Raw genomic sequence first — 72,089 nt, 5'->3', positions numbered from 1 at the left:
CATGAAGGCCCTTGTTACAATGGATCTCACTGTGCTCCAAAAGTGAGCCATCCTTGAACAGATTGATCATTAGGGTTTGCCTCTCTTGAGATAATGTAAAAGCAATACCTTGGTTTGGTTATATAAAGTCAAAGATCATTAGTAGGGGCCGCCCAGATCTGTTTTTTGCACCGGAAAAAAGTTATTAAAGCAGACTATGATCGGGTCCAACACACACTAATGACTTTATTTGTTGCCACTAGGGAAAATGATGTATTGTGGAAACCTGCTGCACACGCCCTCTGTATAATTGAAACAGTACCATTTACAGTGAGGGGTGGGGGAGTTACAGGGGTTTACAAAATAAAATAAAACTTAACTTCTCGCCTTGTGTCGAGTCTTCTCTTCTCTGTGTCCCTCGTCATGACATTATCTATCCACCTGAAGCACACAGGCTCCCTCCTCTAAACCAATCACAACACTTTAATGCAAAGTTGTGATTGGTCTGAGCTCCGTGGCTCAGTGCTCAGACGGGGCCTAAGGGCCTGGGCATGTTCCCCACCAGGTTGTGTAATGCAGCCGGTGGGGAACATGCAAAGAACGCAGGACTGCTCAGCTCCGCAAACAGAGGGGCGATGCTCCTCTGCCTTAGCGGAGGGGCCGTCACTGACCATTTACAGAACCTTACCTCACTTGGGTCAATAATGTTTATCATTGGCCGCTGTTAACAAGGTTCAGGTTTAATTTTTTTGTTCAGCAAATTAGTTTCCCTAAGGGCTTGTTTGTTCCAGGCCACTGGGCTCCTGGGTGTGTGAAAATTCATTTGTACAAATCCTTCATCATTTTGTTTTAATCTGCTCCTACTTCACCTGGCCAATAAAATATAATGGTCCTTCTTAAAAAACTAAAATTTATAAAAGTAAGACCCTCCATGTTACACCTTATGATGCTCAGAGATATTCACATTTGTATGTGCATAGCTAACTTTCTCAGCTGTGCATTCAAGTTACGGGAGGCATGGCCTTAACTTTGTTTTGTTCTGTTTATAAGGGGTGTTCAATTGTTTTTTGCTTCACCTGAAAGCCTTGGTACCCCTTTTTATGGTGTATTTTATACAGCATGATCGCTAGTCTGATGCATTGGGGAGTCACAAAATGGTACATGTGATTGTTGAAATTTATTGGAAATGTGTCTTTGTCAGGTCTGTGATCCCTTATGTGTTGTGATTTAAGCTATCCGTAAATAATTATAGTGGTGGGTTCGGAATTCAGACACTTTATTGTGCGTCTCAACCGATATATTAAAGCGCATATGTTTTTATAAAATGTATTCTGGATTATGTGTAACTTTTATTGTTATATATTCTAAATGAATAAAGATGTATACTACTACTACTATTTAGTAGCTTTTTGATAGGCGTTCGGAGCTGGGGGCCGCATGTGAAGTAGGAGCACCACTGTTTTATGTTCTTACTTCTTTGCAAAGAAAGGCTGCAGCATCAGATGAAATGGGGCATGATAAGGAGAAAGAGGACAAAGAGCGTGTACAATGTTGATGGCTCATTGAAGCTCGCCCCATTAATTGTTAGCCATCTGTTTCTGTCATGGGACCTTTGGGATGAATTGGTGCATGGACTGTCTCGACCCAACCTTTTCATAATCTTGCGAGAGGACAACATGAACGTCCAAACAGTAAACTGTGTCAGGGACAGTAAACTGTGTGAGTCCTAGAGATGGTTCTGCAGTATGAGGCTTCAACCTATTATATCTGCATAATCTAAAGTACAGCTTTGTTCTCTCAGCTGGTGGGTTCTCTATAACCTCAGATAGGTCTGCAGTCAGAGCCAGTATGTTGCATGAAACTTGAGGAATAGTCATAATATCAGAGACATACAGCCTGATTCATCAAGCCGAAATCGGCTCGCAAAGGGCCAGATTCTGAGAATCTGGCCCTTTGCGAACGCTATTTTTGCATTTGGGATTCAACATCCCAAATGCAAAAATCAATAATAGCGATTTCGCAATTTTGCGAGGAATTACATTTAAGGAATCTCTATTTGAGATTCCCTAAATGCAATTCATCATCCTTTTAAAAAGTGCGAATTCACAATTTCGGCCCGCTATTTACCGCGAGGTCAAACCTCGTGGTAAATAGCGAAAACTTAGAAAAATGCTTTTAAAAGCATTTTTCTAAGTTGCATGTTGCACACACACATGTCCTTTGGACATGTGTGTGCGCAACACCTGTTTCAATTTGCATTTTAGGGGTGCTACAGGGTGTCCTTTGGACACCCCTGGCACCCTTTAAATCGCTATCTTATTTGCGATTATCTAATTGCTAATCGCAAATAAGGAATACTCCCCATTCATTCCTATGGGCCTTTTGGCACATAGGAATGAATGGGGAGTTATTCCTTATTTGCGATTAGCAATTTGCTAATCGCAAATAAGGATTGTGTAGGAATCGCAATTCTTTTTGCGATTCCTACATGAATCCCGTTTTGCGAGTCTGTAATAGCGATTCCTTATGAATCGCTATTATAGACTCGCAAAACGGGTCTATGATGAATCAGGCTGATTAGGCCTTTTAAACACCCTAATTGTGTTTGGCAGGCAATTAAGAACAATTTGTATACAGGTTTTATTTCGTATTACAGGTTACTATTCACAAAAGAGATCAATCTTTTTGCAGTTTTGGAAATTCATATTGCCAAATGGAAGTAAGAATGTATAACTTTGTGGTGGCAGGATACAGGCATCCAGCAGACCTTAGTAGACAAAACACCTCCATCACACTAGTAGTGCTTAATAAACAAAACCCGTGCATAATATTGCGCATAATGGAGCTACAAATACACTCCGATACATCAGTCTGTTCCAATCTCGCTAACCACTATTCTAAATAGCACACTTTGAATGATTATGAAACACATCAATGCCAATTAATTACTTTGACTCTGGCCAATGATTAGCCAAGAAAGTGCCACTAAACCACACGAATGTTAGTAGAGTGATATACAAATGCATTCAAGATCCGTGATTCACAGTGTATTTCAAGGCACGCTGGTGCAGGAACAAGTTCTTTCTCTAGCAAAACAATTCTTTACTATGCATTTTTGTCTGTCTTTACATTTTTCACCGGTTAGCCATGGTAAATGTTTTCTATCTATTTATCTATTCTATGCAAGCAATCACTAAGTTTCAGCACATTTAAAATATTAGGTCATATGAGTGCTTTTGGGTAGGATGAAGTGGTTTTGGGTATGATGTGAGATAGTGTGATACATTGAAAAGGTATGGCATAGTCTCCAAGGTATGAGGTACAGGTATACAGTGTGGTTAAATGTGATGAGATATATTATGAAATGATGCTAAATGTTGTGTTGGATCACATAAATTGGTGTTTGGTGGTGTGGTAAAGTGTGGTGTGATGTGAAGTGATGTGACATGGTACGATGAGCCACATGACATTGTGTGATTGGGGCTGTGAAGTAAAGTGTGATGTGGTGTTGTGAACCACTCTATTGTAAATTTCCCGATTCATGCCCTTATATAGGTTTAAACCACTATGTCCTTATATAGGCATACGAATCATAACCATATTTAGTCATAGCTCATGCAGTCCAAGTACGGCAGGGCTACTTCCACTAGTTCCGAAAATCTACAACGATTTCTTGGAAAACTCGGCTTCAGCAGCTAGGGACTTTCCCTTGCTCGAGAACTGACTTGTTCAGGAACTCATGGAGTTTTCAAAGAACTGAGAGTCTTTAATGACGTTATTATGTCCACCTTTACATCAAACTCAGCAACTTCAAGGTATAAATATGCCCACACTTGCCTTAGCAAACACACAGTGGTTTGGAGCAGTTCGACTATCTACTTGCCCGACGCATCCTGCTACAGCAAGTGCTGAAGGAAGCTGACCCTCCAGCAGACGCTCTGAGAGAGAAGCTGTCTTTTTTCCTGCCGAAAAATCCAGCTCCAGTGTTTCCAAGCTACCCTTGCGGGTTGTTGGGAAATTGAGTCCTGAGCCTGACCTTCTTTATTCCAAACTAAGGTACGGAGCTGATTAGACCCTAAGAGAACTCTTGGACAGATTCTTGGCAAAAGAATACTACATTTATGCTACACCTCACTTACTTCTTCCCTCGTACCAAGCTTAGGTTAGGTACATCGTGATAGGCGTATTTTATAAGCACCAGTTGACTACTTTTATCCTCTGTTATTTATGTATGTATTTATCTATGGTTTAGGCACCATACAATGCTCTTACAGTATTATTTTACTCTACTCTTTATACTATATGCATTATATTTTGCAACCAGTTTTACGATTGTAGCAGTTCATTTCTTATGCTTGAGAAAGAAGACTGTTCAATAAATACTTTTATTGAAAATGCCTGTCTCTCTATTTCTCTGTACCCCTGGTGAAACGAAGCATGCACGAGTAAAATATCTATCTATTGTTTCCACGACTCTGATGATCAGTTTTATCTTGTGGAAATAAAGTTGTCATGTTTATGCGGTTGTCAGAAACTAATCCCTTCTTGTGAATTCGAGAAAGTTTCTAGGGACCTCTGAGCCTGCTGGCACTCACAATTAAGTCTAATATATTCGATAGAGACCTAGTAGACCTCAGTCCTACGTCACATCTATAGGATATGTTATTCCAATGCGCAGAGCCTATTGAGAATATAGGAACTACACTACATGGCGCCCAACATTTGGTAAGGCACTAATTTAACGCTAGATACTAGAGTAACTCAGTCGTGCTTTTCACAGAGACCCTTTTATCCTGTAAATACTCCAATAGACGTCTGGAGTGGGTTAAAGGATGAAATATCCGCCATAAACTGAGTAGGACAAAAAATCCTATGTATTAGTTTTGGTTTTGTTCAACGTTGAAGGAGCCAGTGTTCCAAAATATTGTGCACCTTATCTTTATTTCATTGAAACTTGCTCTGCAAACTTCTTAAACCAAATGTCAGACGAAGACAATCCTGGAAATGCAGTAAATACAAACCAACCAGATTTTGACACTACAGGTTTCCAACATGACGACGTGGATGCTATAAACATCCGGAAAATGTGTGGAAAGCCATAGCTATAAAGCTTATAGAAAATAGCCTATCACCAAGAGGTGGTAGAGTCATATTTGTCATAGAGGCACATGAATATCGGCAGACAGAGGTATTCTATTCATGGATTATCTTTCCACAAGCAAATCCAACCACATATGTGTTCCACTTATACAAGATGGAGGAACCTCCTGCGGAATACGCTCCTTTCGAGGACATTGAAATTCCACTAACTTACCAAGAGCATCAGCTCTGGTTTAAAGGCGCCCTACAACATCAAAATCACATTACCTGGCTCGGTCCAATAGGTAGATCAGGAGCAACATGGCCGGTACTAGCCAGCTATACACCACATCCTGCCATAGAACAAATAACAGGTCCAGAAATATTAGCTCAGCTAAACCAATTAATTAAAATACATACACAATTGGTACAATATGTCATGCGGACTTTAACAGTCCAACCTTCTATAAGAATTCCACAGCACACCCCTCATCAGGGGAACACAAACAAAATCACACCGCAGACTATACAGTCAGTCATCGGTAAGTTGCCAGCAAAAAGGGAACAAATTCCATTCTGGTTAGCCCAGAAAATTACTCAAATAGAGGCAGTATTTCCCGATAGTACACCTCATGAGAAACACAGGATTCTAACAATCTGTTTAGCAATGGGGTTTGCACCACACGTGGAGGACTGTGACACTTGGGGTACAGTCTTTGCTTCAATCTACACAAAAATACATGGTGTCCCATCTATGGCGGTGATACCAGACGTTCTGAGACAGATTCAAAATGAATACGGTACAGAACCAGTTTTGAATCTTGGTTGAAATTACTGAAAGATTTCAAATAGGTCTCGGCTATTTTATTAGCTAACATTAAAGGTGAAGCAGCATCGGTGGCAATCTGCCAAAAATTAAAAGAACTCGATATTACTGAGCAACCGTATGAACTTGCCAGAATTATTGAAAAATCCCGTGAAGAACTAGGAAGAGATAGTTTGGGAGGGAAACATGTAAAGCGCGAATTAACAGAAAATCCTGAAAAAGTTTTATATCAAAAACAATCTAACTACTCCTAAATAGGAATGGGAATAGAGTAGACATTAACTTCCTAAAGAGTAGTGCTCTCAGTCCAGAGGTAGACCTCCTCAAAAAGAGCTCTCTGAAAAGAGGTATAACCTTAGAAATAGGGATAATTTAGGAATACCTGATAGATATCAAGATACTGATACACAATCCTCTCGTACCTTTCAGACTTCCTCGCAGAAATCCGAAAGAAAAGGACGATCACAACACAAAGAAAAAAACGTGAAGTCCAAAGACGATCGGCACGTTCCAAAAAATAAGAAAAATAAATTCTCCAAAAAGAAGGTAGCAAGTATTAAAATCAGACATGCTGAGGATCTTGAGGACACAGCTCAAGGGGGGGGGACCACTGGACAGCGCAGCAGAGGTCACCATAGCTCGCAGGATCCTGAAAGATCATCTGTAGACAGTGGATTTGAAAGAATGCATTCAGGTTAAAACTGCCGACACCAGGGTTATGTGAAGTATCATTCCGGATAGAGGGGGACATAACTAGAAAAATAAAAGCACTCTTTTGGGAAAAACTATCTAAGGGTTATGACATCCTTCTAGCTGAAAAAGACTGGCCACCTGAATTTGTCAGGGAGTGCCCACATGGCGAAGGGATCATTATGCCAGCCTTCTCAAATCATATTCCAATTCATAAAAAAATACACCTATGCCAGAAAATGGGCTGTGGCCCAGGCTCCAGCATTATGTAAAAATCATGTGGGATGGGATCAGGAGTCTCCTCAACATAAAATCCAGTTAAAAACTCAACCTTTGCTCAGAGGCACTACCCAATAAAGCAGGAAGCTAAACAACAAGTCAGGGAGATCTTAGATCAACTTGAACACCAGGGGGTGATTGAAACATGCACCTCATCCATGAACAATCCTTTGTTTCCTGTCTCTAAATCAGACAAATCATATTGTCTAGTTTTGGATTACAGACATTTAAACTCTTGTTGCAAACTTTTTGCAGTACAAAATGCACACAGTGCAGCACTGATGAATAACATCGTTCACAAAAAATACAAAGCGACATTAGACATTTCAAACGGTTTCTTCTGTCAAAATATTGCACCAGAAAGCAGGTATTTGACCGCTTTCTCAATAATGGGGACACAGCGTCAATTTTGCTGTCTCCCCCAAGGATTCAAGAATAGTCCAGGGTTATTCTCAGCCAGAGTAATAGAGTTACTACAAACGTATGATGATGAGGCATCATCTTATGTCGATGACATCTATCTTACAGATGATGAATTGGACAGGCACTTGAACAGGGTGAAAACCATAATACTTGGATTCGCCTCTGAAGGGCATATATTCATCTTTAAAAAATCAAGAATTGCCCACCTCAACGTCCTATTCTTGGGATAGGAACTTTCAAGTGAAGTCAAAAGCCTTGCAGCCAACTTTTTAGAAAAATGTGCGCTGCTCCAACCTCCAAAAACGCGGAAAGACTTACAATCAATTCTAGGATTCCTAAACTTCGGAAGAACTTACATTCTGAATTACGCAGAAAGGGGTAAACCCCTCTACAAACTAATCAAACCTGATTTCAAACATACAAATTGGACTCGAAAACATACAGAAAATGTGCGTTCAGTACAAATAGACATGTTGGCAACAACACACTTACAAACATGCGACCATGTACACAACCTTGTAATCCGAATCATGCCAGGGAGATGCGGATTCACATACCAAACCTTTAATGAAGGTGAAAAGGTACCAATAGCTTACAAATCACACTTGTACACACAAGCTGAAATGAAATTCACTTTAACAGAAAAAATTCTGACAGCGGTTCAAACTGCAGTAGCAAAGGAGAGAGCCCTTGCACAGGGTAAACGCATTAAAGTTGTTACACCTGTACCCGCCTTAGAGGCAGTTACGAAGGCAAGCATTCCAAATGCAAAAGCTCTACATCCAAGATGGATACAATGGGTTAATTCTCTTGCTGCAACAGACGTTAAATACGTTCTTAAACCTTTCTTGAAAACACAAAAATGTCTCCAATGTGAACAAGAATGTCCTCTGCCTACTGAAATTCTACCTCTAGAACATCACGGCTGTATAATATATACAGACGGATCAGCACAACCCGCAATTGGAGGTAAACAAGCTTATAGTGCAGCATGCACGATTGGTAAAGGTCGCTGGCGTGATGGAAAACTCCGAACCATGGTCACAAAAACTCAATCTCTAGGAGACTGTACAGCTCAGCGAGCTGAACTACAGGCTTTCAAGATGGCGCTTGAAAATACCGATCACGAATTCCCCACACTTATAGTGTGCGATTCGTATTACTGCGTCCAGTCTTACAATGAATATCTGCAGAACTGAGTTCAAAATGGTTTTAAAGACGGAAAAGTTGGCACAATCAAGCATAAAATGCTTTGGGAGCAAGTAGTTCTTTTACAGAAAGAACTACAAAAGACTCAAGTGATCCATACACTGAGTCATCAGCGTGATGGCGTTCACGCTGAAGGGAATTCATTGGCTGATGAAGCCACGAAGTCAGCTGTGCAAACGGCTTCTGTAGCTGCAATAACTAGTTCAAAATCAACAATTGACGGTGAAACCATGCTCGCTATCAAGGCCATGAGCAAAGGCAGCAGAGCCACGTTACCTCTAAATTATCCACTCAAATATACATACATAATTGATGCAAACTCTGTTCCTTTTGCTCGAATCCCTGGAATGGGGGATAGGGTAATTCCACACAGGAACCGTAGATGTGCTCTGATTCATGAAGCACATATGGGAGAGGGTCTAATACATCAAGGGATCTCTAAATCTCTATTAGAATTATAAGAGATGTACTGGTGGTCAGGGATAAAAGCTCATGTATACGAATTCGGAATTAATTACGATGACTGTTACAAATATCACAGCTTTGAACACCACCAGATTACTGACTACAGTGTAGCCAGCCCAGTACAGACACCATTGTTAGATAGCATTAGACTATCCATGCTCCAACGTCCCAATGGACAAAGGCGGTCCTACAAATACTAGGACAAGATTCATTTGGATGTGGCCTCAACGCTCAGCTGATGCCCAAACTATTATAAAAGATTTGCTAGTCTTTATCGGCACATACCCAATCAGCACACTACATTCTGACCAGGGTCCTGCGTTTAGCTCTAGGGCTTACAAGGAGGCCATGGCCAGCTTGGGCGTTGCATTGTGATTTTCGAGTCCATTCCATCCTGAGGGAAATTCGGTTGTGGAGAGAAAAAACTGTGACATAAAGCAATCAATAACAGCTAGGATATTAGGTTTGGGTGATGGGTGGGTCAAACATCTAATAAATGTCCAACGTAGTCTTAATAACCTGTCAAGAAATTCTCTGGGTGGAATCACTCCATATGAACACCTTTTTGGTACTAGAATATTGGTTGAAGACCTCGTTCATCACACTTCAGTGGTGGAACAAAAAACATTTGATATCAAGGATCGTTTGGCTGTTTTACAGGACTTAAATGAAACAAGAAGACGTCTAAGCAACACCAGTGAAAAGCCAACGACCACTGAAGAAAAACCACCTGTCCCAGCAAGACCTGTCTGGATTCCAAAGATTGGGGATCTGGTCAGGGAGAAAATAGCAGACAAGAAGGAATTTGGGCCTTCTTACAGAAAACCGGTACCTGTACTAGCAATCCACGGATCACGGACAGTGCTACTGCCGCCCCTTGCTGGGAGAAAGGAGAACCGGTCTGCATCAATTGCCCTGGTAAAACCACACCATGTGGCCGATAATAAGTAATTGGAACAGTGGGCTCCCAAGATGTAGCAGACAACCAAATCTTGCTACTATCCAAGAGGTTCAAACCGAAAGACTCATCACCTTTGAAGATTCTAAAGTAAGAAAAGAAGGACTATGCAACAAAAGTCATGGAACTTGTGCCTCTTGAAACCCAAATAACAGTTCGTCAAGACACTCCTGTCTACAATGATGTAGCATCTGACTATACAAACATGTCAAGGGAACTAACGGATCCAGCAATTTCAAATAATCCGGATGCGATACCAACAAATAACAGAACTGCTTCTGGCTATTTTATGAACTTTGATAACTTTTCTGAGGATCCCAGCGAGCCTGTAACAACACCAGCAAATAAAACTTTCAAGGAAAAATTACCGGAACTTTGTCACCAACTTTCAAATACATATCTAGTTTCAGCATGGGTTAAGTTTGGGAAAGCTGATATATGGAAAATATAGTAAAATGGACACAGCAAGTGAGAACATCAACTTGCTCCTGAAACCACACAAATCATCTCATCGTGAACAATGAGACCTGTCATCAGTAAACATCACAGCGGTTCCTCTACCTGGTGGAATAGCATGGGATAGAACTGATTATGACATTTATGGCCCTGTCAAGCTGCTGAAAATTCCACACCAATTTAAGGTTTCCTTGAGTCATTTCATGTTCACCCAGCACATTTTTTGATGATTGGGACTTTGAAACTGTTAATAACATGATGGCAGACTTAGAAATGTCAGCTAAATTTGCAAAACATGAATACTTAAAAGGTTCATATAATTATGAAGCAATGTATTGTTTTAATCATTTTGGTCATCATAACTTGCACAAATCCGCAAACCCTTGAAATGTTTTAAATTATAATCAATGGGATCATTGTTCAACACCTCCAAGAGGTAGTTTGAAACATTTTTAAGAACATTTCCATATTTTAAAGGTTTTAATGTTACAAATCCAGAAAGTTTTTACTTTTAAAATGTTAATAAGAGAGGCATGAAAAGTATGTTGACAAATACTAAACAAATTTATTCTGCAGCCTTTTATGCTCAATTGTCCACCTTAGGCTTCGACTTTTGGAAAGACAACATTGAAACAAAACTGTCTGGGGCACAAAGGACTGGCAGGTAAAAGGGTTAGAAGCATTGTTCAGAGCCTGCATCATCCCAGAACAAATTCTGTTCTTAAATGAAACTGTTCAACAGACATCTTGTCTTGGCCTGGCTAAGATTAAAGATATAAACAAACCGTCCATACCTAAACCACACCTGATAGTAATTTAACTACAGATGAGGAGGTAGACGTACATTAAATTTTACTACAAAACAGAACACATCCTGATTGGAAAAAATGGTTAATCAGGCCCACAGACACGAATAACTGTCAAGATAGATTCCTGAACAAGACTCAAGGGTTCACAGTAACTCGGCCAGATCCAAGATATATCCAAAGAAACGTCCATGGATAATAACAACTTATAGTGTAGGAAAACTATGCATTGAGTGGCTATAGAGATCCACACTTCCAGAAACAAAACAACACTTATCTTTGCTTAAAGATGACATTGATTTATGAGAATTCTTACTGGGACCTCGTAATCCACGTCATAAAAGTTTCATATACGCCGGTATATACGCTGCATACAACGAAGCATGGAAAGTCACGCAAATGGAAACAGCTGAAAGATTACGAGAAATTGATCGTATTAATATAGAGAAATCCCTCTCTGTAGTTGACTATGGGTTAACAACTCTGTCGTCCAGAATATATTCTTTGGACAGCATTGTATCCTCTGCCATTGACATAATGGAACAGGACTTGCTAATGTTACAACATGGCCAGTCTCAATTATGTTCTATAATGTTGTTAAGCTGGACGTTGCAAAACCTTCGTTCTGGCTATGTGCCTTTGAATTTAATCAACAATACGTCATTGTTTTACTGTGTTTAACCTTACAAATAAACAAATCTCGTTGGCACAGAGGGGAGCAGACTATGCGGTGCTGAGCATAGAAAAGCTGGAGAGATTACCTTTGACCGTTTCTGAGAAACCATCGGTTGAATGGATAATACATGGCACCATCACGATACCAGTGACGATTTTCCAGTTTCAGCATTGCTTAAAAAACATACCAGCAGGCCTGTATGAAAGGTTGGGTAAAGAATACATTAAGTCGACCTGGGATTTACCATACACACACAAATGTTGGAGTGGGGGACACGAGGTATTTCTTAGTGGTAAACATTGTAAAAACTCACTAAGTGGTACACTGTTATGTCAAGGTATTAATTTACACGGAGCCTGCGAGGGTTCTTCCAATAACCTTTCTTGCCACCTGCAAGGTTCGCCCACAGCGTGATAGATCCAATTTTTAGGCAGCTTTCCAATGATAGCTACATTATGTTAAATGATCACTGCTGTTGTGGAATGATGCCAGGAATAGGCTATCTGGTTAGTGTGTCAGCCAGGGTTACGTGTTGTATGCAAGTATTGTTTCCTAAAACCAAGACAGATGGGGAGTCGCCGCTATGGCCTTCACTGAACATCTCTTCGATACAAATTGATACTTTAAGCAGAATGAAAGCCATTCTTTTGCAAAAACCTGTGCCACTGACCTCGTCCAGAGAGACGTATAATCTGCAAGTTGCAAGGTCCTCTGCAGAGATATATGCATTATTATCAACAAACTGCCCAATACATTTCGCAGAAATGTTAGGTCATATCTTTAACAAGTCTGATACCAGCGGTATTGCACATGTATTTAAGATGATTTTTTCGGGACTGTTAGCCCCCTTTGAAGCAGTCCTGGGCATTTTTCCTAACTTTGTACACTCTGTGTTCGACGGCCTGCCTCTCATTTTGGGACTCGTAGCAGGGATCTTATTTTTATTCCTCCTGCTCTGTTATGGCAAATCCGGCCACCAGCATTACCCAAGTCAGCATGGAGAATGCGCTCCAGGCCATGAAGTATCGTGACAGAATAACACAAATCCTTGGCTTGGCTCGTTTGAGAGATCTGAATACCACATGGTTCCTGTCATTCAGACCAATCTGGCAAGATTGCATCTTACTTGTTCTACGATGCCTGCTTTGTAGAGAGGAATGCGTGTTAGATATCTCTCTAACACTACCATCGGCTATTCCAACAGATGTTGACGCATTACTGGTTCTGGTAACGGCTCATGTGTTATGTTGCCCCCAACGGCTACCAATCCTGATGACAGCATTCATTGAGATCTCACCGGCAAATCAAACTGGAGGTGAGATACGCGGACCTACAGGCACACAGGTACCATCTGCTATGAACATTGCTAATGCGGCTGACGCTGACGGCGATGCTTCACATCTGTGTACAATTGACCTTCTTAATGAAGGAGTTGAACTTTCATCTACTGTGGTAGACGATTTCTTTGCCAGCCTTGACAACTTTATGCTTTCTCCTGACACCGAGAATAACTTTTGATTTTTGCACACAGCATTCTTTCGAACTCTGAAATTCGACCTTCACTTTTTTCAAAACAAAAACTTCCAAGTTTGGAACTCTATTTCACTACAATTTAATTTGACTTTTTCCAAAACAGACTGAACTTTGGCACAAAGCAAAATGCTTAAAGTAGAACTATTCTTAGAGAACAAGAATTCTTTGACTACTTCTTAGAAACAATATTGACCTAATGCAGAAATAGAACTAACTTGTATATTCTGCTACGGGATGGTCTCAACCTTTTTTCTGTATCTATAGCCATTTCATAAATGAAGATTTCGTGATTCATTTGGTTAGCATTGCTAATATCATATCATATGCTTACAATTGGATTATTCCACTTGGATGCATTTTGTACAAATGCTCATTTTGTGTACGACCATTTTTTTAATACATTTTATGTATTTTTCGGGTGGGTTTGTACAAAGTAATGCTCTAGCTTTCATGTTTAGTACTTAATCATAGATGAACATAATAACATGGAATGGGTGTTGTGAACCATTTTAGGACACTATTGTAAATTTCCCGATTCATGCCCTTATATAGGTATAAACCACTATGTCCTTATATAGGCATAAGAATCATAACCATATTTAGTCATAGCTCATGCAGTCCAAATACGGCAGGTCTACTTCCACTAGTTCCGAAAATCTACAACGATTTCTTGGAAAACTCGGCTTCAGCAGCTAGGGACGTTCCCTTGCTCGAGAACTGACCTGTCCAAGAACTCATGGAGTTTTCAAAGAGAGTCTTTAATGATGTTATTATGTCCACCTTTACGTCAAACTCGGCAACTTCAAGGTATAAATGTGCCACACTTGCCTTAGCAAACACACAGTGGTTTGGAGCAGTTCTACTGTCTACTTGCCCAACGCATCCTGCTACAGCAAGCGCCGAAGGAAGCACTGAGAGAGACGCGGTATTTTCTCCTGTCGGAAATCCAGTGTTTCCAAGCTACCCTTGCGGGTTGTTGGGAAATCGAGTCCTGAGTCTGACCTTCTTCGTTCCAAACTAAGGTATGGAGCTGATTAGACCCTAAGAGTACTCTTAGACAGATTCTTGGCAAAAGAATACTACATTTATGCTACACCTCACTTACTTCTTCCCATGTACCAGGCTTAGGTTAGGTACATCGGGGTAGGCGTATTTTAGAAGCACCAGTTGAGTACTTTTAGCCTCTGTTATTTATGTATGTATTTATCTATGGTTTAGGCACCATACAATGCTCTTACAGTATTATTTTATTCTACTTTTTATACTATTTGCATTATATTTTGCAACCAGTTTTACGATTGTAGCAGTTCATTCTTATGCTTGAGAAAGAAGACTGTTCAATAAATACTTTTATTGAAAACGCCTGTCTCTCTATTTCTCTGCACCTCTGGTGAAACGAAGCATGCACGATAGGATAGTGTAGTTATTTACAGTATGGTGTGGTGAAGTTTGTGAGTGGTATTGTGGCAATATTTGTTTAAGTATGGAGTTTTGTATGTTGGTGGGTGCTGTTGTGTGGTAATGCATCATGTGGTTTAGCAAGTGGTGATGAGGAACTGTGTGATGCCCCATCGTGTGGTATTGTGGTGCAGAGTGCAATGTTTTCAGGAAACAGTTCAAATTTTGTATGATAGATTAAAGCAGAGTTTTTTTATTAAATATTGCACTCCCTATGACAATTGTGTTTTTGGAAATGGGATTCCTGGTTGGCTATGCTATTCACCCAGCCAGTCAGGAACCACCACTCTAGTCAGGGTAAGCTAAGTTCACACTAAAAGATAACCTGTGCACTCCCTCTCGTAGCTTGATACAAAGCAGTCAGGCTTATCTAAAAAGGCTATGTGTAAAGTATTTTATGCAATACATGCACAAAGTAACACAATGAATACACTACAGAAAGACTCCAAACAGGTTTATAAAAATAGATTAATATGTATAAACTAAGCAAGACCAGATCAACAAGAATCTAACATATAGAAGCTGAGATATTGAATTTTAAAGGAATCATTGTGGTAAAGCCCTTAAAAGGAAGTAGCTCTAAAAATCTTACTTTAGGTTGCGCTGGACCAGGGCTAAGTCAAAGTCTGGGCCAACCACGACGGAGTGTCTGCGTGCTACAGGACAAATGCAGGCCCTGGTGAACAAAGTACCATTTCTGGTTACAATAGTGAGATGCGTCATGAGATGCGTTGACATTGATGGCGATGTGTTGGTTCCTTAGATGAGTGCCAGAGTTGAGGTGATTTGAGCAAAACGCCACTGGCTCCAAGCAATTGACGGGATGCATCAATCTCTCCTATCTGCAGCAGCGGTGACATGCTGTCTGATGTGTTGATCTCGGGAGGGAATATGCTCGTTCCGCAGAAATGCACCGGTTTTACTCCAGCAACTTGGTCAATGAGCTGGTTCTGCTACAAGCAGACAGGAGATGTGCTGAAGTCTGTGTTGTATGCATTCAGGCCACTTCCAGTGAGCGAGGCACAGGAGCAGGTTTAGATACTTTGATATCACTGAGTGGCAAGCAACGGGACTCAAGCCACCAAGCCCTTGGAGCACACTTGGAGTAAAGGCAGAGTCCGTCTCTCCTTCAGTAAAGTCAGAAAGCAGCAGTCAATAGGGCAACACGCAGAAAAACAGGCCTTCCATATCAGCAACCCAGTTGATTCCTTTAAGCAGCACAGAAGTTCCTCTGGCAGAGATTAGTTACAAGTCCAGTAGTGTCTGATTTTAGGGGGTCAGAGACCCAGTACTTGTAACCAAAAGTTCCTTTGATGTGGGGATGACTTCAAAGCCACTCTCTGAAGTACACAAGTATCCCTTGCAACCCAATCATTTTATCCAGGCTATGTGTGGGGGTAATCAGTCCTTTGTCTGGGGACAGGAAACAGATTATTCAAGTGAAGTGTTAGCCCCTCTCTTCCATCATGTCCAGGCAAGGCAATGAGAATGCTGAGGCATGTAGATGGGTACTCAGAAACACCTATCCTTCTGTGTTGTGACTGTCTAGAGGGAATATTAAATGTGTACTTGTCAACCACCCCAGACGTTTATTGGAGACCGTTGTCAGGCACACAGAGCAACACGTACAGAGAAATGTCCACTTTCTAAAAGTGATGATTTATCAAGAAGGACTAGCTAAGTTGTGTGATAGGACTCAATGGGTACGCATATTGGCAAACCATTTGGTTTGGTCATGAAGCCCTCACCCACCAACCTAGTTGGTGGCATGCTTCATCATCGGGCCCACCACAGTGACACCGAATGTGTCCCGGGTGTGCTGCGACTCCAGATTACTGAGGAGCTGGTATACTCGCTGAGTGTGCAGTGTAGGTGAAAGTGAGTGACAATTAAAAGCTATACAGTGGGTCCCAGTATCCGAGGGTATATGGATAGACTTTAATTACTGGGCTCCTTTTAGCAACTAAAAAGGCAAACGGACGCGTTGGAGTAAATTATGACATCCTTCGTCCTGTGTGGTCTCCATGTTTCAGCCAGGCCTTTGGATTAAAACTGGCTTTCCTCAGGGCCAATGGGTATGTGTGAGTGATAATAAATTATTTTAAGTGAATTTTTGTGTTATTAAAAGTGTGGCACTCGCTAAGGTGCCTTAGGTGTAAGAGGGGCATTCCCTCTACTTTAACTTGCTGTTTGCTGTTAAAGCTTCCTTGGGTCACCTGGCAGGGAGAGAAGACCAAAATTATCGGTCTGCGTGCTCCATAGACCTGTTGTCCTTCTGCGGTGTCCCAAATTCTCTTTAGAAACACTTTGCAAATCACCTTCACTTTAGAAAAGAAATATACCTGGGAGAATGGGATAATCAAGTGATTCATTACTAAAACAAACTAATTCAGGATAAATCAATTGTATAAAATATAATATTAGTCTTGAAAGGAACACTCCAAATAGTGAAAAAAACAATACCTTTCCCACAAAAGCTGATGTGAAACTTCTTCATCTCACAGTGTTGATGTAAAGTAAGTTTCTTAACTAAACTTGCAGTTCATGAACAAGTTTTAGCCCAGCTCTGTTGTCCAACATATAGTAATGCACAACCTATGTAATGAAATCAATGTCAATTTATTTTTCAATTTTCATGAAAGGAGGATTAGATCCTTCCTATTAGTGGTTGATGACCCTATTACAAATCCATTATACAATAACAATGCAAAAAGAAGGTTTTATGCATAGCATGCATGCCTATTTTAGTTGTGGTATGACATTTTTCACACTTTCTCTAGTTTTCATGATAGTTATGAGTAGGAGAATAGAATAATTGACTTTTGTCTGTAATTTCAATATATTAGTTGACTTTTTTTTTCTTGTTTTTAGGAGACACGTGTCCGTTCTGCACAACCAGCAAGAATAATCACAATTTCCATCTTGTTGGGTCCCTGAGTGGTGATCTATGATCCGCACTGTACTGAACTCATTCTATTATACCTTCTGTGATGTTCTAATGGCAATTTTAGGCAGTGTGTGCAAATATTGGTCTCATTCAATCTATTAATATTTTAAAGAATTTTATCCCTTTTCAACCTAAATACAAATCAAATGAATGATGACCATTTTTTCAATTCTAACATGCCTTTGTTTAACAAATAAATGATATTGAAATATTTTATTTTATTCTATGTGCATTTTGATTGTGGGCTGGGAAAGCCGAGTTAAAAAAGTAAGTGGGTGTGGAACTCATACGACAAGCACACACGATACATGTGAATTTATGTTTGAAAATGAATACCATGTTTTTAACCTGCCAGGAATTGTACTTGTAGGACAAGTAATTCCTTTGGAGAGCAAAACTATCTCTAAAAATCTATAAGCCATGAGGTAGTAGTAGTATTGATGGACACTGTATAGAAGCAAACCAATATTTCTAGACAACATCTCAGGCACTGTACACTGTACTGGGAAACTATAGCCCAGAAAATTATTACATAGAAGAATTCAGCCCATGCATTGACAAACAGGGAATAAGTCAACATTTTAGGTAGGTAATGGGATACAGCTTTTACAATGCAGGCCTTACCGTGCAATGCCTTTACCATGCAAGGTAAGGAGGTGTGTGTGTGTGTGTGAGTGTGTGTGTATATATAAATATATATATATATATATATATATATATATATATATATATATATATATTCTCACACAGGTTGCCCTCGATGAAAACGCCACCAATAGGAGAGATTGACTCCGTTTATTCACAGGTTGCAAACACGTCAGCTTTCAATCCCCAAGACAGTCTCATAGCCATACGCGTTTCAGAAGACTCTGCTTCCTTGTTCACTGGCAAAAGATGAAGTCACGGCTGCCGTTTGGGGAACACCTGATAAAGATTAACAAAGTCCCGCCTTAGTGGGCGTGTGCCTAATGGCATCATGGTCTTTGAAGTCCCAATATTCAAACCTCCGTGGGTGCAGCCGAATTTTCACAGTCTCTTACCCCAGTGGGTTGCTCGGGAACTGTAAGCCTGTCATGCCTGCATTCTTTTGATCCTGTGAAAGTGGACTCTCCTCCCTCACAGCTCCGGTCATCCAGCTCTGCAGGGCTGCACATAAGCAGCAGGGCGTTTTCGCGGCTAGGCACGCCGCTCAAAACATTCTCACACAGGTTGCCCTCGATGAAAACGCCACCAATAGGAGAGATTGACTCCGTTTATTCACAGGTTGCAAACACGTCAGCTTTCAATCCCCAAGACAGTCTCATAGCCATACGCGTTTCAGAAGACTCTGCTTCCTTGTTCACTGGCAAAAGATGAAGTCACGGCTGCCGTTTGGGGAACACCTGATAAAGATTAACAAAGTCCCGCCTTAGTGGGCGTGTGCCTAATGGCATCATGGTCTTTGAAGTCCCAATATTCAAACCTCCGTGGGTGCAGCCGAATTTTCACAGTCTCTTACCCCAGTGGGTTGCTCGGGAACTGTAAGCCTGTCATGCCTGCATTCTTTTGATCCTGTGAAAGTGGACTCTCCTCCCTCACAGCTCCGGTCATCCAGCTCTGCAGGGCTGCACATAAGCAGCAGGGCGTTTTCGCGGCTAGGCACGCCGCTCAAAACATTCTCACACAGGTTGCCCTCGATGAAAACGCCACCAATAGGAGAGATTGACTCCGTTTATTCACAGGTTGCAAACACGTCAGCTTTCAATCCCCAAGACAGTCTCATAGCCATACGCGTTTCAGAAGACTCTGCTTCCTTGTTCACTGGCAAAAGATGAAGTCACGGCTGCCGTTTGGGGAACACCTGATAAAGATTAACAAAGTCCCGCCTTAGTGGGCGTGTGCCTAATGGCATCATGGTCTTTGAAGTCCCAATATTCAAACCTCCGTGGGTGCAGCCGAATTTTCACAGTCTCTTACCCCAGTGGGTTGCTCGGGAACTGTAAGCCTGTCATGCCTGCATTCTTTTGATCCTGTGAAAGTGGACTCTCCTCCCTCACAGCTCCGGTCATCCAGCTCTGCAGGGCTGCACATAAGCAGCAGGGCGTTTTCGCGGCTAGGCACGCCGCTCAAAACATTCTCACACAGGTTGCCCTCGATGAAAACGCCACCAATAGGAGAGATTGACTCCGTTTATTCACAGGTTGCAAACACGTACGCTTTCAATCCCCAAGACAGTCTCATAGCCATACGCGTTTCAGAAGACTCTGCTTCCTTGTTCACTGGCAAAAGATGAAGTCACGGCTGCCGTTTGGGGAACACCTGATAAAGATTAACAAAGTCCCGCCTTAGTGGGCGTGTGCCTAATGGCATCATGGTCTTTGAAGTCCCAATATTCAAACCTCCGTGGGTGCAGCCGAATTTTCACAGTCTCTTACCCCAGTGGGTTGCTCGGGAACTGTAAGCCTGTCATGCCTGCATTCTTTTGATCCTGTGAAAGTGGACTCTCCTCCCTCACAGCTCCGGTCATCCAGCTCTGCAGGGCTGCACATAAGCAGCAGGGCGTTTTCGCGGCTAGGCACGCCGCTCAAAACATTCTCACACAGGTTGCCCTCGATGAAAACGCCACCAATAGGAGAGATTGACTCCGTTTATTCACAGGTTGCAAACACGTCAGCTTTCAATCCCCAAGACAGTCTCATAGCCATACGCGTTTCAGAAGACTCTGCTTCCTTGTTCACTGGCAAAAGATGAAGTCACGGCTGCCGTTTGGGGAACACCTGATAAAGATTAACAAAGTCCCGCCTTAGTGGGCGTGTGCCTAATGGCATCATGGTCTTTGAAGTCCCAATATTCAAACCTCCGTGGGTGCAGCCGAATTTTCACAGTCTCTTACCCCAGTGGGTTGCTCGGGAACTGTAAGCCTGTCATGCCTGCATTCTTTTGATCCTGTGAAAGTGGACTCTCCTCCCTCACAGCTCCGGTCATCCAGCTCTGCAGGGCTGCACATAAGCAGCAGGGCGTTTTCGCGGCTAGGCACGCCGCTCAAAACATTCTCACACAGGTTGCCCTCGATGAAAACGCCACCAATAGGAGAGATTGACTCCGTTTATTCACAGGTTGCAAACACGTCAGCTTTCAATCCCCAAGACAGTCTCATAGCCATACGCGTTTCAGAAGACTCTGCTTCCTTGTTCACTGGCAAAAGATGAAGTCACGGCTGCCGTTTGGGGAACACCTGATAAAGATTAACAAAGTCCCGCCTTAGTGGGCGTGTGCCTAATGGCATCATGGTCTTTGAAGTCCCAATATTCAAACCTCCGTGGGTGCAGCCGAATTTTCACAGTCTCTTACCCCAGTGGGTTGCTCGGGAACTGTAAGCCTGTCATGCCTGCATTCTTTTGATCCTGTGAAAGTGGACTCTCCTCCCTCACAGCTTCATCTTTTGCCAGTGAACAAGGAAGCAGAGTCTTCTGAAACGCGTATGGCTATGAGACTGTCTTGGGGATTGAAAGCTGACGTGTTTGCAACCTGTGAATAAACGGAGTCAATCTCTCCTATTGGTGGCGTTTTCATCGAGGGCAACCTGTGTGAGAATGTTTTGAGCGGCGTGCCTAGCCGCGAAAACGCCCTGCTGCTTATGTGCAGCCCTGCAGAGCTGGATGACCGGAGCTGTGAGGGAGGAGAGTCCACTTTCACAGGATCAAAAGAATGCAGGCATGACAGGCTTACAGTTCCCGAGCAACCCACTGGGGTAAGAGACTGTGAAAATTCGGCTGCACCCACGGAGGTTTGAATATTGGGACTTCAAAGACCATGATGCCATTAGGCACACGCCCACTAAGGCGGGACTTTGTTAATCTTTATCAGGTGTTCCCCAAACGGCAGCCGTGACTTCATCTTTTGCCAGTGAACAAGGAAGCAGAGTCTTCTGAAACGCGTATGGCTATGAGACTGTCTTGGGGATTGAAAGCTGACGTGTTTGCAACCTGTGAATAAACGGAGTCAATCTCTCCTATTGGTGGCGTTTTCATCGAGGGCAACCTGTGTGAGAATGTTTTGAGCGGCGTGCCTAGCCGCGAAAACGCCCTGCTGCTTATGTGCAGCCCTGCAGAGCTGGATGACCGGAGCTGTGAGGGAGGAGAGTCCACTTTCACAGGATCAAAAGAATGCAGGCATGACAGGCTTACAGTTCCCGAGCAACCCACTGGGGTAAGAGACTGTGAAAATTCGGCTGCACCCACGGAGGTTTGAATATTGGGACTTCAAAGACCATGATGCCATTAGGCACACGCCCACTAAGGCGGGACTTTGTTAATCTTTATCAGGTGTTCCCCAAACGGCAGCCGTGACTTCATCTTTTGCCAGTGAACAAGGAAGCAGAGTCTTCTGAAACGCGTATGGCTATGAGACTGTCTTGGGGATTGAAAGCTGACGTGTTTGCAACCTGTGAATAAACGGAGTCAATCTCTCCTATTGGTGGCGTTTTCATCGAGGGCAACCTGTGTGAGAATATATATATATATATATATATATATATATATATATATATATATATATATATATATATATATATATATTACCTACTGGCGGTCGCCAGTAGGTATATATAGTTAGGATTTTTTCTCTATGGGATTTTTGAAAATTCTATGTCTAATAACTTTGGCGTTTGTGGACGGAATTGGCTGAAATTTTCAGGAAAATGGAACATTTGGTTTCTGAGCAGCCCCTGACAATTTTGGGGGGTTTCGTCTAGGGGGGGCCTAGAAAAAAGGGGGGTCCCAAAACGCGTTTTCCCCATGTTAATTTCCGTAGGGCGGTTGGCCTCACTTTTAGCTCGAACGGCTGAATAGATTTGCACGAAACTTGGCAAAATTGTAGGGACTGTTAGCCCGATGTGCCTTTGCTAGGTCTCAATATATGTGCTCCAGTGGATTTTGAGTAATTTAGGTTCAAAAAAAGATATATATCTGGGCGGAGCCTAACCACACATCTGATCTGATTGGCTGTCAGCACTTCATCCAAGAAGTGTTGGCAGCCATCTTGGGACCAATATACATGATAGCACCTCATTCATTAAAAAGCATTGTAGTTAATAGAAGGTTTTAGGACTTTAGTTACATTATAAATCATTTGTTGATGGTACCATACTCGTTTTAGGAATTGTGGTGGGTTCTAAGGTGATTTTACCATGTGAAAAAACCTTCTGCTGTAATATCATGAATATTGTTTGAAAGAAAACTAATATCTCATGATTTTCCCACAGTGGTTTGGAAGGGGATCTATAAGCTAAACTGAAAGCATATTTTCTGTAAATTCACATTATCTTTCTCAGTCATGTGAAAATGAAGTCTGACATTCTCAGTAAAACATGTACATCCAACAAGGACAGAGACTGTCAGTTGATTCCTTTGTGTTCTACTGCAGCCTCCTAGAGTGTTCTAAAGAACAACTAGAGCGCTAACAGTCCTACTTATTACAAAGGTATGGCACACCTGAAGCCATCTTGATTGGAATAAAGTGGTAACTCTTAAAACATTTAATTTAAAAAGAAACAACATGAGGGGGTATATTTTGCCATAGAAAGTATGATTAGTGCTGCAGAATGAAAAATTAGGGCACATTTTGAGTGACTTCTCAAATCCTCTTCTATTTCATTAAAAAAATTCTGACATGCAGACTGAAACATGCACTTTGAATACCAGCAGCAGACGTCCCTGGTGAGCAGTAGCTTTACTACAGTGATCTAATGTGCAACTAGAGTGCTAACATTCAGAATTTATGGCAATTGTGTGACACATCTGAATGCCTTCTTGATGGAACCAAAGTAAACAAGCATTGAAAATGCAATAGATCTCGCCCTCGTTTAAGTTAATGCCATTCTGTTTGTAATGAGGTGGCTTTTTAGCTTTGCTTTTATTAGTGTTTTTTCAACTTTCATGTAAATAACATGCATCAGTATGCATATAAGTATATGTATGCATGCATTTATGTTTGTATTTATATAGATATACAGATGATATATGTTTATATATGTATGTATATATATATATTCACTGAAAAAACCATAGGCTATAGACCATATATAGTTAGGAATTCGCATTTACAAAACCTTATTTTACTCACACAAAACCATTGAAATTCCATATATAGTTAGTTGCACTAACTATATATTGCGCACCCGCAATCCACTGCTGATGATGTCACATATTACATCATTCATGACATGGTCAGTGACATCACTGAAGACATCACTGATGACATCTCAAATGACATCACTGATGACATCTCAAATGACATCACTGATGACATCACTGATGACATCTCATTTGACATTACTGATCACATCACTGATGATATCATTCATGTGATAATACGATGAACCTCTTCAGACTCTAATATAACCTTAGATACAATCAGTGTAAACAGACACTCACAGACTGTCACTCATCCATGGAGTTACTCACACACCTAGTCAGTCATGCAAAGAATCAATCACACCTCCATTTCCTCAACTATACAGTTATACAAACTTTACTTATTCAAACATATACTAACACATATTTACTCTCTTATACAATCCCTGATACAAGTTCACAATGATCCTTACAGCCACTCACACATTCACTGGCTCTTATGCACAGTTATTTATATATGTCAACTCTCACATGTACTGTGTTTTACATATGTACTTACTTTGACATGTAGCACTGAGATATCCATTCACTCACCAATACACTCATGCACACAGTCAACCGCCCATACAGCTGTTTCCACATGCACTTTTGAAACCATACATCTAGTGAATCAACTGCTCACACATCTATGCACAGAGTCATACACCTCCCAGCCACCAACACACACACTCAGTCTCCCATACAAATACTTGGGCAACCAATCATTAACCCATATAGTTACTCATATAGCTACTTATCAACACATGCAACAGTTTACAGAACAACAGACATAATGATGCACAAATTAAGACAGTTTAGTCACTAACCCATGCACTCAGTGAGACATATTTAATCACTCTCATACAGTCAGTCATGCACCTACTAAATCCTTCATCCAGACACTTATACATCCACTCATTCTTCAATATGTAAGACATATTTTAACTTTACAGAAACATACAGTCACTGGATGTTGTCATCAGTGATGTCATCAGTGATGTCATTTGAGATGTCATCAGTGATGTCATCAGTGATGTCACTGACCATGTCATGAATGATGTAATATGTGACATCATCAGCAGTGGATTGCGGGTGCGCGATATATAGTTAGTGCAACTAACTATATATAAAATTTCAATGGTTTTGTGTGAGTAAAATAAGGTTTTGTAAATGCGAATTCCTAACTATATATGGTCTATAACCTATGGTTTTTTCAGTGAATTTATATATATATACTACTATTATAAAGAGAGAACACAAAACCTTTGAGCCAGGTAAACTCGGGAACCACAGCGCCAATCCACACACCCGATACATTGTTGAAAATGTCAGGGTGTGCAGATGGACATAGGCTATATAAAATAAAAATTAAACGTAAATTTAAAAATGTAACTTTAAAAAAAAAGTAGTCCCCTGGAAGTAGCGCCGGCCGCGACGTAGCGCTGGCTGCGACGTAGCGCTGGCGGCGACTTGCGTGATGACGAGGGGGGAGCGGCGGACAGGCAGGGAGGAGCGGCGGACAGGCGGGGAGGAGCGGTGACGAGCGGCGGGGAGCGGCGGTGAAGTCAGGAGCGCCGGCTCAGGTAAGGCAAAGGGACACGTAAAATGTCGGGGCGGGAGGGGGCCGGGGGGAGAGGTGGCTACGGGACACAGACAATGTCGGGGCGGGCGGGGGCCTGGGCGGGCGGTTAGCCCTGAAGCCTCATTGCCCCCGGACAACGTCGGGTGGGCTGTTAGTATATATATATAGATATATATATATATATATATATTCCTTGGATTCTTCTCACTTTGTTTGTGGCTTTTTAGCAAAAAGTATTTATTTATACACCATGTGCAAAATAACGTGCACCGATTAGGACGGCCTACGCGTTTCGGCTACTACAAGCTTTCAACTGGACCATAGAGTCGCTGGTGTCTAGACCATTTTTAAAGGGCTCTGTGCAGTGCAAACCCCTTTTCCATTTCTATTGTGTGTCTAGACTGTTAACCTTGCTTGCAGGTAATGGCATAATTGTATTCGCCATTTTGTAGGTGTTTTTGTCGTACATTGTGTATTTAAAGGTTAATACATAATGAGTAAATTACTCATTGTAAATGATTTACAGTGTACGTGATTTACATTTAAATATTTACAAACTATATTCAGGTTCCGGCAATTGGAGGAGGGTAGGTAATTTCCCAGCTACAGTTCAATTCCAGTGAAGTACTCATAATTTATAACCGTCCGCGGTACTTATACCGCTTTTACACACATATTCAATCTGAACGCCATCATAAGTGTGAAGTACACTTAATCTATACATATTCTACATTATTTACACAGTGATTCAAATGTCCACAAGACCTATCCTCTTATATTATCATTGCATTCTACCATAATAGGACTTATGCACTTCAAGGTAAGTATCCGCAATTCAATTTTCCCTATGGTATTTGCATCTTCAAAAGTACATTATATACAATATAAGTTTTTGGTTCAAAGTGGATTTCATATTGTGTTTCATCATAGTGGCACTCTCCTCCGTGTGTTATTCTCTTGATTTGTCCCAGAGTTGTATACAGTTTGGAAGGAATTTTTCTCTCTTATGGCGATTTCTCTTCTCAAGGTTCTCATGTTATTTACCATTGCTTTAATCAATTTACAGAAGGATTTGTAGATAAACAGTTCATTTTATAGTTCCATGAAAGCTTTACAGATGTACGAAAAATATATATATATCGTGAACAAGGGAACTTCGTATCCGAAACACGTTGAGTGGTGCATTGCTGAAATAAAATCTGCTTGAAGCATTTGGGTGGCGTGAATCATTGATTTTTATGGAAATAATGAAATATGGATGTAATGGGTATCGTTAAGCCACCACGGCCCACCGTCATCTGCGGCTTGAGTTGAACCAAAAACAGGACTGGAGGATATATATATATATGTTTGAGGATCTTGGTGGCGTCTAAGAAATAAAAATCAAAGCACCAAATTGGGTCTGTCTTGTCTTCTATGCGAATCCGGCTGGAAGTTGCGATTGGAGCGACTCTTGTCGAATAGAAATTGATTCCACATAAGTTGTTGCCACACCTACAAAAAATACAAATGAACAAATATTAACATCACTGTTGTGACCGAAGGAAATGGCCGCAGCTTAGAGGGGCTCTGGAACCCACCAATCTTGCCCCAGTAATCCTGGCAAAATCCTGAAGTCTGCACAACAATAACGTGTGCAGGGACACCACAGCACCTCCGGTACCCTTCAGCGAACTCTGCGTCGAAAATTCAAGCTGCGGGTGCTGAGTTTGATGAAGGGGTGGAGCGGAGGCCTAGCCCCGGAGGTGGAGTCAGGGAATAAAGTATTCATGATTGCCACAGGCAGCGGCCACGGGAAGATTATGGAAGCAACTGGCGTGGCAGTGTGGCGCTCATTGGCGGCGCTGAGACACCGGAGCACGGCGGAGACCCAGATCCAGTTAGGGGTGATACTGCACGGGCCTTGAGGGTGCTGTTTTCAGTGAGGAGGCACTTGCTGAGGAGCATTGTGTGGGTCCGGTAACGTGCGGGGGTGATTACCGAGACGCACGGATCCAGCGTCTCATATATCCAGAGTCATGTGTACATTTGAGTGAGGCGGCGCTGAGGGGGTTGTGAGGTGCGAGGCGGCATTGGGAGAGATGTGGGCTCCCTGGAGGAGGCCCCCTGGGGGCCTGAAGATGATCCATATGGGCGGTGACTTGATGGTTGCTCCAGGGACTGAAAGTCGGAGAAAAGTACTGACAGCAAGACAGTGGGAGACATCGGAGAAGGAGCGCCAGGCAGCAGGCAGTGAGCAGGCTCCACCGGGGCTCATAGATTGTATTGCACCTAAGGGGGGGTGCAGAATTAGTGGTTGGTGAGGGGACGGACCGCAATTACTGGACCTGACACCCGGGCTACCCAGGAAAGTACCAGCGGGCCCCTGCTCCCCCAGGTGTTGCCTGAAACTAATTGTTAGTGAAAACCACCACTGACTAGACACCAATTATGCGTTTAGTGCATACTTAAAAGGTAAAGAGACATGAGTGCCAGAGGTTCCAAAGAGGTGCAAAGCCACCGCATTGAGAAGTATACCATCGCCAAAGACCAGCAGGGGTCAATCAATGAGAAGTCAAGCGCCACTGGTAGCCAGCAATTTGAACAGCCAAAAGAGGTTACCCTGCAGGATGTGATGGCCACTCTGCTTCAAATGCAAACCTCCATAGGCACCATTTCAAGTGACGTGATACTACTACGGGCGTACTTCTCCAAGATCAGCTCGAAGGTGACTGAGGTAGAAAACACAAGGAAGACCCTATCTGCGGACACGGCGACTCTACAGAGGCCAGTGCGCCAACTGGAGCTTGCGCAAAAACAGATGGCAGAGAAGTTGGACGACCAAGAAGGGCACTTTCGGCGCAACAATATACGCCTCGTTGGTGTGCCGGAAAGTAATAAATGGCCTTCATTGGATCTCTTTGTAGAAGAGCTAGTACAAACACAGTTATGCTCCCGTGGACTCTCCAAATTCTTCTCGGTAGAAAGGGCGCACCGAGTACCGGGTGGGCGGCCCAAGAGCCCCCCCGCGTCCTATCCTAGCAAGAATATTTAATTCCTGGGACAGAGATGTGATAGTACAGGCGGCAAGGGTCGGTCCGTCTCTCCGAATTGAAAACAGTGTGGTGACCCTATACCCGGACTACACAGCAGCCATTACTACACAGCGACGCAATTTCACGGAGGTGAAGCGGGAGCTCCGCAACAGAGAACTTAAGTACGCAATGCTCTACTCCGCCAAATTGAGAGTCAAGGCAAAGGGTAAAACTTGTTTTTTTGATTTACCTCGAGAGGCGCAGGACTGGTTGAAGGTATGGAGACCAGCGAAAGGAAGCCACAGACGAGAGGCGAGACAAGGACGACAACCCTCACACATGGCCCAAGGCGAGAAGGATGGGAAAACGCAGGATTTGAACAAGGGAACACGACGCGATAGTGACATTGAATGACGCTGGAAATAGAACTGATGTGATACCATGGAATATGGCAAGGGCGGCGGGGACACACATCTGGTCCATAGAAAATCCTAAGCTATGACTCGGACTAGATGGAAGGCTTGTGGTATATCCGGATACTTATAAGTTTAAGGGATTAGCACTGCAAACAGTGTGTGACTGCAGCTCCCTGGAAGGGCTAGACATTGGAAGCATACAGTACTTTTGCACACACAAAAGGTAGTTTTTTCCGGGGCCAACGGTGGGGTAGGGAAAGACTCTTCCCCCCCTTTTTTCATCACACAAGTACACTGTTATGGGATTAAAGCACTCTGCTGAGTTGGGGAGGCGGGTATTTCTGAATCTGTTGGGCAGGGAAGCTGGGACGGGGTGGGGCAAAGGGATAAGTTTGAAGGCGGTTCCATAATTTGGGTTGGAACCCCCCTTTTTTGTGATGTTATGACAAAGTTTAGGGTAGAGCATGGTATGATAGATTACATTGGAGTGGGCAGGAGATCGTCCACTCACGGTTTATATACTGAACATTAACCAAGGTGAAAGGGACAGGGTCTCACCTACACATGGCACCCAGAGACAGCAACCTCAATTGTCAGTGATCTCCTGGAATGTGAATGGGTTGGGGGACAAAATTAAACGCGGGCTGGTGCTACAGTACCTGAAGCGGGAAAATCCATTGGTAGCCCTCCTTCAGGAGACACACTTGCAAAGGACGACTATCAAAGCTTTGAACAGGTGGGGATTCCAGAAATGGTACATTCTGAATTTACTTCTGGGTCTAGAGGGGTAGGGATCCTCATCAATAAGCACTTCCCTCTGAAAGTAACTAAGACATACCATGATGACCAGGGACGATTGCAGCAATGTATGGTACTCCCTATGTATGGCGCTCCCTATGTATAACTTCTTACAGGGACAAATCAGGGACAAATCAGAGCATGAACGCAGGACATTGTGTTACACCACAGAGGTTTCTTAATCAGGAACTCTCTATTGGAGTTAGGTATTGCGGGTTTAACACAATCACTACTCTTACTGCAAGCTTTGCAGTTTTTACAGCATCTGAATCCTGGGTGGCCACTATCACTTTCCCTAACACTTTCTGTGACATACTTATGGCTCGGTTTATCATGAAATGAGCTGCTCTTCCTAAACGTAATCCACGGATTAATACCGAAATTTCTTTTCAAATTGTGATCAGTTAATAACACGTGCCAGTGTTTGTTCAATATTGTGCAAACCTCATGTGCTTGACCAGAGAAAGTTGTTGTGAATCTCATGGTTTCAACATCATCCTCTTATCTGCTAGGGTGGAACAGCTCATTTCTAGTAACCTCTTCCACTCTCCTACAAGCTTCTCTGATGGTTTTGGGACTATACTCTCGCTCACTGAAGCGTTTACACATAATCTCTTTTTTGATTTTAAACGAAGCTTCCGTGCTACAGTTGCACTTTGCAAGCAATAATTCCCCGTAGGGGATACTGTAAAGGAGATTACCGGGATGCAAGCTGTTGGCACTAAAAATACATTTCCCTTACGTTTTCTTGTGGAACAATTTAGTTTCTAATGTCTCACCTATCACGGCTACATTTACATCCAAAAATTCAATGGAACTTTTGCTGATGTGCTCGGTGAATGTTAAATTAAGTGTATTCACATTTAGTTTGTTCACAAAACATCTGGTTGAAATTTCATCCCGACTCCAAATGAAAAAAATGTCATCAATAAAGCGCAGCCACAGGACTACATTGTTCTCAAATTCCGCCATCTGCGGGGCCACCTGCTCCTCCCACCAGCCCATGAATAAATTGGGGGCAAAGCAGGTGCCCATCGCTGTGCCCTGTGAATGCCTATAGGTGGAATCATCAAATATAAAAAAGTGGTTACTTATCAACATTCAATCTTTTTTAAAACTTTTTTTACAGAGCTTTATATATCGCGAACTTGACAAGAATCGGGTATCAGAGCGCTTTACATAGCAGCAGTTACATTACATGAGGACTCATTCATTTTTTTAATCCAATATCATCTCTGAGTGGAAAAAAAAGAAATTGATCCTGTCTTTAAAAGGCGTCTAATGGCCTGTAAACCCAGTTCATGCTAAATGCTTGTATATAAGCTAATTACATCAAGGGTAACAAGGATATCATTCTCTTCCCAGTGTATGCCATCATTAATAGTAAGAGAATGTGTTGTATCCCTAAAATATGCCTGTAGTGCTACCACAAATGGTTTTAGGCAATGATCAAGAAAACTAGAAGTATTCTCCAACAGTGAGCCCATGGAAGAGACAATGGACCACCCTGGGGGGTTCAATGCATCTTTGTGCAGTTTCCGTAGTAGGTAGAGTATTGGGATTTTAGGATGGATAGTTATACTCTTCCCTCTCTAGCAAACCTCTTTCTCGCAATTCTACCAACAATTCCCCAAATCTAATGTTGGATCTGGATATTTCATTGATATCGGCAGCACAATAGCAGTTGACATCGCTAAGTTGTCTCAACACCTCCGCTAGATATTTCTGTTTATCCAGAACCACCACATTTCCATCTTTGTCTGACTGGTGGATCACAATGGAATTATCCACTTTAAGGTCTTCTATGGCATTTATTTGGTCACTAGTGAAATTTTTCTTATTCATGGGAATTTTATCAGATCCTTCAAAACCCACTTTTAGAATACTTCAATACATGACATTGGACATTGGGTAAGAAAATAGATTTTGGTTTAAACTTACTCCCTGGATTGCTGCCCAATTCAACATCACAATTTTGCAAATTCAACAACACATATCTTCAAACATCTTGTTTCCTTCTAGTGTAGACAGTGTATGAAGTACCTCAATATCATCAATATTTAGGTTGCTCAATGGCTCAGATGTAACCTCTGCCACATGTTTAATATATTGAGTCTCAGTCCACATTTTTAATTTCAATTTCCTTGAAAAATAAAATAAGTCAATTCTAGTTTGTGCAAAGTTCAAATTCATAAAAGGGCAGAAGGACAAACCTAAGGAGAGGATCTCCATTTCTTCAGAAGAAAGGGTCTGCTGGGATAAGTTGACAGCAGTCATGGTTTCACTTTTCTGCCCCTTGCTTCTATTCCCAGGGGCGTTTTTTCATCGCTTTTTGCTCCTCTCTTTGGCCTGGTTGTTCCTTGCATTTTTCCTCTGCCTCCTCATCCTCTACCCCTTTGTGCACCCTGCTCCTGATAAAACTCTGTCCTTCTTTGGTTCATCATCTGAAATTGCAATAAAAAATTAAGTTTTTTCTTTTGCATATCTTGATTAATTTCCTGATTCATTGCAGTTACAGATACATTTGATAGGCTCCCATCTGAGACATCGCTTTAACTGATAGCAATCTCGTTGGTGCAACTACATTCCTTCTTTGTCATCAAATAGATGGGCATACTTCTTATGGAAGGTCAGAGTACGACGCGCTTGATAATCTTTAAAATCTCTAAGGAACTTGCATTGATTTTTAGCCGTTATTTCTTTCTCCAGTTTTCCCATACGCAATGTTACATTTTTCATATAGTCTTCCAATGCTTCCTTTTATACCAATTTACTTAATTCATTGAGAATCCCACCAATTTCAGCAAGGAGTTTACTCCTATCTTTTGGGGCATACTTAACAAGGATACAAATCATTGTAAGTGAGCATGCCCGCCAAGTTGTTGGACCACTCATTTAACATCTTGTGGTCTGGATCCTCATATGTAGGGATGGAGAATATCCGGAGACCACAAAGTACTCGCCAGACATTAATGTACCTTTGAAGCGATTCCGCTTGACACCACTTGGATAGCTCTTTCTTATGTAATCTCTCAAGTTGATTGTACAGGGTGTGTGTCTTGATTTTTTTATTGGTTACACTTGTTGATGGGTTGATGAACTGCCACTAGCCCCCATTTGAGTGAAAAATAATGTATCTGCAGTTTCTTTCCTCTTTGCCTCTAGAGCTTTAGCCATTGTTATTTAAACACGTGTATAGCATGCAGGTGCTGGTTTGCAGACTCCTTTGTCTCCTATTTTCACCAGCTCCCAGCTTACTGGCAGGAAATAGAACCACACTCACCGCTGCTCCTAGACACGCAGTCCGTGTCCTCTGACACTGTCTATGGTCCCAGTGCAACCAAACCGATAGATTCACTCAGGTCTGACCACTCCTAGTGTCTCTCTGCATAACAGTTTTTTCCTCCGATCATCGAGTTGCGGTCATGTGCTTTCAATCTTCATGCGCATTTCAGGTCGTGCTCTAGACTGTATATCAACTCGTCCTCACGCCACAGCGTCACAGTCAGTACAGGGGGTCAGTCTCGATTCGACAATAAATAAATGCCACAACAGTCCCGGTTGGAAAAGACTAAATTGTCATATGGGCAGTCCGAGTTCGTGCTACCGGGGGCACCAATTTGCATTACAAAATCCTTTGTTGATTACCAGAAAGTATTCGGACACTCCAGCATGCTTGAATAAAGTTTTAAAATCTAGAAAAACAATGCGTTTTGGCTTCCACCTTGCTCACGCTACTAGTTACAATAATTCATTCTTTACAATGTATCCACTTGCTTTTGAAAGATAGAAGAGGGACTACACCCATATAATGTACTTATAACAGTATCAACTGTGGTGGCCATTTTGAAACAATGTTAAACCCTTAATACACAGTATCAACATCGCAATTTCTTTTAATAGAACCAAGTTACCAGAGTTTATCACAATATTGCAATAATTTCTACTGTAAATTCATTAATCCAACAATCGAGAAAATATAGTCTCTCTTAGACCCGTGCCAAGCACCTTGCATGTAGGTGCCCACAATCACAAATAATAAGCTTGGCGTGAGATGTGCTGTGCGAGTGGCCGCAAGGTACATAACACAACAGTGCAGAGGCAAGGCAAGTGAATATGCAGCACATTGTTTATAAGTTTATATTGATTGAATTATTTTCTAATATGTGCTACAATGCTTGTACTTTAGTGGAGCTTCACTGCATTACCTCTCGGGGACGCAAATAATATTGTGGAGGGGGTCTGTTTTGGAACCCAGCCATGGGGAGCCCGACCTCCCTGGGGCTAAATGAAAGAAAGATGGGGGGCCATGCAGCCTCCCTCCTGGAGCCAACCCGGGGACCACCAACCCCAGGGCCTGTTACTGCTATGTCCTGGTGTGCCCACCCCGGGGACACAGCTGTTTGCTGTGGCTTGGTGGGAGATTTACCAGTTCGGCCGCAAACTGTGCTCACTTTCAGCAAGGGTATGGGTCTGAAATGGGTATGTGAGTACTTGTATGGGTGTGTGAGTGGGTGTGCAAGAGGTTTTATGGGGTGTGAATGGGTGTGTGAGTGGTTCTGTGGATGATGTCATCAGTGATGCCATCAGTGATGTCACTGACCATGTCAAGAGTGTTATAATATGTGAGGGTATAAGCTGTGCATTGCTGGGAAGTAAGTTATAGTTAGCTCAGGTAACTGTAACTGATGAATTTCACTGGTTTTGTACAAGTCAAATCTAAGCCTAACTATAACGTCTCTATAACCTTTGGTTTTTTTCAGTGAATATATATATACCAGTAGGTAGTTATAGTTAGGACCTGCTTTTTTTGGTTGGCTATAACTCTGGCATTGTTTGAGCAATCTGCATTTTGCTAAAAAAAAGTGTCACAGTGGGTACTATTGATTGGGAAAGTTTGGGGGTGATCCATGCAGTGGGGACCGAGAATTTGGTGCATGAAATAAAGTTGCGTTTGTAATGTTAATTCCGATAGGAACCTTTAGCCACCTCTACAGCCCAAACCGCTGAATGGACTTACACCAAATTTGTCAGGGATGTAGATGTCGGTTCAAGGAAGATCCTTTTGTTATTTAGTGTCAATCCATTCTGAAGTTTTTGAGAAATGTAAGTTTAAAATTATAGTGATAGCTTCAGCTGCAGATATCTCATGCTGGTTTCGTGATGAATTGTGGATGAACACGCCAATAGGAATGCTCTGATTAGCTGGTCACAACCTGAATAGAAAGTTATGGCCACCATTTTGTCTATCCGAAATGGTTCCCAGGGCTGAAAATGTGTGTGAAACCCCTATAAGGAGTCAGGGTGGAGATGCTCTGACCCCATGGCTGAGACATGGGGCTGTTAGTGACACAAGTTATGTGCCCAAAATAGATTACTTTAAGCACACATGATATTTGCGATGATGCCGCAATTGCCAGTGTGGTCCCACGGTGTACAGTCGCAGGGACGTCGCTACTATCAACTTTGTCACGAATATTGGTGGAAATTCAAAAAATATATCAATGAATTATATGGCTGAGATACCCGCCACCCCCTCTCAACACAATCCCCAAGAATTGGGAAACCGGAAACAGTTCTGAACTTTTGGAAGGCGGGAGGGAGTTACCCTCCCGGCCGTATTTATTAAAATATGAAACAAAATCAAAAACATTAAAATAACAGTTTCATATCATGTACAATTTCATATCCACATTACGATGTTTGGCTAACCTTAACACATATCTAATACAAAGGTTCTCCTGCCGATACTAACATCCTTACAAAATGCATTTCAAATTGAAATTGTACATCCTAACGTTAAGGGCCAACGGCAAGGTCGTAACCGGTGTCAGATCCCTAAACCAGAACTCCCCCCTCACTTGTGAGGGGCGGCCGCACAGAGGACTGCACCTCATGTGCCATACCAATTTCCCTTGTCTTGACGGGGGCCCCTGTTAACTCGATGCCATCTACGTGGTCGTCCGAGGACTCGTGTGAGGTGTCTAGAAGGTAGCGTAGACCCCCCTCCCCACCCCACACAACTTACCACATCTGCCGTCGCAGATGTCCTGGCCCCGGGAAATTCCCAGGAGGGGCCCGTAGCCCCTCCTATCCAGGGAGCGGCCTTGACCGCCTTCCCTTTCCTTTAGGCGTCCCGTCCTTTAGAAGGGACCGCCTCCCTGTTGAGGGGCCAATGGCCACCTCCCCCCGGGCGCTCCAATCCGTAATGGGTGACGCCCCCCCCTAGGGATCTTCCAATGACTGCTCACCGATCATGACCTTACCGCCCGACCAAATAATAAATACGACAAGATTAATTACTAAAGAGAAAAAGACATTCCTACTTTAAACAGATCAAGTATAAACCCTCTAAAACATTACTAATCACTCTGATGCAAGTCTTTAATAAAGCATACTGCAAAGAATTATCCACTTTATTGCAACCGAATCACAAACTTTATTCAGACACAACCTGCAAGAAAACAACTACTACGTAAAATGACTTTATATCAAAACAACTTGCTGTCTTCAGGGGATGGTGGGTGGGTTCAAAATTGGCTCTTCGTTCCGTCTCGAGCTCACGTGCAGCGAGGAGGTGCAGCTTCAGAGCACAGGAACAAGAGGATGCTTCCTTGGATTGTCGCTCCTTTTATTCTTCTTTGGGCAGGCGTAAACCCGCCTCCTCCTGCCTCCAGGGGCGTGGCTGACGGCTTCAGTGTCTAGGACAACCCACTCTTGGGCGGGAAAAAGCGCGCCCCGGCTACGCCGCTTTGGGCATACCAGCCGAGACGCGCCTCCCGCCCAAAATGGCTTCCCGGGGGGATCGGGGTACTCCACCATACGTTCGGGGGGACCGAGTGGTCGCCCCTTTCCATATGGCTGAGATACCCGCCACCCCCTCTCAACACAATCCCCAAGAATTGGGAAACCGGAAACAGTTCTGAACTTTTGGAAGGCGGGAGGGAGTTACCCTCCCGGCCGTATTTATTAAAATATGAAACAAAATCAAAAACATTAAAATAACAGTTTCATATCATGTACAATTTCATATCCACATTACGATGTTTGGCTAACCTTAACACATATCTAATACATAGGTTCTCCTAGCCGATACTAACATCCTTACAAAATGCATTTCAAATTGAAATTGTACATCCTAACGTTAAGGGCCAACGGCAAGGTCGTAACCGGTGTCAGATCCCTTAACCAGAACTCCCCCCTCACTTGTGAGGGGCGGCCGCACAGAGGACTGCACCTCATGTGCCATACCAATTTCCCTTGTCTTGACGGGGGCCCCTGGTAACTCGACGCCATCTACGTGGTCGTCCGAGGACTCGTGTGAGGTGTCTAGAAGGTAGCGTAGACCCCCCTCCCCACCCCACACAACTTACCACATCTGCCATCGCAGATGTCCTGGCCCCGGGAAATTCCCAGGAGGGGCCCGTAGCCCCTCCTATCCAGGGAGGGGCCTTGACCACCTTCCCTTTCCTTTAGGCGTCCCGTCCTTTAGAAGGGACCGCCTCCCCGTTGAGGGGCCAATGGCCACCTCCCCCCGGGCGCTCCCATCCGTAATGGGTGACGCCCCCCCCTAGGGATCTTCCAATGACTGCTCACCGATCATGACCTTACCGCCACAGGCCGGATAGTTGACCGGCTATCCGGACCCCCCACAAAACTCCTACCTAAAGGTCATGCTGTAAACTCCTTAACCAGGCTACGAGGTCTTCTATGAGTAAGGAATTCCCCACCCGGGACAAATGGACCCCATCTTCTAGATACATATTGTCCCCCCTGATACAACCATGAGGAATCGAATGCAATGTACTGGTACGGAACAGTCTACCCAGCTTGTTATTCACCTTTTTCACAGAATGATTTAATGCAGACACTGAATTAGCCCCCCGCCACACTTTTCGTAGAATCATATGGGACCATGCAATCGTGCACCCTGGAACTCTTCTCGCCAACCAACTTACTGTGGATAGTATCGCCTCGAGAAGTAGTCGTCTACCAGTGGTCACCAAATCATTGCCCCCAAGATGTACTATGAGTATAGATGGCGGTGACCTTGTCCGCCCTAACAAACCCTCGAGAAAATGTTGAAACTGGTCAATACAGAGCCCGCCCCTTCCGTAGAAGGTCACCCTGTACCCGTATTCCCCAGCTGTGTGAATCATGTCACCTGCTTTGAATACGTCCGCGGCACGCCTCACGTATGAGTGGCCCACGACCCACACCACTCTTTCCTCAGCCGGTGATCTCTGACCGCTGGTTCCCAGGTGTCGGGTCGACTGCACAGTCCGCCCCGCCTCGTAGGTTTGCGAAACTGTAACCAAACAAAGACAAGAAGCGTGAGTACATGATATCAGCTTCACAACATGTGCAACCGCACATACCTTTTGTAACAATTCGAGGACCAACGCCCCAACTGTTTCACTTTTTCCACACTCAGACCCCTGGCTGTAGCCTCTGTAGCAGCCCCTATCCGGAAGGAATGAGTCCCAAACTCGCCCGGGTTCAAGCCCGCGGCCGAAATTGCCATTGCAAGCACCCGCTGGAACTGAAACCTTGTCAGTGGGGTGGCATCTGCGTGCCTCAGCAATGTCCCCCCCATGATGCCGCCCTCTGCGCCAAATACTCCTCAACGCATGCAACCGGGCACATGGGAGATCCGGGAATCCGCTGGACTACTACACTGTCCCCGATCGCCCCCTGATCGGTCTTGGACCTGACAAACGAGACAATCATCGTCTCCCCTTTTACTTGAATGTGCTCTCGGCACAAACCACCCCCCGTATCCTGCTTGTTTCTTGCCACCAGTTCGCTTACCCGCATAGCCCCATGGAATGCTAATGCAAAAGCGGCCCGGAATAACACTGTTTCCGACTGGGATGAACATGTTGCAGGGAGTACGGACAGTAACAGGGCCAACCTATCCAGACCTATCGGGTGCCTTTCATCTATTCTGCGACCCTCAAGGCGTTGCCACCCACGCAGCGCTTTCTGTACTACGAAAGACGCTGTAGGATCCTGGATACCATGGGCCCGCGCCATGAAGGAAATGGCGGCCTGATGCCTCTGGGCCGTAGCCACCGATTTGCCTGCCCTGCGTAATGACAGTAAAAACTCTATGACAAATTCTCCCTGGCCCCAAAGCTCCCTCCTAGCAGAACCCAAAAAGGACCAATAGGAATGGAACGCCCCTTCATATGCCTTCCTTGTCCTGGGTGCTAAACTCTCTCCCACGAGGTTTTGTAGTTCAGGGCACCGAGAGACCAGAGAGCTTAGGGAAATGGTGCCGCCACCGGGTCCGCTGTGGGCAGAAAACCCCAGAAGGCCTGCATACGGAAACGAGAAAGCGCATCAGCAGCCTGATTCAGCACCCCTAGCACATGCCTCGCTCTAAAGAGCACGTTCAATTGCATACATAGTAAAACAATTTCTTTGAGCAACCTCAGAATCCATTTACATCGTGCTGCCTGACTATTGATACACTCAACCACGGTCATGTTATCAGACCAGAACACCACAGAGTGATCCCTAAACCCCTCAGGCCATGTTTTCAAAGCCACCAGAATAGGGAACAGTTCGAGAAAAGCAATGTTACTTGTAAGCCCACACTTGTCCCACCATGGCGGCCACCTTTGAGCCGTCCAGTGATTGCCAAATATGGCGCCAAAGCCTATACTGCCCGCCGAATCTGTCCACAGCCCCAACTCCTCGGAGGACACCGCCGGCTTGGTCCAGACAACCCGACCATTGAAATCCGCCAGGAATGCCAACCAAATGCGCATGTCCTGGCGAATCTCTGCCGAGAGCCTCGTGCGGTGGTGCCCCTCTTTAAGACCGACCATGGCTTGTGCAATCGAGCGGGAAAAAGGGCGGGCCATTGGCATTATCCTAAGGGCAAAATTCAACTGACCCACAGTCTGTTGCAATTGATGCAAGTTCACCTTAGTTTCCCTAATGCATGCCTCAAGCGAGGCCCTGAATTTCCGCACCTTTTCTTCTGGCAACCGGAAGCAACCTTCTTCGGAATCGAGCTCTATTCCAAGAAACTCGAGCGAAGTTGATGGCCCCACAGTCTTACATGGCGCCAATGGCACACCAAACTGCCTCATCAGATCACAAAATTCTTTTAAAGCCTGTGCACATTCTGTATCCCCGGCAGCCCCCAGGAACAGAAAATCGTCAAGGTAATGCATAACATGCTGAAACCCCGTCATTCTTGTGAATGTCCATTGCAGGAAACAACTGAACTTCTCAAAATAAGCACAAGATATGGAACAGCCCATTGGCATACATTTATCCATGTAATAGCGCCCCTGAAACATAAAGCCCAGGAGACGCTGATCGTCTGGGTGTACCGGGAGCAACCGGAACGCTGACTCGATGTCTGATTTGGCCATCAGCGCTCCGGGCCCCTAGGCGATTCAACATGGTGACTGCATCATCGAAGGATGCGTACCGCACCGAACAAACCTCCGGGTCTATCGCATTATTAACTGACAGACCTCTCGGAGCTGACAAATTATGTATCAGTCTAAACTCACCCGGGTCCTTCTTGGGGACCACTCCCAAGGGTGAACAAACAAAATTAGGAACTGGTGGCATGTCGAATGGTCCTGCAACCCGACCCCGGGCCACCTCTTTCCCAATCTTCGCTTGCACCACCTCCGTATTAAGCAGGACCGATAGTTGGTTCCTACAATGCGCTTTACCCTGAAAATTCGCCACCGGGATGCGGAAACCATAGGAAAAACCGTCTCGCAACACCCCAGCGGAGACATGATCCGGGTATTCACTGAGCCAAGGAATCATTGCCACGGTATCAACTGGTGTAGGTAAAGGCGCCCCTCGGACTATGTCAGACCTGTTTGGCGCTTCCCTTACTTCCGTTATCACCCGTTTTGGCTCTGCACATGGTCTCGGGATGCGAGGACTGTCCACACCCCCCACAGTCGTGCCTAAACTTGCATGACCCCTGGGGCCTCGTACACTTTCCCCTGTTAAAGTTCCAGCATACCCCTTTCTTACCTGCATTGCCATTCGACGTTGGGTGATGCTCATTACTTGCCCCCGCCCGAAAGGGCGCCCCAGATGAATGGCGGGAAAACTCACCCCCGCCCCCCCAACAATGGCGCCTTTAACATGCCTGAGTTCTCCATTTTTTGCCAAGAAATGGAGTCGTAACAATCCCACGTCAGGCACGTGTCGAACTCCTTGGCCTTGCGAAAGATATTATCATAGCAAAACCACTCATTGCCCGCATATGTCTGAGAAAATTCCATAATACGTGTCTGGTACACAGGTAACTCGGCCAACAGTTCAGGTCTCCGTTCCCCCATAATTGAAGTGAATATGCCAAATGCTCTGCCCCAATTACCTATCGTCTCATCGACTCTAAAAGCGGCCATTTTGGCGCGCCAAACACTCGGATGCATAAGCTCTTTCTGGACTTTCACATGCTCAATCTCGTAATGATCAGTTAGCAAGGAAAACATGTTTACATATTTCTCAGCCCATATCCGTTCTTTGATTTCCATCGGGATATGCTGAGCCAATTTCTCCCTTCTCGAGGGTACAGACCCCTTCCCCGCAATCGGCATTAGCTGCTTACCTGAGCTAGAAGCTGTAACCGCCGTTGCTGCCGAACTCGTGCCAGCTGCGGGTTGACCTACTGGAGCCTGCGGGGAAACAAACGGACAAGGTGGTTTCGCGGCCTCCCGTGACTGCCGCAACTGCCTCATTAATTGCTTGGCCTCCTCGGCCGTGTCCCCCGGAGCCACGGAACCCCCGCTGCTAGTACCCAACCATGCCGCCAGCTGGGCGGCCAACTCCGGGGGCATGTCCCCATCGTTCACTGGGGTAACCACCACGGGGATCCGCTGTTCCTCGGCGGGAGCCGGCGCGGGAATCTCCGCTGGTCTAGGAGGGCTCGCCGGGGGAGCCTCCGGAACTGGGACCTCGTCCTCATTTGCCCCATTCCTGGCCCTCTTCCTTCTTCCGGCCGGGACCTCCGCCGGGTTGGATCTTTTCGGCCTTCCCGCACCGTCCCTGGCCGCCATTTTTCTCTTCATCTCTGCCATGTCTTTCACCAACATCCGGAGCATTTGGTCGGTGCTGACCTTCTTTGCGACTCTCTTGCCCGGCATTTTCCCCACGTAGGTGAAAGGTCCTGGACGCGATTTGCAGTGCTAGAAGAGAAAAGAGAGAAATTACAAATTTCAAAATTGGCTCTTCGTTCCGTCTCGAGCTCACGTGCAGCGAGGAGGTGCAGCTTCAGAGCACAGGAACAAGAGGATGCTTCCTTGGATTGTCGCTCCTTTTATTCTTCTTTGGGCGGGCGTAAACCCGCCTCCTCCTGCCTCCAGGGGCGTGGCTGACGGCTTCAGTGTCTAGGACAACCCACTCTTGGGCAGGAAAAAGCGCGCCCCGGCTACGCCGCTTTGGGCATACCAGTCGAGACGCGCCTCCCGCCCAAAATGGCTTCCCGGGGGGATCGGGGTACTCCACCATACGTTCGGGGGGACCGAGTGGTCGCCCCTTTCCATTAGTATGCATTGTTATGTAGATATTGATAAATATTTTTATAGAGGTATTTATATAGTGATTTATCTATTGTCATGGTTAGAATTAATTATATGGTTATAATTTTATTATGTGGTGGTGGCTATTGAAATCCTGCTAATGCTTTCTGCTTTCATGTCGTAACCGCGAGGATGTTGATGAGCGATGTCATCGGAATCTCCGGAATCACTGCAAAAAAGAAAAGTAGGTTTTAGAGATGTTTGTTCTAGAAAAACATGCTTTTGCTTTCTGCTTTTGCATCGTAACCGTGGGGTTGTCGATTAGCGATGTCATTGCGATCTCCATAAGTCACTGTGAAAAAAAAATAGATTTTAGAGATGGTTGTTCTAGAAATACACTAGAAAAACATGAGTTTAAAGTGTACAGTAATAAACCTCTATTGTGTAGAATACTGTAATGTGTGTGCATATATGTGTTTTCACTTTATGGGAAAGACGCGATTGTCATGGTTAATGACGTCATTGTGACGTCCCAAATAATCACAAAAACAGAAAATTGGTCTGAAAGATGGTTTTAGAGAAACTTAGCACACAAATATGAATTTAAAAATGCTTTGAAAGAAGTATGAATATAGTAATATGCATAGGACAATGTTCAAATTACACAATATTATTTTTGCGTGTGTTGGTCATTGAATGTCTGCTTTTGTTTTCAGTTTTCGCGACATGTCAGCTGGGATTACAATGTTGTCGCAAAGTTCCCCAAAACTGAAAAAAATTAAGAATTCACAATATTTTGGAGACTAGGGTGGCTCTGACAAGAGCTGCTGCGTTGGTTGTGTGTGTATGGCTGCTGCACATCAGACTGGATCATCATCTCTTCTGTTCATTGGGGAAAAAGTGTTTGGAGGCGTTCAATTGGACACTCACTAGAAAAAGCTAAGTTTGCAAAGTACACTAATAAAGCTCTATTGATAAATATACTATAGAATATGTGTATATATATTTAAATATATGTTTTACACTTTGTATAAACCACATGCTCTTCACGACTACCGACGTTATTGCGATGATGTCGGTAGTCGCAAATAAATATTTTTGGGAGAAGGTGATTTTCCTTCAAATTGATCATAGAAAGAAAAGTTAAAGGAATATCTACTGCATATTTAGAGTTAAACTTTATTAAAAAAAGCCTTTAAGTGTACTTTTCAGTAGATGAAATACATTTACTGATGACAGAATCACCATTGTAAATGCAACAATGTTGCACCGATTTGCAAAATTGTTAAAAATAAAACCAGTTAACAATGTATTTTCTGATTAATATATATGAAATCAAAAAAATGGTGGTGTACAGGTTCACTTATGAAAAAATAGACATTATAATTAAGAAATAGAATTTTAAAACAACCATAAAAAATGAAAAACCCAAAGGCTGACATTTCACTTGTACAAAACCAGAGAAATTCAGCAGTTATAGTTAGCTCAGCTAAGTATAACTGGCTAACCCGAAATGCCCTGTATGACCTCACTTATTACATCACTCATGACATGGTCAGTGACATCACCGACGACATCACTGATGACATCATTGTGCAATTATGTGCCCGATTGTGAGTTTGGCAGTCTGTGGGATTGTCGAATTTGTGGTGGTGGTCCATGGACCGCCAGTCTGGCGGTCCAGCCACATTACGAGTTTCCTCACTGTCTACCCTTGCAAAAGGGTGGCAGCGAGGAAACTAAGGACCCTATAGAGGGACCCATATTACCTCTGTGCACTGGAGTTCATTCAGGGGGATACATGTTGTGCCCCCTGTATTTTTACACCCCGTGTTACTGCAGAGATAAAAGTGCACAACATTGCACATTTCTGTCCATGCAGGAATGGGCTGTGGTGCTCCTACTGGGGTGCCTTTCTAAAGTTATCCCATGATCCTTAAAAAGGCACTGATGTGTGATCGCCGTCAGAGGACCACCCACCAGGATTGCAACTCGTAATCTGGCAGACGGACTGACTTCGGCTTTGGCAGTCTTGGATTGGGGCGCTGGCTTGGAGGCCCACTCCAAGACTGCCAAACGCATAATCAGACCCTCCGTCAGCGCAGGAAGGGGCTGTGGGGCTCCTACAGTGGTGCCTTTCTAAGGCTCTTCTATGAGCCTTAGAAAGGCACCACTGTGGGACCATTGCCGCAGGACCTCCTGCCAGGTTTATAACTCGTAATCCGGCCGGTGGACTGACTGTGGGTTTGGCAGGCTTGGAGCAGGCGCTAGCGTGGCGGCCTAATCCAAGATCGCTAAACTTGTAATCAGGCCCTTAGAGTTTATTGGGAATTGACGATTTACATTGAACATGACTGTTGTGATTGGCATTATCTCATTGTGAATGTAGTAACACCACATAAAAGGATGCCCGTTATTACCTGTAGAAAGCTGATGCTGATACCATAATTTCAAATTCAAGACACACACCATCACATCAGCATGTTATTCATTTTTGGTAACATCCAGGGCCACTGAAATTATGTGATTGTACTACTGCGGGAATGTTCCACATATTTTTTGATTCGCCACATTTGCCACATAATTCATCTGCAAACGAGATGCATTACGCCCCATAATTTGCCCTGCTGGCCGTATCGTTAAAACAACCCTGCAACATAATTTGGCCCTCATTGCCGCATATTTAGTGGCCCTTGTAACATCACAAATGCCAAGTGTAGTGTCGCTATTACCAATTTGTGGTATTAAAGTACATTTTCTGGTCATTTCTATACTGGGGCCTGTGCGTTGCACTTGCTGCGTTAGCTACAGCGTATCCAATAGAATTCAATGTAATTCAGCGATCATGCAGAATTCTCTCCTGATGGATAACTGCGTGTGTAAACAAAGCACTGGGCTAACTTCACTGAGTAGTAATAAAACAGTGCTTGTTAGGGCCTAGTCATCGGCCCTGTTCTATGAAAAATATGGATGTTCTAATCCTATGCTCTGAACTGGCGATAAAATATCTTAAATATGCTCACATTACGCAGGATAATATGCAGGCTGCTTGATTTGTATCGAATAAGTGTCTGGTGGCTGGAACCCACCGTAATGAACTACGCCACAAATCACAGCTTAATGGGAATCTACTTTTACATATTGCTTAATTAAAAGTTGTGAGCTTATTAGCATGTGTCTTCGACACCGAGCTTCGGAAATGTAATCTCTGTGCAAATACGAGTGGGCAGTAAAAGTTTTATAGATTGGGAATGATATGAAGTTCCACACCTTAATAGCCCGCCTTTTCTGCAGCTGGCATTTGCCTACTGTCCTTTCCTCGTGCTAACAGTGCGCATCAGAATTGAGGCTGTTGTTCTGGGGCTCCCCCTTTAGCTGCATTCATTTCACATCCCCTTCATCTCGGTATATGAAGCCACGGTTCAAGTGTAGGGTTTGATTAGGAACGCTCACACGCAGCCAAGGCAATAAATCATCCGAAGAAAGAAATTATTTTTTATTTGAAATTAGGTATGTGTAGCTTAATCGCATATTAAAATGTAATTTCCTCACAGCGAGACTTTGTGCGCTTTTAAATTAAAATGCTTTCCTGTCGCTAATAATTGTTTTCTCGACTTAAAATTTCAAAGAAAGCTGTGATTTCTAGGTATTGTTTCATCAACGCCACATTGTTGTCGTGGTTGTTCTTGAGTAGTGTTTGTGAAAGTCATACTGACTTCTACATGTTATAATCAAAGCAAAAGACAATCTTGGAGTATTACATGGTTTAGCATTAGGTGCTCAGGCCGCAGTGGCAGCTCCTTGAGGGAGTGCTGCGGGGCGGTGGGGCGGGGCAGGGGAGGGGCAGGGTGGGGGGGTAGTAAACTCCAGCATACGGCTGAACGGAGTTAAGTAAATAAATAAAACGAATTAGATTGTGCGCGCTGCATCGCCATTTGCTAACTCAGGGGCATATTTATTATTGGGTTTGCGTCACGCTTGCACCACGCAACGTGGTACATGCAGGACGCAAACCTAAAATGCAATTTATGAAGCCACGCATGGGTACTTTGCATGGGCCTGAGTGGCTTCATAAATCAGGATTGACGCAACACACCGCAAATTGCTGCATTGCATTACTCTGCATTGGGAAAGTATTACATGGGCATTGCGTGGGTATTCCAATGGAACTCCCATGGTTTTAGATGCATTCCCAGATTTTCCAAAAGTGGTAGACCTGGGTATGAGCCTAAAAGATAAGCTTTCCTAGGAGAGACGGTAACTAGGAAAAATCTCTCTCTCTCCCTCTTTCTGTGTGCATGTGCCTCTGTGTGTGTGTTTCTGTGTGTGTGTTTCTGTGTGTTTGTGTCGGTGCGCACATTCAGGCACATGCAAGGCTGCCATCTTACAATGCTTTTTCTTAAGCTTCATAAAAAACCATATAAACATGGCCGTAATGCATGTTTGTGTGTATATGTGCACATGCATTGTGCCCATCCTCGAATAACTTTTTCTAAGCCTAAATAAAGAAAGTATAAGATGGCCACCATGCTCAAGCAAGCGCAGTGAGTATTTTTTACTGCCAATATGACAATCTGCAGAAAAAGAAAACATTGACAAAGTCAATAGATTAGTGCCCAGGAATCAAAGGTGAGACCAATGCGCTTTACCATTGCTTGCTTTTGTCTGTGCTCTACCTCAATCGCTCTTTGACTGCTTGAGCTCCAAAGACATACATAAGTGTGGCAGAAATAATTTCAGCATAAAAGTATTAAAGAACCAGGAACAATATAATCCAGCACAAAAAATTTTACATTCATAAAGGGCGAATTGTAACTCAAATCATAGTTCAACTCGTTAAACAGGAAATCTCTCTCAATGTTTAATGCCTCTGGTGAGCAGTCTTGGAAAGGGTTCTTAATCCAGCCTATAGTTACCACTCTGATCAATAAAGACCCTTCCTGCTTTGAATTGTCTTGAAACAATTTTAACAACTTCAAACTCTTAGCAACAGCCCACCAGTCCTAGATAATGTAGCACTAACCCCAGACTACCAATGCTTCATCTAGTAATGACAATGGGACCTCTCCGGGGCCTATGGGCATAGGACTAGGGAAAGGAGACAAAGATGGAATCTGTGCAGCAGCTATTTTCACCTGCTCCAAAAATTAACCTGCTGAAGGGTTAAAAAATCTCTTTCCACGTGTGCTGCAGATTTTGTGCTGCATGTTGTCAGGGCTGGACTGGGAACCAAAACCGGCCCTGGCAAAGTGCTCGGCCGGCCGACCTAGGAGGGAGGTTGGGGGTGCGACCGAGCTCTTTGCCTGGGCCCGTTTTCGGCCAATTTTGTTACAGGGCCGATTTTGCAGCTATGAAACCGGCCCCCACCCTTGATGCGCACCGGGTGATTGCCCGGTGCCCGCAACAGCCAGTCAGGCCCTGCATGTGGTTTGAGAAACAAAATGGGTAGGCCTGAACCTAAATTATTTCAATAGAAGTGTTTTCGTTCATGCTTGGACAAACATATTGCTTTCGGTTTTTACCGGTATTTTATTTATACCTTTTCTTTAGTATTTTCGACATATACTCAAACACATAAAAAGACAAAAAATCCACATACAAAGGTCCATGTGTGCATTACTAATTCATAAAACATTAAACAACAACAATTAACTTAGTGAATACAATAAAGAAGACATCAATGAATAAACATCCAATATTATAACCTTCTTATGCTAACTTTAGCAACAGAATCTGAATGCTGATCCTTAGCTATCTCAAGGGGCCTCTGCGTCAGATTTCAATAAAGAAAGGGAGAAACACAGGGAACACTTAGGTGTCTCATACAGGGGACTTTCCTCCATACACAGACTGCATTACATTCATTATTCCTCTGTGTTCTATCATGTGCCAACGCGTTTCGAATCTCGGCTTTGAGTGCAGGGACTCTCATCAGGGCTCTTGAGTTTATCAGCAGTGATGTTATTTTTGTGAGTGGTGTTCCTCTTCTCAACTTGTGCACTTGTATCGTGTGCTACTGCTGGGCGCGTTCCTGTTGCTTTTCGTCTCAATTTGTGTTTCAAGAACAGTTCTGAAATCGGGATGTTTTTCTTTTCCTGATTGCTCCTACTTCTGGCTAATTGATCCGATATTTCTTTGAATTCTCTCATCAATGTTAACATGGTCGCTACTTCTTGTGCCCGCTTTCAGTTAAATTAATCGTGTCATCTCATTCCTCGTGCACTCGTTCATATTTCTTCCTATCGAGTTCCAAGCGTGAACGAAAACACGTCTATTGAAATGAATCAGGTTCAGGCCGACCCCCTTTTGTTTACCCTATGAATATGGCCCTGCTAGAACCTCACCTCCTGGGCCTAACTCCCCTTGCTGCCCAAGCATGTGGTTTTTGGGAAGCACAGACCACCACAAACATGCTCAAAACTCTGGAAATGGTGGTTTATCAGTTGATTTAGAAAGCGCACCTCCTGCCCCATCAACCCAGAAAGCGATAAAGATTCAGGGGCAGATTTACAAGAAACTAACACAGTCGGTGCTGCAAGTCATTTTGCTGCACCGTGCAGCGTTAGTTAGGAAGGACAGGGATGCAACATATTTACAACAATATGTTGCATCTCTCTGTTTCTCCCTGCTCTGGAGCACAAACTGCTGCCATGCGCTGGTGCAGTCACCCTTGCACCATGGTGCAAGGATGCCTGTGTCATGGAGAGATTATTTTTGTACAGGAAGGGGCACCTTGATGTTATTTCCACTTCCAGTGTGTGTTGTAGAATGCAGTACGCACCAAAAGAAGAAAAAAATAGCAGAAATGAAAAAAATTAAACTAGTTGCAACTCTCTACGCCACCTCAGGGTGGTGTAGTATTCTGACGCATTTCCAGATTTACAATTGCTCCTAAATCAGGAAACCCATCAGTGGACATGGGTGTTGTGAGGGAACCCCCACAGCAACACCCATCTCACGCCCCAAACCATCAAGGTGTTGAGTGAAAAGGGGCGATATTTACAAGCACAGGAAAAGTCACGCAGGGCGGCTTTCCCTCTGCTTCTAAATATCACTCAGCAGGTTGTGCTGCCGATGCGTCACGCAACCTGAGGCACCAGTGGCGCAAGTGGCTTGTAAATCTTCCCCTCAACGTGCAGAAGGGAGATGCTTTATTGCCCTTGTTATCCTGCTCGCAAAGAACGTGGGCTCAGCTTGAATATTTTTCATCCCAGGTTTGCAGCCTTTGCCTTAGCATCGAGTCTGGTGGCAGTTTTGGAAAAACGCGGAATGGAAAATGGCAGGTTGGTTATTTGTGGCCTTTCTGCCTTGTCAAGCGGAAACTCCATCTATGGGACGAAGAAAAAGGGAGTATTCATAGGTTTGTATGTCGCATCGCATGATCCACCCCCTTTGTGTGTCCAACATTTAACTCCACAGTTTTTCCTTTTGTCAGAATGTAAATGTTTCAGCCGTAAAACGTAGAAGTGAATGTATAACAATTAATATGGATTGGTGTGAACAATTTCTCCAGGCACTTCACAATTGCCTGTTATCCAGGCAATGAAATGCTACTCGAATATTAGATTTTGTTCTTTAATGAAAAATAATTGAAGTGCAAACATAAAATGTAGATGTATAACTCTTTGAAAGGATTGGTGTGATTTTGCTAAATATGGCTAGTATAATGTCCCTAGGCCTAGAGAATATAAGTTTGTGTTCTCTGTATAAGATGTGAGGCCGACATGAAATGATACCACATTTGTACATTTACATTAGCTCCTCGGAACCTTAATTAGAGACTCACACAGGGAATCTCGCTTTTATAGAGTGCCAAGCTATTGGCTGCGCCAACGCTTATGTGTAAAGAATTGTTTAAAAAACGTAAACAGTTTCAATCTGAACAAACACAAAAGGAAGACAAGACATTTACTAAGAAGTAAGCAAATGAGATTGCCACGTCGTTTAATGTCATAATTTCAGAAATGTTGTGTAACAAACATAGCACAAAATTATGCAAATTATGTTGACATAACTTAAATTTCAACTAGGCCTTAAAAAAAGCCCAGAACAAAATGACTTCAGTTTGAACCTTGATGCACGCATGCCTGGGATTGTAAATTCAGTAAACCCATTCAATTGAACATTTATGAAGGCTATTATTGATTTACAATACAATCTTCTTAATCTGATTAGATACAACTAGCACTTGTTCTTGCTGAAATTCCAGCTCTCCAAAAACAACTTTTCAGAATGTCCTCTAAGAACTGAGGCCCATATTTAAAAACACTCTACATCAGGTTTGCATTACTTTTAAACTCAGACCCGATGCAAAGTGTTGGGTTGGTATTTACAATCCAGCAATAATCATGATTTGTGTTGAACTGTAAACCAAAGTAACCCAATGCTGAGCAATGTGCTGCCTTGCATTAATTTGCGTCAAGGAGGCGTTCCATGGGTGGTTCATTGGTGTTCACATGGATGCTTATTCTATTTTAAAAAACGTGTAGACATTGATTTGCGCCAAACTCCTGTGCCTCCCTGAAGCTGGAGTAACTCGGATAAATATTTTTATTTCTTCCAGTTTTTCCTCCTGCAGCGCACATGTAAAGAAGAAATTGCCTTTCAGCATAGTTTTTGTGCTAGAGAGGACCCCTTTCTGCTCAAAAAGGATGCTGACCACAACGCAGACACTCCTGACATCCCTGCACTAAAGTCTAACTTACAATTCTAGATATCCCGATTTTATTTTCCTTGGTGTAAACCCCAATATGTTCCTTAAGTGCTTCGTATTGGAACTCTATGGACTATTTACGGAATTTGAGAAGTTTGCATTAGTGGTAGGTGGGGACTTGAACCTGGCACCAGACGGTATACAACCCTTACAACGAATATTTTACTACGCACTACCATTACAACGCAGTCATTACAACGCATACCATTAAAACGCATTGCGCTGTGGGGGCGCTCTAGGATAGGGAATAAGTTTAATTTACTATCCAACACCTTCCCTAGTGTCCACGGGGACTGGAGTTGGAATAGTAAATTAAACTATTCACTACCCAGCACCCCAAAGCGCTATGCGTTGTAATGGTATGCGTTGTAAAAACCGCGTTGTAATGGTATGCGTGGTAAAAGTATGCGTTGTAACGTCATACATCCGCACCAGACTCAATTTTGGACAGGTCAGAAAGATCAGACATATACAATGTGATGGACCACCATTTCCAAAAGGACTTGGTGGCAGATCATGCTCTTCTTGAGCCCTAGCCACTGCTCCATCCTAGAGAAAGAGACCATATGTTTAACCAGCATTAGAACTGACTTTCTTCTGGTCTCCACATTCACAGTTACTAACATTGCCAGTTGTAATATGGGGACAGTTTAAGGCCATTGCCAGTTCAACTTCACATTGACATGAACACATCTATTCCTCCTCAGAAACAGTGAGTAATGAATATGTATCATCTTAAAATGCCAGTAGAGGGTTGTCTGGAAGGTTATCTGCTAACATTCTGTGAGGGTAGCGAAGGGTCGGAGTCTACCAACCAAATTCTGGAGGCGGCAGGGAAATTCTGCATCAGCTGAAAGGTGATGAAAGATATTGTCTTGAGGTAGAGGGGGGAAAACTGAAATTTATAGGACTCAAGTTGAAACATCTTACAGAGACACACATCTCACTTATAAGAACTGTTTTACTGGACCTGACCAGGGCTAAGCAAGGTATGACTACCACCATCCCATCTCAACCTAAATATGCTTGAATGCTACTCAGGGGAAGGCATTAAAATATTGAGAGAAGGCGGAAATGATGCTAGTGAAGCAGTTCAAAGAGAGGGTCTCCTTCTAAATTATCTATTTGATTGATGAACACATGGAAATCCCACAGGGCCTTTTTCTAATCGATTTACCAGACAGATCAAGTGGAAACTACTACTGCAGAAACTGTATTTTTGTACTCTGTTATCCTGCTAAAACTTTCTGTGGTGACAAGAGAGATACTAGGACCAAGTATTTCTGAAGAGGAAATGCCTAATACATGTGCAGAAATACCCATTGAAAAGGATATCCACTGCTCCCTCCATCTGTTCCTCTTGGCACTGGGACTTTTGGCATGTAGAAGAAGCAATGAAGTGAAAGCTGTTGTACCACTGCCTTACCCATTTAAGATAATGTGCACTAATGTCATACTACTAATACGCTCCCAATTTGGCAGATCAATACCAAAACTGATGTTGCCAATTTATGGTTTCTCCATCTTTATAGCTACAAGCTTAAAGTGCCCATGAATTTACCTCCTGGACATTTTTTGAGTTGTCATTCTTCAAATGGGTTGCTGGGACTTACAATACCTTGTCAATCTGGGGAACAAGGGTCTGCTGCATTTGGTGAAAAATTAATTGCTGCCCCGGATTTCTCATCAACTGATTTCTTGAAATAGTCCTTCCTCCAACTTTCACACTAGGACAAAGTGGAAGCCATAAAAATGACCAAGGCTTCTGGCACAATTGTGATATCTTTGAAAGTGGCAAAATCTGTATTGAGATGCATTGATAACTCCATCAAGAATGTTCTTTCAGGTGCTGTGCAGCCCAGGCCAAGGATTTCTAAAATGTATACAGAAGAACTGCAGGTGGTCTAAACCTTTCACATATGGCCCCAGTGGATCAAAATAGAGGAATCCATCCGGGGTGACAATAATGGCCTTGCTATACTCACGGCCCATGCCAAGAGGACGTGGAAGGAGGAAACCCAATTATATACTACACTATGTATGCCTGGCACCTTGCATCCAAAAACTAGGCATCAACAGCAACTTGCATATGTATGCTGCACTTCGGAAAAATTACAAGCTACTAATAGGTGGAATGTCGATAAACTGAAACTCCTAGTCAGACAAAAGGCTTAAAGGGGCATAATTATTAAAAGTTCACACAACACAGGGCAGCAAGCTAAGTTGATGTGCTGTGTTGCGTGAATAGGAGAAAACTGAAAACCGAAAAGCCCCATATCTAAGGAGATATGGCGCTCTTAAACTCTCTACCTGCGCTGGTGCCCTTGAGGGTGCCTAGTGCCAAGGAGAGCCATCCTGCACAATAACAACCCTAACAGGAATATTACTCTTTGTATTTGTGATGAAAGAATAAATAAAGAGGAGAAATATAGATATTGCTCCTTGTTATGTGTCTGTCGGGTCGGCGCACCATTTTGGCTCCATCCCTGGTTTACAAGTCTTTTTTTTAAATTTGGGTTTGTGTTAAAATACATTGAAAGATGCATGGGAAAGCCCATGCTCAATTCATGTAACACCTGCCTGACTCAAAGTAACACAAAGAAGCTCTATGCGCTGCATTCTTTTACTTTGTATTTACTAAACGATGCCATGCAATCAACTTTTCTTTACTTAGGAAATGCCAAAAAGGGTTTTGCGTCAGGCTGCACCACAAAGTAATGCACCTCTGACTCAAAATATTTCTAAATCTGGGCCCATAATTCTTGATGTCATCAATGCCAAAAATCCAATGAAAAACTATGCAACCACGAGTTACAACTAGTACATGGCCATTGGAGGAACTTTTGCCAGCTATACCACTGCTTGCACCTTGGGACAGAAGAAGTATTGATCAGGCGTTTTGCCCTGCATGTTCACATGGGATAGCTACAAGGGTGTAGTTTGAGGCCTGCTAATTAAGAACAGGTTCTGATGAAAGGGCACTGCAGCAGGTGGCAATGACGTGCGTTTTCAGTTTAAGGATGAGGCCTGGACGGATTTGCTGCTGAACATGAAAAGAGCTTCATGGTGGGTGTTAAGAAACTGGTTGACGCAGGAGGAAGATGAATTATATTTTATTTAAAATCTACAAAGGTTCACAAGAAGCCAACCGGAGTGATAAGCGCTAAGCTGATCGGAACGGCAACTGTCAACTGTAAGTCTGACGTCACTTAAATACATGTTGTGAACATTCTAATGGAACTCTAAGAGCGCGCTACAGTAGAGATAGAAAACAGATGTAAGCATACTTAACACTACAATTAAAGAACTACAATCTCAACATCTCCCTTTCGTATACAAAAACAAAAGAAAAGTCACTCTAGTATGAAATTGTCAAAACGCTTTGGCATACATATTTCTCTCCCAGACCTTGTTTGAGTGCGCATGACATTTTGCTTATGGTCAACAACATTTTCCTTGTTTGTGAACAGATCCCTGTCACGTTGTTCATGCTGGTTACTGTCATATAACCTAGCTTCTGTTCTGTTGTTTCCCCCTCACTTCTCATACCTCTCTCATCCTCCTTGGTACATGTATTTAAACTGTCATATCCTCTTTGATAATTGTGATTCATTTGCACATCTTCCCATTCTAGAATACTGTCATCAAGACCACTTTCGTTTCCAATCTTTCCTCTCGGTATTATCTTTTCTTGCCCTTTTTTCAATTTGACCATATCATCTTTGCTGCGCTATCCTTTGCCTTCAAGATATACTGCACCTTTAGACGTACCACATACTTGTTCAGGGTCGCTAAACACTGACTTTCCTTTGTTAACCTTGAATGGTTTCTTTACAAGTATCCAATCACCTTTCGCTATTTCTTTCTCCTTGACTTAGTTGGTCTCGTCTGAATATCTTTTTGTCTTCATTTGTTTAGCCACAATGTTCTCTTTTACCTTGAGTTCATTTTTTCTTATAGGTTCAGTTGACACCTTCTCCATATACCATTTCTGGAACTTGGGTGTAAGCTCATTGTAGCAGTGTCTTCCTCTCATCAAATAAAATGGAGTGAATTTGGGGGTTTCATTTGGTGTGTTATTATATGTGTGTATTTTATCCCTTATGAACTCTTTGACGCTCAACTTGGAGGCAACAGCCAGTTGGATACCCCCCTTTATGAATTTGTTCATTCGCTCAACTTGTGCGTTACTTTTGGGACTATATAACGGCGTTTTTTCTTGCTTAACACCTATTATTTCCAAAAATTCTGTCATTTGCCTCGACACTATTTGTGTACCATTATCAGAGACAATGATTTTGGGTTGACCCTCAACAGCAAATATTTTCTTTAGAAATTGTATAACAATTTCTTTTGTCACTTTTCTCACAAATTTATAATGCACCCACTTTGAATAATAGTCTGTTAGTACAATATATTTTCTTTAGAAATTGTATAACAATTTCTGTTGTCACTTTTGTCACAAATTTATAATGCACCCACTTTGAATAATAGTCTGTTAGTACAATTATATACCTGCAATTCTCTTGTAGAATGTTGAATGGTCCTGCAAAATCTATTGCAATTTTCGACCACGGACCATTTGGTATTTCCACCATCTGTAATTCACCTTTACTAACCTTCCAATGCTTGTCATATTTTAGACACTGCTCGCACTTGTCAATGTATTCACATACATCATTGTCCATTCCTGGCCACCAGTAGTGCATTTTCAAGATGTTTTTTGTTGCGCTGCTACCAGGATGACCCTTGTGAGCTAGAGTTATTAATTTAGATCTTAACCTTGCTGGAGGTACAAGCAGGTCACATCTTTTTAAAAACCCACTCTCTATGGTTAGTTCATCTGCAATTTGTTGGAAGCTCCTCAATTTTTTTTGTAGATTTCTGATGGGTGGCCAATTTGTTCTAAAGTGATTCATTACTTTTTCCATTACTTTGTCATCATTCTGACACATCATCCATTCCTCCTCCTTTATGGATCCACTACACATTTCCGTGGCGTCTATCCATGCTACAACACACTCAGTATCATCCAAAGTATTTTCAGATGGACTATTCACAGTTAGGCGTGACAGATAATCAGCTCTGCAGTTCAATCCACCCTTAATGTGCTGAATGATAAAAGTATATTCCTGTAATTTAGACAAAAGTCTTATCAATCTTGAGCTTGCTCTACCATTTCCACGCCCTTCTCCATCCATCATATATACCAAGGGTTTGTGGTCTGTTATGATTTCAAAACTTTTGCCCCATAGATAGTTCTTAAGTTTTTGCACTGCCCAAACACATGCAAGTGTCTCGCATTCTATGGTACTATAGTTTTGTTTAATCTCCTCGATATGAACGATATTGTGTTCTCTTTCCTTCCTTCCTTGCCTTTGACAGAACACCGCACCTATGCCTTTTGCACTGGCATACACTGTGATTATATTCTCCAGATCGGGGTCAAACGGCTTTAAAGCTGGTGCTTCAGAAATATCCTTTTTTATTGTGATAAAAGACTTATTTTGTTCTTCTGTCCAATTGTAACTCACACTTTTCCGTAAAAGTTTTCTCAATGGATCAACTTTGGCTGCATACGCTTGTATGAACATCGAATACTACTCGCTTAAGCCTAGGAATGATTTTAATGTTTCTTTGTCTTTTGGTTGTGGTGCATCTCTGATTGCTTCAACTAAATCATCCTTAGGTGTTATACCTGCTGAGGTTAATACATGGCCCAGATACTCAATTTTACTTTCCATGAATTTGCACTTGTCCTTTAACACACTCATTCCCCTTTTCTCCAGTATACTCAATACCTTGTGCATTAAATCAAGATGCTCTAGTTTACTCTTGGAGTGTATCGAAATATCCTCCTGGAATGTCTCAACACCTTTTATTTCACAAAACTGGATACCCATAAGTTTTTGGAACACTCCAGATGACGAGGCAAGACCAACTGGAAGTTTGATGTACCTGTATGCACCAAACGGTGTAATGAAAATGGTCACTCTTCTGTCAGACAGACTTGGTGGTAAGCCGCTTTTAAGTCAATTAGTGTAAAATATCTTGACCCTGCAATAGATTGTAGTATGTCTTGTATTTTAGGAAGTGGATGACAGTTAATGAGTATGTTTTTGTTAAGTGATCTGAGGTCAACATACAGCCTTAAGTCTCCTGTCTTCTTTTTCTTGGAAACTACAATCGCTGACACCCACTCTGATGCATCAGTTTCCTCTATCACCCCCTCTTTTCTCAATTTTTCCAGAACTTCTTTTAACTCCTTTTTGATTGACAGCAGTACAGATCTCACCTTGTGTTTAGTTGGCACTGCACCTTCCTTCAATATTATCTCATGTGTGAAACCTTTGACACATCCTATCTCATTTCTGAAAACATCCTTATACTTGTTCAATACTTCCTCCACTTCATCTTCTTTCCCTTCAAGACTTATGTTGTTTACAAATTCTTCTCTTAACATTATAGGATGTTTTGCTACTGGTTGTAGAATTACCCCTAGCTTAGCTAGGTCATTCCAGCCTACCAATATTCTTCCTCTTTTAGCTACACATATTTTGGTATTGATCACTCTCCCTTTGAATGTCAATGTGTCACAGAAGTAACCCACCATATCAATATTTTGTTCCCCAAATGTTTTAGGGTTTATGTCAGTTACACTTAATTTCACATTACCCCATTTCTCCTCAAAAATCTCATCAGATATTATCGTTATTGGAGAACCGGAGTCTGCAGTAAACTGTAATTCTACATTTCCTATCATGACTTCTCCTATCGGTGCTTTTATTTTGCCATGCACTACTTCCACATATAGTACAATGTTGGGACACATTTCTTCATCAAAATCTCCTACAATATTTATTTTACCATTCTCTGCTACCTTCCTAGTTTTGCATAAAGTAGTGTAGTGACCATATTTTTTACATTTCATACATTTCTTTCCAAGTGCGGGACATGTCTTATAGTCTGCTAAATGTTCTTGTGAACCACATCTAAAACAATTAGCATTTCTTCCTCCTTCCATTTTTTCATTCCAGCTTCTCTCATTACCTTTACGTTCACTTTTCGTTTTATCCTGCAAATAAAATACATTAGAATTATTACTTGTACATGCCAATTCTTTCGTCGATATCAATGACCTTTCTATTCCTTTAGCAATGTCCACTACTTCCTTCAATGTGGGTTTCCTACAAGCTAGCAGTCTTTCTTGAACTTTTTTAGAGTAACAATAAAATACCACTTGGCCCTTATATATGTATCTGTTAAATCCTCAAATTCACAATCCCTTGCTAAGACTCTTAGGCATGCAATGTATTCTTCAACTGTCTCTCCTTCCTCCTGCTTCCTTAAAGCAAACTTATGCCTTCCCACCATAATATTGCTCTCTTCATCATACTGTTTTTCAAGTCTTTTTAAAGCCTCCTGATACTCATTCATTGGTATGAAGACTCCTGGTGGATACTCATATTCTGGCAGCTGTTGAATATTCCCTAACAGACCAAACAAAAGTGATTTCTTCCTTTCTGCATCATAACTTTTCCCATCTATTGATATAATGTAATTTTCAAACGCCCTTAACCAATTCTTCCACTTCATAGCAGGTTTTCCTGGCTTTTCGAGAAAAAGTGGTGGCACACATATATTGTTACTTTGTGCCATTTTCCGTGCTGTGTATTCCTTCCACTATTTGTTGTTTTATCTGTATACTTTTTTTTCACTTCACTTATTTTGACTTGCTATGCCCTTCAGTTTTATTTATCACAAAAAGATTCAGCAGTCTTTATCTGTTCACATTTGGTACTTTGCTTCCTCTTTCGTATAATTATCTTGTCATGCTTTTATTTCATTTTCCATGCCGCATATGCAATGTTTTACAAAAGCGCGTTATTACATCTTTTTTACTATGTGGAGTTATATCTTTACTTTGTGCCTAGTTCCGCTTTTCTATGCTGCTAGTAGCGTTGCTGACAAGAATACTTCAATTATATTCCAATATGGCCGCACGCACGCTGTGGGAGTGACGTATTGAGCTTAAGACCAATAGGCACTGGCTTACATTCCTCAAGTCGTTGCCAGCATGCATCACGCGTGCACTATGACAGGAATCCTTATCGCAGCTCACGAACTGCTCATTTGGCGCTCGTTCTCTCCAACACTTACTTATTTTCCTTTATCCACCTCAATTCTTTACCGGTTGCTTTTTCCGTTGCTGTATTCACGTCCAAATCATTGCGCTGTAAGAATTCCTCAATCTATTCTCTATGCACCGCTTTTCCAGTGAGCCCTCACATTGAAAACGCTGTCCATTACCCTCGTCGCCATTTGTTAAGAAACTGGTTGACGCAGGAGGAAGATGAATTAAATTTAATTTAAAATCTACAAAGGCTCACAAGAATCCAACCGGAGTGATAAGCGCTAAGCTGATCAGAACGGCAACTGTCAACTGTAAGTCTAATGTCACTTAAATACATGCTGTGAACATTCTAATGGAACTCTGAGAGCGCACTACAGTAGACATAGAAAACAGATGTAAGCATACTTAACAATTCAATAAAAGAACTACAATCTCAACAGTGGGAGACTCAAATTCAGCCACTACAAGTTTCTACAGTACATGCCTTGATCCCCTCAAATGCGGTGATCTGCTGTTCTCAGTCTATACTCCAAAGGGTAGAGGGTCCACGATCGGAATTACTAGATAACACTTATTTTGTGGACGCCAAAGCGGCTTAATTTTTTGGGGAGAGGCGTCTGGGGCTCTTTGGAATTATATCGGGAACAGAAGTGTACCCAAGACCCAACTGCAGTGATTATGATTTTGAAAGACTTTTTTGTATTTTGATTGTGTGCCACATCACAGATTGCAATGACACGAAACCTTACTAGCTACTGTTAAAAAGTATAACTTGAGGAAAGAAAAGTAAGCAACCATCGTACATTTTTTAGAGCGATGATGACCGTTTCTCCTCATGAAAAATTCATCAATAGACTCCAAAACCCAAAACCACATTTTCCACATACTTTAGGCACAATTTACGTTTGACATGGAGAAAGGCACAAGGGACAGGCTTGTTTGTCTCTGTTTTGTTCCTCAATACTCGAAGTAGATGTTGTGATTTGCATGATGTGCCTGATATGGAAGTGAAGGTTCTGTTGCTTCTTAAGCTTTTTATAGTATTTGCTTTCTTGGTGTAAGCGAAACTTTGTCAAGGCGTCATATACATTTGGGTGGGCAGATGATGGTGCGATGTCAAAGGGAGCAGGAAAGTTCGACATGTCAGGAAACAGGACCTCATTACTGGGTAATGTGTTAACCTGGTGAAATACTGAAATATCTACTTGCAGTTAGATAGAGAAATTAAAGTAGGCCTGGTGTGGAGTCACTACCTGAACCCTTTAGCCATAAAAGTACTGCAATGGGATGTGGCCTTCTGGGGCAGGACAAAAAAAGTATGACCCACCAGATGCTCTTAGGTGTCTTGATGTAGTGGATTCAGGACTGTTCTCCTCCTCACATTCTTGACATGACAGCACATTCCAAAACAGCAGTCCTATTGAACCATGGGGGCGAAGAGTCTGCTGAAGAGTACATAAGCTTTATGCCTGGATGGGAGAGAGAAATAGATGGATTACGCAACTGGCATTGTGGACATCTGGCTTCCTGGACATTTGTCTATGTAATGCTTACTCTAGCATATGTAAGGAACCTATAGGTGCCAATTAAGTGCTGGTGCCGGGCACCGGAAACCACTGGCTCAAATTAAGCACTGCCCATCTACGGTCATTAATTGCAAGTCTTCTGCCTTCTTTTCAGCCTGCACTGTCTCCTTGTAGACAAGGAGAAAGAGAACATAACTATTGTTCAATCCCACCAAATGTAACTCTCAGTGAAAGTCTTCCTACATTCTTCATTTGCAGGGTTATCCCGCTGTGCTCTGGGTTCAGCCCATTGCTTTCCTACCCCTCCAGAGCATTCTGGGAATTTCCTCGATTTTGTAAGATTTTCCAAATACATTGCCAAAGCAGCTCTGCTTCTAGCTTCCTCTCATGGCTGTCCTCTTTGCCCACATTACCTTACAATACATTTCTACGGTAAGCAGTAGATAGGATTCTGCTCTCTACCTATTGTCCAGGCCTTGAATGTATGATGGCCTTATTAGCCGGAAGATGCCACATCAACCTGTGAATCTCAGGGCTGCACCCTCTTAGTCAGATAGGCAGACATATATTACCTCTTCAATGTGAGTTTATTGTGTAGGGGGCATTTGTTTGCCCATATAGAGGACGTCAACTATCCCAGTCAGGCAAGTTGGTAAAAAGAGTATCTCATTAACAAAACTACTGGGCAAACCATAATTGATGTTTGACTGTATGATGGAACTCCAGTCCTCAGAACATCAGACCAATCTTTCCCATGGGTCATTCAAAATAAACAGGAGCTCTGAGTTGCTTCGTATTGCTCAGAGCTCCTGTTTATGCGGCGTTGATCTTATCACGGCATATAGAAGACCACAACTAATCTGTGGATTGTTTACCCATACTGAACCTTTGAGCTACAACTACATTGAGGTTGGTGTGCTTTTTTGTACAAAAATATCCGTTACTTTTTGGATGATATAAACAAACGCACACGCCACAGTGGTTGAGCCATCGTGCTGCCATAGACATTGCTAAAGATCCCATTGGAAATCCCAACTTCATTGTGGTTACTTCTCCTGCTATCGAAATTTCTTTAAATCAACGCTATCTATTATCCAGCAGCATTTGCAAGTAAAGTTCTTCTCGTCTATCAAGACTTACAATACAACCGTCAATCCGAAGTAGTCTCAACCAAATGATATAGATTACATTAGGGTATTACAAATATAAAGGTCAACAGTCCTGACGATGGTCTCACAGATCAATACCTAGGAGACCGAAACGTCGACCTACATCTTTTCCTTTTTGTTCACCAAATCAAGAATTAGGAAAGGTGTCACTTGGACCTACAGAGTTGTATATTTGTTTATGATTAGTATACCTGTAGGCCTGTGCATATATATTTGTATTTCTAATTGATTACCTTTTTATTCATACGATAAATTCAATATTTTTCTACACACCAGTCTTAGTGTTCTTTCTGTGTAATTTCCTTTGTTGGTATGTAAAAGTTTGTACTCTATATGTAGTTGTTATTATTTATATTTGAGATTGATTCAACTATAGGACCATTGAAGTGTCCTTACAACGTTGCCTAAATTAATACTAAATCATTTGCCAAAACAAATTCCCTTGAAGGCACTCCTTACCTTTTTATGTATGTGGATTGGCTCTCTGGCTTTGGAGTGATGGGGCTGGGTATGTGTATTCACTGTAGGCAGCCACTGGGGGGTAGCCCTTCCTGGATGGATCAGAGCTGAGCTGAATAGACCTTGGCTGCATTTAGAGTAGTGGGAGGAATTTTCCTTTCACCTGAATCAGGCCTCTCTCCCTTGAACAATGCTGTCTCCACCCACTGTGGTCATGCTGCACCAGTGAGGACAGATATGGTTTGGACTGGGCTCAGAGACTCTTGCACAGAGAAGAACAAAGACAGAATGGGGTATAAGTAGTGTACCTTAAACCCCAGAAATTTAGATCACTTCTGGACTCAAGAGGAACCTTTGACAAAGAGAAAAGCTAGAATGATGTGTGGAGGATTGCTGCCCCTTTGCTGGGTGCTCTGTTGGGTTGGTCAACAGTTGCTGCTTCTGGTAAGGAAAGAACAAATGCTTGAACTTTGCTGAGATACCTGCATGAAGAAGAATCTCCAAGGGCCTGTGTGTGCTGGCCTCATATTCTGAAGTCTCTGGGACACAAAGACTTCGTCCCCAGCTCCCCTGAACTCTATTGCTGAGAGTTCTGAACTGCCAGGAGGTGCCTGTTCCAGCTTTGGGCCTCTAGTCAAGTCAAGTCAAGTCAGAGAATTTATATAGCGCACTACATACCCAGAGGGTCTCAAGGCGCTTGAGGAGGGGTGGGGAATTACTTGTCAAATATCCACGTTTTAAGTTGCTTTCTGAATGCTAGGTGGTTCTGGGTAAGGCGAAGGTAAGTGGGAAGTGAGTTCCAGGTTTTAGCTGCCAGGTAGGAGAAGGATCTACCTCCCATGGTGGTTTTGTTGATGTGAGGTACAGTGGCAAGGGCTTGGTTGGAAGATCGTAGCTGGCGGTAGGGGGTGTAGAAGGAAAGTCGTGTGTTGAGGCATTCTGGTCCGATTTCGTAGAGTGCTTTGTGTGCGTGGGTTAGGAGCCGGAAAGTGATCCTCTTATTGACGGGAAGCCAGTGGAGGTTTTTCAGGTGACCAGAGATATGTTCTTTATGCGGGATGTCTAATATGAGCCTGGCTGAGGCGTTTTGGATTCGTTGGAGTTTTTTCTGGAGTTTAGCGGTAGTTCCGGCGTAGAGGGTGTTTCCATAGTCCAGTCGGCTCGTGACCAGAGCGTGGGTGATTGTTTTCCTAGTTTCGGTGGGGATCCAACGAAATGTTTTTTTGAGCATGCGAAGAATGTTGAAGCAGGATGAGGAGACGGCGTTGACTTGTCTGTTCATTGAAAGTGAGGAATCTAGGATGACGCCCAGGTTCCGTGCGTGGTCTGTCAGGATGGGTGCTTTTCCAAGGGCTTCTGGCCACCAAGAGTCGTCCCATGCGGAGGGGGAGGTACCTAAGATGAGGACTTCTGTTTTATCCGAGTTCAGTTTCAGACGGCTGTGTTTCATCCATTCGGCTACTTCTTTCATTCCTTCGTGTAGGTTAGTTTTGGCGGTGCTAGGGTCATTGGTGAGTGATAGGATCAGTTGAGTGTCATCCGCGTAGGAGATGATGTTGAGGTTGTGTTGGCGGGCGATGGCCGCGAGGGGGCTCATGTATACATTGAAAAGGGTGGGGCTGAGTGAAGATCCTTGTGGTACGCCGCAGATGACTTCAGTGGCATCTGACTTGAATGGTGGAAGGCGGACTCTCTGGGTTCTTCCGGTGAGGAACGAGGTGATCCATTCTAGTGCTTTTCCTTGGATTCCGATGTTTCTGAGGCGCTGTAGAAGGGTGCTATGGCAGACTGTGTCGAAGGCTGCGGAGAGGTCGAGGAGGATGAGGGCGACTGTGTCTACAGGTTGTCCCTGCTATTGGGAGCTGGCGAAGCTTGAAAGAAGCAAGAAAACCTGCCTCTGATGCTGTCAGCAACGCCGCTGCAACGCCATGACCGGCACCGAGGCCTGTGGCCCCGCTCATGATATGCACAATGCACTGCCCCGCCTGCACCACAACTCCAATGCCCATTGAGTCAAGAAGAAGTAAACAACCAGCCAGAAGACATATAGCCCGCTACAGACATCAATGCTCTCTTCAACATCTACAACACCACTATGAGGCCCCATGTTGAATGCTATTTTCCTTTAAAAACTCAGTCCACTGAGACAAAGTCCTCATCACCCTGGTACACTCAAGACCTTAACAAAATCAAATGTATCATAAGAAAACAGGAGAAGGAATGGAAAAGACCAAAACTCCAAGATGGCTGTTCAAAACACTCTACTAATCGCCGATATTTCAATACAGCCACAGAATGTTACTTCAAGACCATCAGTATTAAAGAAGCTAACAGAAGCAAAACCCTTTTTAAGACATTGCACCAATTCTGTCCCAGAACCCACAGTCCCTGCTCAATGAGACAATAAATGGAACACCAACAACCTCTTCATCACCTAGAAGATTAATACTTGTATGGCCACTAACGTATAGGCATCTCCCACCACAATATGGACCGCCTTCAATCCCATCTCACATATGGATCTCTAAATATCCCACACTCTCTCAAGCCAACCTATGATGGGGATAACTTCCTCTACATTGTCGCACATTAATACCAAAGCACATGGCAAACGACAGTCGAAATAGTCATTCTGATTAGTCATTCAAGGTTCGTTCCAAAATTGGAGAGTATTGAAAATGAGCCATATCCCAAAAATCTTGCTTGACAATTCATATTGTTGCTAGGTGGCAGTCCACACGTGTCCCCTCTATTTGCAACTTTTTCAAGTCTTAGTAGTATCCGTCTTGTTCTTACATATGATGAGAGCACAAATAAGGTAATAACTGCTAAGTACATAGTGATGATGTAGTAATGACCTCTGTGATGACAACTACAAATGGTCAAAGGCTCCACAAACAAAGGAAGATTTCAAAGATGCCCTTAAGACAGGTCAGATTCTTCCTCTGGCAAAATGAAAACATCCCTGGACCCAGCCCTTGCAAAGAAGAGGACCTCAGTAGCAGTCCACATCATGACACCCCTGGAAAAGTAAATGTCCAAAAACAAGGAGCCTCTCAATTTTGTCTACACTGTATTCAACTCAGTACTCAGTAGGTGAGTTTTCAGCATCGACTCTATTTGCACATTGTGTTGCATAAGATAGAGGTAAACCCAATAGCGCTTGGGACAATTATTTATCCCCTGAACATTCCAAGTCACAAGTGTTCTTTTCACATTGCCTCAATTCAGGTCATGGATTCTCTCCACCGGGATTCTCTGTCTGTACTGCCATGCCACCCCCAATCAAACTGATTGCGAGCTATAACAATACTCCAACTCAATGACTCTCCCACCTATTGCATACTGAACTCTATCCTCCAACTAATTCCACCCTAAGGGAAAACACATCCCGACCCCCAAGTGACAGTTCATACAACTGTATTGCCAGCTCCCTTACAGCATAAGACAACTACATACTGACCCCCAAAACCATCAAATCAAACACTAACATTTTGCGTTATACTCCGCACCCCAAAACAGAAAGAAGAGTAAGGGGAATTGAGAAATATCCAAACCGCCAGAGGTCCAGGCAATGTAGTGAACCTGAAGAAGTGGCTAAGCCAGCTCCAGCCTCTTTGGGGTCAGTGTAATGCCCTTAACCCATCTTCAACCAGGGAGATGTAAGAACGCTAAACCAATTCCAATGTTTCAGTCAGCCCTGCTCTTATCCATCAGGTGGCCTTACATAACTCGATATGAATAAACAGGTATTTTCCGATAGCCAGTTGAAGGATTAAAATCCAGACTCCAGTGCCAGCATTTCACAAAGTGTGCTGGAGACATTTTCCTCCTCCAATGTTTCAGCACTACCTCATTGGGTTTGTTCTGGGCTGTCAGTAGGGAATCCAAATCTATCAGAGGAGGACTTGTTGGCTTGTACCATTGTCTCATTAGCCACACTCATTATCCTCCTTGTTCCTCAGGGTTGAACCACAAAGATTTTTTAGGGGGCGTCCTCTAAAGTCACATTACACTCCAAGGAGAGCCTGTGTTCTGTGTCCCAGAGGCTTATGCCTAGTGGGTCCCCACCTTGTCCCACATTTCTAACAATGACCACACTTCCTCCAGGCTCTCAAAGAAGTGGTTCTTGCCCTGCACCAGGCTCTTCAAGCTGTCAGGAAAAAGTAAAATAAATCGCAAGCCCTTTGCTCTGAGAATTTGTTTGACCTCTATATGGGATTTCCTCTATGCCTAAGCATTTCGGGTACAGTCAAAATACACCATGATAGTGTGCTTTTCAAACATACATTGGGTGAACAGGAGAGCTGCTCGAAGGATACAGTCTTATCTCTGTAGTTCAGAATACAAGCAATTAGGGCATGCAGGGGCGCGATGGGGAAGCAGCTCAACCAGAGCTCTCTCCACAGCAAATACCACCGAAATTCCCACCGGCTTCAGCCATGGCATATCCATTCCATCCCAAAACAAAATCCTCTGAATTGGTCCCCTCAGCTTACTCCGGAAATGCAAGGAAGTGGATGTTAATACTTTATAACCGATTTTCCACGTCCTCTGCCCTTTCCACCAGGATAGTAGCCATTGTCGTTAATTTTGCCAATTGTCATTTCAAGGCCTTCAATTCAGCTTGACCTCTGTCACCATTCCCTCCACCATTTGTACTTTCTCAGCCACCTTTCATAGGTCAGCTTACAATAAATTGACATCCACCAATACTCTTTCTATTTAGCCCTCTCAGGCTGTGTGGTTGCCCTGAATAGCCAGCAGAAGTTCCACTCATGATGGTTCCTCTAGAGCTGTCTCCCACTCTTGTGTTTTTTTGAATTCCGACAACCTTGTGATCCTTTGGGGCAAGGCTTGAGGTGTGGTATATTGTGTGAACATGTTCCCCTGCTGTGCCCGAGGCACCTTCTCTTTCACCATGGAGCTCTAATGGGGGGGGCCCTCCAGAAGCACTGCATAGCCAGTTGATCAACAGCTCAGGCGCCAGGCTCCATCACCACACTGCCTGCAAGGGGCCACCATCCCCCTCAGTACCACAGGCTCATCACGCTGGCTAGGGACAATGCCAAATTACGTAAAGGGGAAGCTCCATTTGACCATGAGGTAGGCATCAGTCATAGAGCTACTCTAGGCTCCTTCAAGGGTGTCCAAGGCAGGGCTCACAGTCCCCTCCAGTGCTCAACGCTACATGTTCTCCTCAGTTATCACCACTCCGATTTCCTTTGGGGCATTTCCAATCGGTGGCCATGCCACCACTTCACAGTCACTACCTTGCTTTTCAATCTCACCCTTCGGCTGTTTCCGTTTTCTTGGCTGCTTCTCACTGCCTCTCGCTCCATTCTGGGCCACCCCTGAAAATGGCAGCCAGTACTCCTTGTCTGCAGGCTGCTCGTCTGCTGCACTGAATTCCCAGCTGCCACATCTCCCTCTAGTCTCTTAGTGCACCAAGTATGCAGGATGTTGTTGGAACATTCTGGTAGGGCGAGCTGCCCCATTTGATTCTGCAGGATTTGGATCAGGGCTGATGGAGCTCCCGCACTCTAGATTTACTCTGCTATCTTTCTACGTGTTATTATATTGGGTCATTGAACAAGAATCAGTGGTATGGTTGTCCCTTTAAATCTTGCTCCTTGCATCACTGGGAAACTCTATATATATCAGATTTTGTTGAATGATTTAACAGTTTTGATCCACACAGTGCATGTCTCTACATTTCACATCAATTGTGGAAGTGATTAAAACACTGTACTATAGTGATTCCAGCTAAACAAATGTGCAGTGTAAGCTGAAGGCCATATAATTTACAGTCTTAAAAGTCTGCATATTTGTAGATCACACAACCACCCCTGAATAGGACCCTTGGCCCTAATGACAGATAATAGATGTTTACTGTGACCAAAGTGAACTTATTCTGACAACCTTTGAAGAATTAAAGGTTAAATCATCGTGTTCAAACATGAATCTGTGACCACAGAGCTGTATAAAGATCCCTGAAGTAAATGCATTAGTCGGCTACAGAAACCAGCTTATGATTAAACTTCTTTTATTTAATGTAAGTTATTGATATGGCCTTATAGCTTGATTTCTCTCTCTAAGAAAAGTTTGTATCCCAAAAATCCATTCTCTATCCCAGAAATCCATTCTCTGTTATAAGATCCAAGTAGCCCCAGTGGCTTTTGATAAACTTTGAAAAATTGTTGACTCTATTAATAAAAAGAGATTTAGCTTTCACCTCTCACATTAGCTCTTACCTATCTGCTAAATTAATCTCCATGCAAAGCACAAATTACACATTGCAAGCATCAGAGCTGCTTAACACTCTCTAGCTCTCACTCTTTGAAGATATTGATCACTCACCTCTTGAAGTCTGAGTCTTTGAAAGATTAGCACTGCTGTTTAAACATAAGGCTACTCTTTTGACCACTGAATTCCATACATTGAATGGAGGCATTTGTTCGTATTTGGTTCTGTGTCATCTTTTCTGCACGTATTATTATACTGATTATTGTAGTACTACTCACTGTGCTTTTGCGCCTATGAGCTCAAGGTAGCCTAGATGGAAGCAATGTCAGTCGACAATTGGGCACCGCTTGGTCTTGAAATATTTTTTGATGCTTTACAAACTTTGTGCTCAGCGTCTAGAAATATCTGACAGTGTCTTCTGCCCAAATAGTATGCATGTATTGCTGATGAAAGATGTAAGTTGCGTTAAATTCAACAATGGGCCTACAACCACTCACCATTGATTTTTCATTGTTCCACTTGCCACTCACCATGGAGAATGTGAGATCTTTATTTCTTAGCACTACAAAGCTGATTATGAGTCATTGTTGACCAAGATTGCTCCTGAAGGGTCTAATCAAGGTGTGCCCAATAGAAGTTGCACCATCTGGGGCTGATCAAGAAGCAAGGTCTGCCCATTCTTTATCATTCATGACCCTTTATTATCATACTATTGAATCATCTGTTTTTGGCTGAAACAATCTGCATGAAAATAATGCTGGTTCTTTGGCCCATGCATTGTTCCTGGCATCTCCAATACCACACTCGTGTTCAGTTTCAGTTTAGACCTCACTGCTGAAGATTGAGTCCAGGCTTCACCACTGAAGATTGGCTTTTTGATGTTTAAAAGATTTTTAGACATTGAGCCATCAGATGCCCACTGGTTTGCTCCAGTGGCCATGGCTTGTAAAAAAAAATGTTAAGTTTAATGTTTCTTTCTCAACCCATTTTTTCTATACTATGTCTTATCTTTGACTATTACTTTTCACATTCAGCATCTGTTGGAGTGTCTTGACCCTTACCCTTTGACCACTGTCCACACGCCATTGGCCAATTAAGATACATTTTTGATAATGGTTATTTAAATGTAAATGTTATTTGATTATGAAATGTATGCATGCACATGTTAATAAATGTTTGCCTTTTACTAGTTAAAGAGTATTATTTGTTCTATAGGCTATGCAGCACACTTTTTAGACACAGTAAGGGGGTAGAAGCACATTGCCTCACATCCCAGCTCCATTACTCCTTTGCTTTCTGGATAGTGTATTACAGGATTTCTCAATTGCATGAAATTTCATCCCACTTTTTACCAAAGCTGTTGCAGTCATTGCTTTATCTCTATACACATATGTTTCTGGATTATTCCATCATCAGTAGGGAATTATTCTGGGGTTGTTGGACATGCTGTCACGAATTTCCTCAGATCAATGCTACTCCAGGGATGTGGGAGCTATGAAGCTTGTCAGCTTGTAAGCTCACAGGAGCCTTTTTAAACAGTAAGGGAATAGTAGCACCCAACCTCACATCCCAGCACCATTGCCCTTTTGCATCCTGCTTAGTGTGTTACAGGATTTTGCGATTTGTAGTCATTGTCGTATCTCTAGACACATGTGTTTCTAGATTATTACGTCATCATTAGAGAAATATTCTGAGGTTGTTGGACAGTGCTGACAGTGAAACGCTGGCTGTCAAGCGATGTGTTTTCCACATCTGGGAATAGTTCCTGGTAAAGCCGTTCCAGATCTACAAGCATGCCCACAGAGAGCGTTCCAGAGTAGAATTCAACCAAACCGGTATACACCCGTTACAACGCATCTTTTACTCCGCACTACCATTACAACGCGACTTTTACTCCGCATACCATTACAACGCATTGCGCTGGGGGGCGCTCTAGGATAGGGGATAAGTATAATTTACTATCCAACACCTTACCTAGGGTCCACGGGGACTGGAGTTAGAATAGTAAATTATACTTACCACTATCCAGCACCTCAAAGCGCTATGCGTTGTAATGGTATGCGTTGCAAAAGTCGCGTTGTAACGGTATGCAGAGTAAAAGTATGCGGAGTAACGTCATACATCCAACTAAACCTCTCAGTCTAACCACTTGTGTTAGTTGCAGGAGCCCTTCAGTCTCCCCCATATCATTTTGGAATACATTGCAAATCATCTCGTCCGGAATATACAAAAGAAAGCTTCTGGTTTTCCCAATTAAGGAGATGCTATCTCTACTGTGCTGACATCTCCAAGACCAGTAGAAAATTCGGAATTCCATTGATACAGTTCCAAAGAGAGTTCACTGAGACGGGAATCCTGAAGAAGGCAATACCGAAAAGCGCGTAGTGCTACCTACTGCCAGTTTCATAACTCTTTATGTCAATAATCTATACAAGATAGAGGAAAACAAAGCATACAATGATGAATATGAGAAATTCGACTCAAACAATCAGAGACTTACATGTCAAAACATATATCAGTTTTGTATATTCATTGTATTACTTGGTTTAGCCACAACAACACTCATTGTATTTTCATTCTTGACACTTGTAATGTATAAAAATAACCTTTTTTTGTAAATAAGCATTATGAATGATACATTAATGCATTTTAAATATATAGGAACATTTTTATAAAAACTATACACCATTTTTTATACATAATAAATTCATTAATATCAAAAGCTTGATATAATTGTTCCCTGGGTGCTTATTGCATTTTCTGGTTGTGTTTCCCAAACTAGCAATTGTTCACTGACTTGCCTGAAGCCTACTTTTTCCAATTGTTGCTGGACATGCTGCCACAAATTTTGTCAGGTATATACCATTCCGGGCATGCAGGAGCTACGAAGTTCATTAGGTTGTTGGCTCACGGGAGCCTGTTTAAACAGTACGGGAATTGGAGCACACTGACTCACATCCAAGCACCAGACCCTTTGCATCCTGATTACTGTGTTGCAGGATTTCACGAATGCATCAAATTCCATCATAAATTGTACCAAAGCTGGTCTCTAGACATTTTTTCTGCACCAGATTTGGTGAAAATGATGATTAACTTTGACACAAGTTTGAAATCCTGTACTTAACTAACCAGGATTCAATAGGGGTAATGGTGCTGGAATGTGAGACAGTGTGCTCCTCTCCCCCTTAATAGTTAAACACAGGTTATTCGTTTTTCATTGCTTACCAAGTAAAAGACTTTCAGCCAAGCAAAGCTGATTAATGCTAACATTGACAGTGAAGTAAAGGCATTGAGGTTAGATAGCTCTCTTTAGCACTTCGAATTACAAGCAGATTAGATTTTACACTCTTGTAAGAATTATATTTTTCTAGCTATTGAGCGAGTAGAAGCGAATTGGATGTTCCACTCATCTACAAACTTATTTTCTATGAAATAAATAGAAGCAGAATTCATTTTACACATTTTAAAGAATATTTTGTGAGAATTCTTTTAGTTAATGATAAGAAACCTATTGTTTCTTAAACTTTTGTAAGAATAAGGTGTTACGGTCAAGGTGTAGGAGCAATTGTTTTTTACTCGGATTA

Source organism: Lissotriton vulgaris, chromosome 4_1, assembly GCF_964263255.1.
Source record: "Lissotriton vulgaris chromosome 4_1, aLisVul1.2, whole genome shotgun sequence".
Classification (NCBI taxonomy): Eukaryota; Metazoa; Chordata; class Amphibia; order Caudata; family Salamandridae; genus Lissotriton; species Lissotriton vulgaris.
Note: the sequence above shows the minus strand (reverse complement) of the source record.